This window comes from Nicotiana tabacum, chromosome 23 (genome assembly GCF_000715075.1).
Source record: "Nicotiana tabacum cultivar K326 chromosome 23, ASM71507v2, whole genome shotgun sequence".
In the NCBI taxonomy this organism is placed as follows: Eukaryota; Viridiplantae; Streptophyta; class Magnoliopsida; order Solanales; family Solanaceae; genus Nicotiana; species Nicotiana tabacum.
In genome coordinates this window covers 114,021,554-114,093,642 of record NC_134102.1, presented here as the reverse complement: position 1 = coordinate 114,093,642, position 72,089 = coordinate 114,021,554, and the positions used below count along the sequence as shown (strand labels likewise).

Sequence of the window (72,089 nt, the reverse complement as noted above, 5' to 3'; positions counted from 1 at the left end):
AAATTATACTAGTTATAGTACATGATTGTTACTGATGTAACCATTATCATGGCAAAGAAGGTATCTGAATAATAGATCTGTTCATTAAATTACAAAATTTTATTTATGTTAAATTTAAGGTAATAAATATAAAGTTTTTCAACATTTTCTTTTTTGTATTTTTTGTGTGAACAGTGATTGGCTATTACCTTACTAATGGACATAATTTGGATCCCATGTTTCCTGATTTGCATACTCTTCAGATTTCTGGGAACATCATACGTAGAAATTATGATCTAATATTTTCATCGTGTTACAAAAACTGCTGCTGATGTTTTAATGGAAACCTTTTAGGAACTATTACGATATGACATTTTTGCAAGAGATCAGCCTTAACATCTTTGGATTCTTGGTTATACTCCTGATTTTGTGGAAGCTTCCAATAAAACACAATCTAATATATCCTAATTTCAGCTGCTAGTCAGAGTCTTATCTTTCTCACCCCTCCATTGTCATACTTTACTGAGGAAACTAGAATTTGGACTACAAAATAGTTATCCACTGATAGCATTATTCACAATGTAAATCTTCAAGTTGCCCTGTTTTTGAATTGAATCTTTGTTCAGTTTGCTTTAATACAAAAAGTTGGCCTTTATGATTCTTTCTTGTCTATGCTTTTCCTTCAACTCATTCTATATGCGAGTTTCTCATTTGAAATTGTACTATTTTCACCTTATAGTCGATATGTGAAGATGATGGTCTGTTTTTTTCCTCCAGGAGAAAGAGTTATCAGCAGCAGCCGAGAAGCTTGCGGAGTGCCAAGAAACCATATTTCTTCTTGGTAAGCAGTTGAGAGCTTTGCGTCCTCAGACAGACACTATGGGGTCTCCATGGATTGAGAGAAGTCCAAAGAGGCAGAGTCTGAGTGAAGAACCGACTACAAGTGGTATGAGCTTGCATGATACTGATATGGATGAGTTAGATACTGCCACTTCTGTGAAGACAAATTCTGAATCCCCCATGGATCTATACAATACCCTGTATAGTCCTTCAGACTCTGAAGTAAACAATCCATTGAAATCACCAATCAGCTCAAAGCATCCAAAACACCGGCCTACTAAGTCAAGCTCCTCATCTTCATCTGGGGGCCCAACACCTGAAAAGCAATCTCGCGGATTCAGCAGATTCTTTTCTTCGAAGGGAAAGATTAGCAATTAGCTCCTGCATCTTGCAGGCTTGCTTGGAACGTTCATTTGACAAACCAATAAATAAAGTCCAGAAAGAATGAAGCCATTATAGACCTTCTCAACTTGCTCCTTTGTAACTTCACACGCCAGACTTTCCGTTCCCGGAATTTCAAGATACTTGAGCTGTTGGGATATCCTGCAGTGAGTGGTTTCGCTAGAAATGTTGGCTAGTTGAGGTTAGACGCCTACAAGAAAATCCATTCTCTGGATTGCTGAGAATTGTTATTCTTTATCTCGTGTAGTTGAAGTACTTAAATGTCCGGGAACGTTCCTCCAGATTACATGACCAAAAAGCTATTTTTCATTGTATGAGGATGCTTTGTGATTACTGTAAAAATAATTTTTGTATGACATGATGTATATGATTTGTAGAACTTGTTAATGGCATGTTATGTACAAGAATTGTTTGTTTGACTGCAAGGTTCTATTGAAATGGCATCCCCCCACCACACACACAAAGGTGTTTTAAGTGATAGCCATGTAGAAGAGGTAAATATATATAGTAATATCCACCCGATTGAGAGAAAAAATGACTTTGAGTCCTTAAAAGGAGCAAACTATTTCTCTGAATTGTTGTAAATTATTTTCCTGTTTAGGATTACTAAATAGTGTCCGAAATTTGATCCTGTTTAGGAATTAGGATTACTAAATAGTGTCCGAAGTTTGATGGAAAGTAAATTTCTTTGTGATAAGTTATGTGCCTTTTTGTTTTGACGATTTAACAAACTTCATATGAGAAATGATACAAAGCCTCTCTGTGCTCAGAACAAGTCAAATATCTGGCATAAGTTCCAATGAAATCAGTTAAGGGAATAGCAGAGGGAACAAATGGATATCAGTTCCTCCGGTTACTGTACAAGTCAACTTTTATAGCTGTTAAAGCTGCTGCACTGCACACATAACAGTGCAGCAGCACTATTGAAGCATGTTGTGTACCGAACACTCCCTTGCATCATCTTTGATGACCTCACTTATATATTACAAACATGAGGTAAGGGATCAAACACACTTGCAAACCCTAAAACATATTTTACTCTCAAGTGTGCAGTTGCCTTCATTCACTCCAAGGCATTGAATAACAAAACAGTAACATAACGAAGGACCAGATCCCAGCATTGAATACATCGTGTGTCCTTAGTATTGTTGTGTCTTTGTTTATGTTATTCACTTGTAACTCCTACTCAACTTATTTAGAAGCATTTCGTAGGACACTTTGTAAACCATAAACCTTGTGTTTGTGTTTGTGTTTGACTAGAGTTAGTCAAAGTGGTTAGCTTTATAATAGAGTTATTACAAAGAGGCTTGCAATGTAGTTATTATAAGCAAGTGAGGGATTAAGAGTTTAATACCTAGGTTACAATAAGTTGTAATCTAAAGTTGCTCGGTTTAGTGAAGTTGAAATTCTATGAGTGTAGGTCGTGTTTTTGATCCCGTGAGCTGGAAGTTTTCCACGTAAATATTGTTGTGTTATTTACTTACTGTTGTGTGTTTTGTGGGAACTGATAGAGAACCAGGTTCTATGTACAGTTTGATGGACTCATACTTTATATCAATTGGTATCAGAGCAGGTTCTTTCTATAAGGCTAACACCTAGAAAGGATCTACATGGCTGCTCCACCAAATTTTGAAGAAGGTCTATCAACCTACAGACCACCAAAATTCAATGGACAATACTATGGCTGGTGGAAGACAAGAATGCATTATTTTATTATGGCTGAAGATTTAGAGCTTTGGGATGTCATATGTGATGGACTTTTCCTCCCTATGAAGACCATTGGCGAGACAACAGTCACAGTCCCAAAAACAAGGAAGGAGTATAACGATGCCGATCGTAAAGCCATTGAGAAAAACTTCCGAACAAAGAAGATCCTCGTCTATGGTATTGGACCAGACGAGTACAGCTGAATCTCAGCTTGTCAATCTGCCAAGGAGATCTGGGAGGCTCTCCAAACTGCACATGAAGGTACTACTCAAGTCAACCAGTCAAAAATCGACATGCTCACTACTGAGTATGAACTCTTCAAGATGAAGGAGGATGAGTTCATTTAGGATATGCACACTCGCTTTATTTCCATCACCAATAAGCTTCATTCTCTAGGAGAGATTATCCCAAGGAACAAACTGGTCAAAAAAATACTCAGTGTGTTACCTGGTTCCTGGGAGAGAAAATTCAATGCTATCACAGAAGCAAAAGATCTGCAAAAGCTGATGATTGACGAACTCGTTGGAAATCTGAAGACTTACGAAATGAAGAAGAAGAAGGATCATGAAAGAAGAGAACCCAAAAAGAAGAAGAACCTGATTCTCAAAGTAGATAATAGTGACTCAAGTGGTGATGATGCTGACATGTCCTATCTTACACGGAGATTTCAGAAAATGGTTCGTAGAATTGGAGGTATTCCTAAAAAGGGCAGCTCTAGTAGAAACACAAAAGGTCGTAATTGTTGTCACAAATACGGGAAGCCAAGACATTTCATCAAGAGCAATCATCTCCACAAGCAGGACCATTACAAGCACAACACAGATAAGATGACTAAGAGGAACCCGGTCCCTGACAGGAAATTCAAGAGAAGAGATGTCGCTGATAATGTTATGAAACAAGCTCTTGCTGCATGGGGAGATTTCTCTAGTGAATCTGAGGGTGATGATGAATAAGGTGACACCTCTATGATGTCCGTTGAAAGCGAAGCAACAGAATTCGACTCCATATTTGCCATGATGGCAAAATATGATGATGATGATGATGATGATGATGAGGTAAACATATTTGCCATGATGGCAAAAAAATTTGAAGTTTTATTCTCAACAGAAGCTAGTATCTTTAGCTAATGTCTTAATTAATGCTTACCACAATCTCATTAATGATAAAAATGCTTTAACTGAGGAAATAGGAGAGATAGAACATGGAAGAGATGATTTACTGGTCGTAGTTGTTGATTTGAAAGAAATAATAAAGGATTTAAAGAAATAAAAAGATGTTCTAACTGAGAAAATTGGAGAGATAGAACATGATAGAGATGACTTGCTGGTAGTAGTTGTGGATATGAAGGAGACAGTAGAGGAGTTAAAAAAAAGGATAATAATTCTGTAAAAACTTCAATGAAAAATTGCATGAATTCCTCAAAAGGAAAGGAAGTGGCGAGTGAGGCGCACCTTAAGCTTGAAAATGAACTTAAAAAGGCAAAATTGAGTCTTTGTGCTGAACTTGAAAGAAGTAGACAATTTCAGGAAGATCTAAGTAGGGTTAAAAATGACTTAGATAAATCTCTGAAGTAGACCTGGTCCTCTGACACAATCACTTCCATGTATAAAAGTAATGGGGGGAACATGCAGGGAATTGGGTTCCAAAAAAAAAACAAGGCTCCCTACAACCCACATAGCAAGTATGTTACTGTGCCTTATAACTGACTTTGCACCCACTGTGGTAGCACTAGCCGTTTCAAAGATTCTTGCAAAGCAAGGTTTCAGTCCCAACAGAAAAAGAAAGTTTTTGTGAAAAAAGTATCTACTGCTAAGGAACCTGGTTCTCTCAAAAAGAAATGTGTAATTCCTGCTTGGACAAAAAGAAGTTTAAAAAACTCGTTTCCTCATTTCAAGGGACCCAAACTTGTTTGGGTTCCTAAGTTTAATCTGTGATTCTCTTATGCAGGGAGCAGTGAAAGGAAGTAGCCAAAGATGGTACATGGATAGTGGCTGCTCGAAGCATATGACTGGAAGCACTAATGATTTCCTTTCACTCAAAGCCCTGCAAGGAGGGAGTGTGTCCTTTGGAAATGGCAAAAAGGGATATATTTTGGGAGTTGGAAAAATTGGGAAGACAAATACTCATTCAATTGAAAATGTGTATTATGTGAATGACTTGAAATACAATATGCTGAGTGTCTCTCAAATCTGCGACAAAGGAAACAAAGTGGAGTTCTTATTAAAGTCCTGCACTGTCACTAATCTTGTAACCGGTGAAGTAGTTCTGGTGGCAAAAAAAAATTAAAAATATCTATGTTGCAGACTTTGAGTCTCTGAACAGTGGCGATCTTGCATGTTTGAGTGTTGTTAATGATGATGATGCTGAATTGTGGCACAAAAGATTGGGACACGCGAGCTTTTCTCTGTTGAACAACCTAATAAAGAAGGACCTGGTTCGTAGGCTACCGAAGTCAAAGTTCAAAGATCATAAGGTGTGTGATGCATGTGTGAAAGGGAAGCAAGTCAGGTCCTCATTCAAGCAAAAGAAGGAAGTAAGCACCTCAAGGCCACTAGATCTTCTCCATATGGATCTGTGTGGACCTTTGAGGATGCCCATCAGAGGAGGAAAGAAGTACATCTTCATTATTGTTGATGACTATTCTTGATTCACATGGACCTTGTTCCTCAGAACCAAGGATGAAACCTTTCCAATCTTTGCTGCCTTTGTTAAACAGATTTAAGTAAAGATGAGCCATAATGTTATGAGCATTAGATCTGATCATGGTACCGAGTTTGACAATGCAAAATTTGATGAATTATGTGTTGAAAATGGTATAAGTAATAATTTTTCGGCTCTCAGAACACCCCAACAAAATAGTGTTGTGGAGAGAAAAAATAGGACTCTTGAAGATATGGTAAGGACAATGCTAATTAACAGTGGCGTACCAAAGAGATTTTGGGCTGAGGTAGGAACACTGCCTACTATCTGATAAACAGGTGCATGATCAGATCCCTCCTAAATAAGACCCCGTGTGAATTGCTAAATGGGAGAAAACCAAAGCTGACTTACCTAAGAGCATTTGGATGAAAATGTTTTGTTCTCAATAATGGTAAGGAAGCGTTGGAAAAATTTGATGCTAAAAGTGATGAAGGAATTTTTCTTGGATATTCTTCACAAAGTAAAGCATACAATGTCAAGGACTCAATGTGTAGAGGAAAGCATACATGTAATCTTTGATGAATCACACCACTCAAGTGGGAAGGATTCACATGATAAGAATGATCAAGATGAAGATTATTCAAAGGTCCCTGGAGAGGTCATTGATATGGCAAATGGGAAGGCAGATCTGATGAGTCAGATCAAGGAGTTTAGTGAAGAAGATGCATCAGAACCTCCAGCTAATTTGGAGGAACCTGGTCCTTCCATCACAACAACTGAAGCTGAAAATAGAGTTGTTGATGCCGTGCTAGGCACCCCTGATGCAGAACAGAAGTGGTACTTACACTTCCATGTATGCCAACGATGGGCTTCATATGGCGGAACCTGGTCCCTCACACCCTGAGACTCAGGTGTCTAACTAGAAGCACAAAAGCTCACATACTCTCCAAAATGTAATCACTCCTCTGGATTCATGAATTCAGACTAGATCAACGACAAAAAACATGTTTGCTTTCTCAGCTTTCCTGTCTCAAATTGAGCCAAAAAACATCAAGGAAGCTTTGAAAGATGTTGACTGGATTGCTGCTATGCAAGAAGAGCTCTATTAATTTGAGAGGAACAGTGTGTGGCACCTAGTTCCTCGACCTTCAAATAGAACTGTTATTAAAACTAGGTGGGTGTTCAGAAACAAGCTTGATGAGTTTGGCAATACAACAAGAAATAAAGCCAGGTTGGTAGTTCAAGGTTATAATCAAGAGGAAGGAATCGATTATGATGAAACTTTTGCTCTAGTTGCAAGAATGATAGCCATAAGAATTCTTATTCCTTTTGCATCTCATATGGAATTTAAATTGTTCCAAATGGATGTTAAGAATGCATTTCTGAATGGATATTTGAAGGAAGAAGTTTTTGTCAAACAACCACCTGGTTTTGAATGCCATGAGCATCCTGAACATGTCTTTAAGCTTGACAAGGCCTTATATAGATTAAAGCAGGCTCCTCGTACATGGTATGAAAGGTTGTCTAGGTTCCTTCTGGAAAATGGCTTCACTAGAGGGAAAATTGAGAACACTCTTTTTCTAAAGAAAAGAGGGAGGAACCTGCTAATTGTGCTGGTCTATGTTGATGACATCATCTTTGGTGCAACAAACGATTCCTTGTGTGAGGAGTTTGCCAAGCTTATGGGAAGTGAGTTTGAGATGAGTATGATGGGGGAACTGAACTTCTTCCTAGGACTACAAGTTAAGAAAACCTCCAAGGTAACTATGATATGTCAATAAAAATACATTAAGGAGCTTCTGAAGAGGTTTGAGATAGAAATCTCAAAGACCATTGATACTCCTATTGCTACTGCCACTCATCTAGACATGGACGAACCCGGTTCCCTTGTAAATGAAACCATGTATCGGGGTATCATTGGGTATCTCTTGTACCTAACATCTAGTAGACCTAACATTGTGTTTAGTGTTGGGTTGTGTGCTATATTCCAATCAAGTCCTAAAGAATATCACTTGAAAGCTGCTAAAAGAATTCTGAGATATCTCAAAGGAGCGTAGGACTGGTCCTCTATTATCTCTCAGGAGATAATATTGACTTAATTGGGTATGCTGATGCTGATTATGCTAGTTATCTGGTGGATAGGAAGAGCACATCTGGCATGGCAAATTTTCTGGGATCCTGCTTGATTTCATGGGTTACAAAGAAACAAAATTATATGGCTCTCTCTACTGCAGAAGCTGAATATGTAGCAGCTGCCTCATGTTGTGCTTAACTATTATGGATCAAGAAATAATTAGAAGATTTTGTTGTATTCTCTGACTATGTGCCACTGCTGTGTGACAACACAAGTGCCCTCAATATGGCAAAGAACCCGATTCAACATAAAAGGACAAAGCACATTGATGTGCGACACCATTTCCTGAGGGACAATGTTGAAAAGGGTCTCATCTATATGAAGTTCTGCAAAACAGAGGATCATGTAGACAATATCTTCACCAAAGCACTGAGCAGAGAGCATTTTGAAAAGAATCGACTGGAGTTGGTATTGATCAATTGGACTGACAACCTGGTCCCTCGATGACTGGCTGTGAAAGGATGGTAAGTTAAATTGCTAAAAAGTATTTTCTGGCAACTTCTAACTCAATTCTATACCGTTATAGGTAAACACGCATGGCAACTACAGGACAAACAAGAAGTTAATGACATTGCAATTTGTTAGAAGGATGATGCTCATATTTGCAAAATTAGTCAGGGAACTTGGTTCCCATGACTCAGGTTAGTAGTTCCTCTTACACTCATACTTATTTTAAATTGCTAGTGTGCCACGTCATTAATTGTTTTCGTCCTTTCCCATATCTCTTAAACCCAAATGTCATACCCGTTACAAACCGACCCATCTACCCATTTCATTGCATCCATTTGTAACTGGTCCCTCATTTCCCTCTAAATACCCCTAACAGACAAGTTTCCCTCATAACTGTCTACATCAAAGCCATCAAACTCTCCCTCTCTCTCTCTCTGAAAACCCTCTTTTCTGTGTCTTCACGCTCAAAATTCACCATGTCTTCACAGCATTCTGAGTCTTCAAAGGCAACTATTGAAATCCCTACTGTGTCTTCGTCCCATGAAGCATGGTAATCATGATCGGAGCCCCAACTTTCACCTACTGAAACCCCCATCTCCAACCAACCACAAACTATTGTCTCATCCCCCTCTCCATCGAGTTCTGGTTCTTATCGTAGCCAGGAACGTCAAACTCCTAAGAAGTTTGTTTCTTCGACCTCTCTTTCTGCTACAATAGAGAAAATGGAAGTGGAAGGACTGGTGGAAGGATATGAAGGTACAGAGGTTTCGAGTCAGCGGGTTGATGAAGAAAGTGTGGATCAAGTGGCTATCACTGGTCTAGGTGGAGATGTGTCAGCATCTGGTGTATTTGACACCCCCGCAGTTCAAGGTTTTGATATGAATGTTTTATCTTCATCAGGTAATGCTCCACTCGTTCTTATTGATTCTGCATTGTTGGAAAATACGGGTGAGAAAAAAGCTATTGAAAATATATTGTCTATTGCTGCTGAAGGGAGTCCGGTTGGGGATTCTGTGTCTGGTTATGTGAGTGCTGGGCTTCAGGGGGAAGAACGAGGAAATGTGGATGAAAATGGGGACCTTGTGCCTTTAGGTGGCATGGCACCAATCAGTACTACAGGGGAGCCAACAGAGGGACCTAGTCCTTCTGCCCAAGAGGAGTTCTCTGCTCCTACTTAGGATGAAACTCCATGCTCTACTAAAGAGCCCTTGGATAGTACTCACCCTCCCCCTTCCCCTCACCTTGATGCAACCCCCTTAGACTTTGTGTATCCTGAGATGAAGTTTGTATCTGAAGAACAAGGAGATTAAAGTGATAAGGACTATGACAATGTGTATGTAGCCCAGTTCATCACTGCTAGGAGTGGTGGGACAGCTTCTCAAAAGTCTATTCTTAAAAGGCCCACCCCTAGGCAGCAGAAAAAGTTGCCCTTGACAATTATTTAAAGGAGAATTGTCACGACCCAAAACTAACCTCTGTCGTGATGACGCCTATCGTGGAACTAGGCAAGCTGAATCATTTCCAAAACAAACCGATATTTTCATTTCAAAGAAAATTTCAAGGTTATTTAACATAAAACCTCCATTTAAAGAGTTCAAATCAAAGAAAAACAGAAGTGCGGAAAAGAAAAGCCCGACATCGGGGTGTCACTATTCATGAGCATCTACTACAATCTGTCTAACAATATCAAGGCTAACTCAGCCTGGAAAAATAGCTAAATACAACTAGAGGAAGATAAGAAGGAGAAGAGCAGGGGCTGCGATCGCCAAACAACTACCTTACTATCTCCAAGAAAATCTGCAACCAGAACATTCAATAACCTCTACCGTGATCCAGCTACACCTGAATCTGCACACAAAGTGCAGGGAGTAACGTGAGTACACCAACTCAGTAAGTAACAACAATAAATAAAGACTGAGCAGTAGTGACGAGCAATAAAGCATATAACGTTCATATCATGAAATCTCAGTAAAGTACAACATGTTTTAAAAATCAGTGTTTGAATCGAATCATCTCGTTTAAACCCGGTTCCAGTAAAAAATCATTTAAAGATATTTTTACAACAGTTTTTTAAACCAAGGCTCAATGCAAAGGTGAGCAAAAGAAATGATGAAATCATAAACAGCCCCTCGGGCAAAACATCACTCATAAACAGCCCCTTAGGCAAACTTCACAGTCACTCGTGCCACTCGGGCATACCTCACAATCACTCTTGCCACTCAGGCATACCTCACAATCACTCATGCCTCCTAGTCACTCAGCACTCGGCACTCGGCACTCGCACTCAGTAGGTACCTGCGCTCACTGGGGGTGTGTACAGATTCCGGAGGGGCTCCTTCAGCCCAAGCGCTATAATCTGCACAGACAACTCACGTACTATAATAATAAAGTATGCTGCAGGCGGGCAGCCCCGATCTACACTCATCCTCACAAAATCAGGCCCTCGGCCTCACTCAGTCATAAATATGCTGCAGGCAGGCAGCCTCGATCCACACTCATCCTCACAAATCAGGCCCTCGGCCTCACTCAGTCATAAACCTCTCAAGCCACTCGAGCATTTCAGTAAAACAGGGCATTCGGCCCAAAACAACATTTATATGCATCAAAATAGAGTCATAAAACTGAGTTATACTGTAAACAAGTATAAACATGACTGAGTATAGATTTTCAATCGAAAACAGTGAGAGGATGGTAAGAAACAACCCCTAAGGGTCCAAATAGCATTGGTGCAAGGCCCAAACATGGCATTCAGCCCAACTTATAGAAATTCTTTCTAAAACATATAAGTATCAAATGATTTCAACAAAGTATGCAACTTTACAGTTGCTACGGGACGGACCAAGTCATAATTCCCCAACAGTGCATGCCCACACACCCGTCACCTAGCATGTGCATTACTTCAAAATAGTAGAATGATACAAAATCCGGGGTTTCATACCCTCAGGATCAGATTTACAATCGTTACTTACCTCAAACCGCGAAATTCTTATTCTGCAATGTCCTTTCCTCGTGAATTGGTCTCCAAACGCCTCGAATTTGGTCATAAATAATTTATTTCAGTCAATAAAATTCATTGGAATTAATTCCACAAGATAATAATGATTTTCCATAAAAATCTAAAAATTAGCTCAAAAATTGCCTGTGGGGCCCACATCTCGGAACTCAACAAAAGTTACAAAATCCGGAAGCCCATTCAACCACGAGTCTAACCATACCAATTTTACCAAATCCAACCCCAACTCGACCCTCAAATCTTCAATTTAAACCAAGAGGGTTTTTAAATTTTCCCAACTCAATTCACCAATTAAATGATAAAAACAACCATGGATTCGGGTAATTTAACCAATATTGAGTTAAGAACACTTACCCTGTTGTTTCCTTTGAAAATCACCCAAAATCGCCTCACTTCCGAGCTCCAAATCGCCAAAAACTAAAAATGGGACGAATCTTCAGAACTTAAACTCACTGCCCAGACTTTTCTTCTTCGCGAACGCGGTCAGTGCCTCGCGTTCGCGAAGCACAAAATAGCTCCCGTCCAAATTCCTCCTTCGCTAATGCAACATCACCCTCGCGTTTGCGAAGCACAAAAATGCCTTTGCCTCAATGCCTTCTACGCGAACGTGTTCAACCCATCGAGAATGCGATGCTTCGTTCCCTCTCACTACGTGAACGCGACACCCCCCTACGCAAACGCGTAGACCAATTGCTTAGGGTCTTCGGCTGCTTCCTCTCTTCTTCGCGAACGCATAACACCTCTCGCGTTCGCGATGCACACCCAGTCCACCCTTCGCGAATGTATGCTTCTCTTCGCGAACGCGAAGAGCAAATATGCCAGCCTCTCATTTCCTCTTCACGAACGCGAGGCTCCACTCGCGAACGTGATGAAGGAAACCAGATGGTGCATTAAAAAATTTCCATCTGAGTTCCAAGTCCAAAATCCAACCCGTTAACCATCCGAAACTCATCTGAGCCCCTCGGGACCTCAACCAAATATACCAACAAGTCCTAAAATAGCATACGGACTTAGTCGAACCCTCAAATCACCTCAAACAATGCTAAAACCAAGAATTACACCCCAATTCAAGCCTAATGAACTTTAAAATTTCTAATTTCTTCAAACGACTCCGGAACCTATCAAATCACGTCCGATTGACCTCAAATTTTGCACACAAGTCATAAATGACATAACAGAGGTATTCCAATTTTCAGAATCGGATTCCGACCCTGATATCAAAAAGTCAACCCCCCGGTCAAACTTCTCAAAAATAAAACTTTCGGCATTTCAAGCCTAATTCCTCTACGGACTTCCAAATAATATTCCGGATACGCTCCTAAGCCCAAAATCACCATGCGGAGCTATTGGAATTATCATAATTCGAATCCAAGATCGTTTACACATAGGTCCATATCCGATCCACTTTTCTAACTCAATTTTGCAATTATGAGACTAAGTGTCTCATTTCACTCCGAGTTCCTCCCGGACCCGAACCAACTAACCCGATATAACATAATATAGCTGAATAACACAAAAGAAGTAGAAATGGAGAAAATGGGGCTATAACTCCCGAAACAACCGGCCGGGTCGTTACATCCTCCCCCTCTAAAACATCCGTTCGTCCTCGAACGGGTCTAGAAACATACCTGGAGTCTCGAATAGGCATGGATATCTGCTCTGCATCTCCCGCTCGGTCTCCCAGGTGGCCTCCTCCACAGGCTGACCTCTCCATTGCACCTTCACTGAAGCTATATCCTTCGACCTCAACCTTCGAACCTGCCGATCCAAAATAGCCACCGGCTCCACATTATAAGTCATATCACCCTCCAACTGAACCGTGCTGAAATCCAAAACATGGGAAGGATCTCTAATATACTTCTGGAGCATGGAAACATGAAACACTGAATGCATACTCTACAAGCTGGGTGGCAAGGCAAGCTTATAAGCCACCTCTCCTATCCTCTGAAGCACCTCAAAAAGCCCAATAAACTGGGGGCTCAACTTGACAGTCTTCCCAAACCTCATAACACCTTTCATGGGTGATACCTTCATCAAAACCTTCTCCCCAACCATAAAATACACATCACGGACCTTCCTATCCGTGTAGCTCTTCTGCCTGGACTGCGCCATGCGAAGCCGCTCCTGAATCAATTTCGCCTTATCTAATGTGTCCTGGACCAAGTCTGTACCTAAGAGCCTAGCCTCACCCAGCTCACACCATCCAACTAGAGATCTACACCTCCTCCCATTTAAAGCCTCGTACAGAGCCATCTGAATAATCGACTGATAACTGTTGTTATATGCAAACTCCGCGAGTGGCAGAAACTGGTCCCATAAACCCCCAAAGTCAATGACATAAGCACGCAACATGTCCTCTAGTATCTAAATAGTACGCTCGGACTACCCGTCCGTCTGAGGGTGAAAAGCTGTGCTTAACTCAACCTGAGTACCCAACTCTCGCTGCACGGCCCTCCAAAACTACGATGTGAACTGAGTACTGCTATCTGAAATGATGGAAACTGGGACACCATATAGGCGAACGATCTCTGGGATGTAAATCTCAACCAACTGCTCTGAAGAGTAAGTAGTACCAACTGGAATAAAGTGCGCATACTTGGTCAGTCGATCCACAATAACCCAAATAGCGTCAAACTTTCTCGAAGTCCGTGGGAGCCCAACTACAAAGTCCATGGTGATCCTCTCCCACTTCCACTCTGGGATCTATAACCTCTGAAGCAAGCCACCCGGTCTCTGATGCTCGTACTTAACCTGCTGACAGTTTAGACACCGAGCCACAAACCCAACTATATCCTTCTTCATCCGCCTCCACCAATAGTGCTACCTCAAATCCTAGTACATCTTCGTGGCACTCAGATGGATGGAATACCGTGAGCTGTGGGCCTCCTCAAGAATAAACTCTCGAAGCCCATCTACATTAGGCACACATATCCAGCCCTGCATTCTCAGCACGCCGTCATCACCAATAGTCACATCCCTAGCATCACTTCTCCGAACCCTGTCCTGAAGAACGAGCAAGTGAGGGTCATCATACTGACGCTCCCTGATACGGTCATAAAGAGAAGACCTGGAGACCACACAAGCCAATACCCGACTAGGCTCCGAAATATCCAATCTGACAAGCTGGCCTGCTAAGGTCTGAACATCTAATGCCAAAGGTCTCTCTGCTGCTGGAAGATATGCTAAACTCCCCAAACTCTCTGCCCGGCGACTCAAAGCATCGGCCACCACATTGGCCTTCCCTGGATGGTATAAAATAGTGATATCATAATCCTTAAGAAGATCCAACCATCTCCGCTGACGCAAATTAATATCCTTCTGCTTTAATAGATATTGTAGACTCTGGTGATTAGTATAGATCTCACAATGAACCCCATACAAATAATGATGCCAAATCTTCAAGGCGTGAATAATGGCTGCTAACTCAAGATCATGGACAGGATAATTCTTCTCATGGGTCTTCAACTGGCGCGAGGCATAGGCGATCACCCTACCCTCCTGCATCAAAACACAACCAATGCCTACCCTCGAGGCATCACAATACATGGTGTAAGAACCTTAAGTTGATGGCAGAACTAACACTGGAGTTGTGGTCAAAGCAGTCTTGAGCTTCTGAAAGCTCTCCTCACACTCATCCGACCACCTGAATGGAGCACCCTTTTGGGTAAATTTGGTCAAGGGCGATGCAATAGATGAAAATCCCTCCACAAAGCGACGGTAGTAACCAAGAAAGCTCCTAATCTCCGTGGCTGAGGACGGTCTAGGCCAACTCTGCACCGCCTCTATCTTCTTCGGATCTACCTGAATACCCTCGCTGGACACCACGTGCCCCAAGAATACTACTGAACTAAGCCAAAACTCACATTTGGAGAACTTTGCATAAAGCTTCTCCTCCCTCAATCTCTGCAATACAACCCTCAAATGCTGAGAGTGCTCTTCCTGGCTACGAGAGTACACCAGGATGTTGTCAATGAATGCAACGACGAATGAGTCCAAATAGGGCTGGAATACACTGTTCATCAAATGCATGAATGCTGCTGGGGCATTGGTCAGCCCAAAAGACATCACCAAGAACTCATAATGGCCATATCGGGTCCTGAAAGCTGTCTTGAGAATATCTGAATCCCGAATCTTCAGCTGGTGATAACCGGACCTCAAATCAATCTTGGAGAACACCCTCGCTCCCTGAAATTGCTCGAATAAATCATCAATACGAGGCAAAGGATACTTGTTCTTGACTGTGACCTTGTTAAACTGCTTGTAATCAATACACATTCTCATGGAACCATCCTTCTTCTTCACAAATAGAACCGGTGCACCCCAAGGTGACACACTAGGCCGAATAAACCCCTTATCAAGGAGTTTTTGAAGTTGTTCTTTCAATTCCTTCAACTCCTCCTGTGCCATATGATACGGTGGAATAGAAATGGGCTGAGTGCCCGGCACCAGATAAATACCAAAGTCAATATCCCTGTCAGGCGGCATGCCCGACAGGTCTGCAGGAAACATATCCAAAAAATCACATACCACCGGAACAGAATCAATGATAGGAGTCTCTGCACTAACATCCCTCACAAAAGCCAAATAAGATAGGCAACCCTTCTCAACCATGCGCTGAGCCTTCAAATATGAAATCACCCTACTTGGTACATAATCTACAGAACCGCTCCACTCAACCATCGGAATTCTCGGCATAGCCAACGTCACCGTCTTAGCGTGACAATCTAGAATAGCATGACATGGAGATAACCAATCCATACCCAATATCACATCAAAGTCGACCATACTGAGCAGCAAAAGGTCCACTTGGGTCTCCAGACCCCCAATAGTCACCACACATGACCGATATACACGGTCCACAATAATAGTATCGCCCACAGGAGTAGATACATGTACAGATAAAACTAAGGACTCACGGGGCATATCCAGAAAATGGGCGAAATACGAGAAAACATATGAATACGTGGAACCAGGGTCAAATAATACTGAGGCATCACGGTGACAAATTGAGACAATACCTGTAATCACAGCATCTGAAGCAATAGCATCTGGTCTAGCAGGGAGAGCATAGAAACGGGCCTGACCAGCCCCTAATCTGCCTCCCCCTCTAGGGCGACCCCTAGCTGACTGACCTCCACCCCGAGCTGACTGGGCGGGTGGTGAGGTAACTGGTGCTGTAGTTGGAGGCTGACTCCTCTGATGAGATAGACCTCCATGACGACGAGGACACTGCCTCCACATATGCCCAAGCTCCCCACACTCAAAACAACTCCCTGTTGTTGGCGACGGAAACTCAAGGGAACCCCTAGCACCGGGATGACTGGTAGAAGAACCTGGCATGTAAGAGCCCTGAACAGGCGGAGCACGGGATGAACTCTGAACTGGAAGGGCACTAAGTGATGAGTGGCCCTGATGAGAACTGTGAGAACCATGTCCAGATGATGCACCCCGATGAAATGGCCGAACTGACTGAGCCTGTCTGAAATGACGACCTCTACCGTGCTGGAACTGACCCCCAAAAGGAGCACCACTGAATCCACTCTGACCACGAGGTCTCTTGGCCTCCCGCTCAACCCTCTCTTGACCGCGAACCATCTCAATCTGCCGAGCAATATCGACAACCTCATCAAAGGTAGCGCCCAAAACCCGCTCCCTGGTCATGAGCAACTGTAGCTGATAAGTGAGGCCATCAATAAACCTCATGATCCTCTCTCTGTCCATGGGAACCAACCATATAGCATGACAGGCCAACTCAGAGAATCGTATCTCATACTGTGTCACAGACATATCGCCCTAGCGAAGTCGCTCAAACTGTCTACGCAGCTCCTCTCTACGGGATCGAGGCACGAACTTCTCCAAAAAGACCACAGAGAACTGCTGCCAAGTAAGGGGTCCTGCGCCAACAGGCCTACGCCACTAGTAAGTCTCCCACCATCTGAGTGCAGCCCCAGAAAACTGAAAGGTAGTGAATGAGACCCCACAAGTCTCCAGAATACGAGCAGTACGGAGTATCCTCTGACACATGTCCAAAAAGTCCTGAGCATCCTCTCTCTCTATGCTACTGAAAGGTGGTGGCTGAAGTCTCCCAAACCTCTCTAACCTACGCTGATCATCCTCAGGCATAGCAGGAACCACAAAATCCTGAGCAACAATAACCGGCTGGGCTGGTGGTAGCTCTGGTGTCTGAAGTTCCTGAATAACCTGCTCAGGTGTGCGAGCGATGGGAGTCTGAGTGCCTCCCCTGGCCTGAGAAGTGGTTGCGGCCGTCGAAATAGAGATTTCCTGAACAAGGCCAGTACACGCTGTCAGAATCTGAGCTAGGGCCTCCTGAAGGCATGGAATCACAATAGGCACAGGTGGTGCCTGAGCTGGTGCATCAACAACTGGAACTTGGTCCTGATCTGGGACAACCGGTAGATCTACAGGTACTCCCCCAACTGATGTACGAGCTGCACCTCTGCCCCTACCACGGCCTCTATCGCGACCTCGGCCTCTCGCGGTCCTGGCTGGTGGTCCTGGCTGGTGGTACTGGTAGCTGGCCCTCCTGACCGATAGCACGAGTCCTCACCATCTGTGAGAGAATGAAACAACAGATGTTTAGTTACTAGAATCAACAGATTCGCACGACAAGAATTCAAGAATGTGGAGTTTCCTAAAGGTTCTGTAGCCTCCTGAAGATAAGTACAGACGTCTCCGTACTGATCCGCAAGGCTCTACTAAACCCGCTCATGACTCGTGAGACCTATATAACCTAGGCTCTGATACCAATCTATCACGACCCAATTAGGCAAGCCGACTCATTTCCAAAACAAACCGATATTTTCATTTCAAAGAAAATTTCAAGGTTATTTAACATAAAACCTCCATTTAAAGAGTTCAAATCAAAGAAAAATAGAACTGCGGAAAAGAAAAGCCTGACATCGAGGTGTCACTAGTCACGAGCATCTACTACAATCCGTCTAACAATATCAAGGCTAACTCAGCCTAGAAAAATAGCTAAATACAACTAGAGGAAGATAAGAGGGAGAAGAGCAGGGGCTGTGATTGCCAAACATCTACCTTACTATCTCCAAGAAACATCTGCAACCAGAACACTCAATAACTGCTACCGTGTCCAACTACACCCTGAATCTGCACACAAGGTGCAGGGAGTAACGTGAGTACGCCAACTCAGTAAGTAACAACAATAAATAAAGACTGAGCAGTAGTGACGAGCAATAAAGCATATAACGTTCATATCATGAAATCTCAGTAAAGTATAACATGCTTTAAAAATCAGTGTTTGAATCGAATCATCTCGTTTAAACCCGGTTCCAGTAAAAAATCATTTAAAGATATTTTTCCAACAGTTTTTCAAACTAAGTCTCAATGCAAAGGAGAGGAAAAGAAATGATGAAATCATAAACAGCCCCTCGGGAAAAACATCATTCAAAAATAGCCCCTCGGGCAAACCTCGCAGTCAGTCGTGCCACTCGGGCATACTTCACAATCACTCTTGCCACTCGGACATACCTCACAATCACTCATGCCTCCCAGTCACTCAGCACTCGGCGCTCGGTACTCGCTCAGTAGGTACCTGCTCTCACTGGAGGTGTGTATAGACTTCGGAGGGGCTCCTTCAGCCCAAGCGCTATAATCTGCACGGACAACTCACGTGCTATAATAATAAAGTATGCTGCAGGCGGGCAGCCTCGATCCATACTCATCCTCATAAATCAGGCCCTCGGCCTCACTCAGTCATAAATATGCTGCAAGTGGGCAGCCCCGATCCACACTCATCCTCACAAATCAGGCCCTCGGCCTCACTCAGTCATAAACCTTTCAAGCCACTCCGGCATTTCAGTAAAACAGGGCATTCGGCCCAAAACAACATTTATATGTATTAAAATAGAGTCATAAAACTGAGTTATGCAGTAAACAAGTATAAACATGACTGAGTATAGATTTACAATCGAAAACAGTGAGAGGATGGTAAGAAATAACCCCTAAGGGTTCAAATAGCATTGGCGTAAGGCCCAAACATGGCATTCAGCCCAATTTACAGAAATTCTTTCTAAAACATATAAGTATCAAATGGTTTCAACAAAGTATGCAACTTTACAGTTGCTACGGGACGGATAGAGTCACAATTCCCCAACAGTGCACGCCCACACGCCCGTCGCCTAGCATGTGCGTCACTTCAAAATAGTAGAATGATACGAAATTCGGGATTTCATACCCTCAGGACCAGATTTACAATCGTTACTTACCTCAAACCGTGAAATTCTTATTCTGCAATGTCCTTTCCTCGTGAATTGGTCTCCAAACGTCTCAGATCTGGTCATAAATAATTCATTTCAGTCAATAAAATTCATTGGAATTAATTCCACAGGATAATAATGATTTTCCATAAAAATCCGAAAATTAGCTCAAATATTGCCCGTGGGGCCCACGTCTAGGAACTCGGCAAAAGTTACAAAATTCGGAAGCCCATTCAACCACGAGTCTAACCATACCAATTTTACCAAAATTCGACCCCAACTCGACCCTCAAATCTTCAATTTAAACCAAGAGGGTTTTCAAATTTTCCCAACTCAATTCACCAATTAAATGATAAAAACAACCATGGATTAGGGTAATTTAATCAATATTGAGTTAAGAACACTTACCCCGTTGTTTCCTCTGAAAATCACCCAAAATCGCCTCACTTCCGAGCTCCAAATCGCCAAAAACTGAAAATGGGATGAAGTCCCAATTTCAGATTTTAAACTCACTGCCTAGACTTTTCTTTTTCGCGAACGCGGCCAATGCCTCACGTTCAGGAAGCACAAAATAGCTCCCGTCCAAATTCCTCCTTCGCGAACGCGACATCACCCTCACGTTCGCGAAGCACAAAAATTCCTCTGCCTCAATTCCTTCTACGTGAACGCGTTCAACCCATCGCGAATGCGATGCTTCGTTCCCTTTCACTATGCGAACGCGACACCCCCTACGCGAATGCGTAGACCAATTGCCTGGGGTCTTCGGCTGCTTCCTCTCTTCTTCGCGAACGCGTAACACCTCTCGCGTTCACGATGTACACCTAGTTCACCCTTCGCGAACGTGAAGAGAAAATATGCCAGCCTCTCAGTTTCTCTTCGCGAACGCGAGGCTTAACTCGCGAACGCGATGAACGAAACCAGATGGTGCATCAGAAAAATTCTAGCAGAGTTTCAAGTCCAAAATCCAACCCGTTAACCATCCGAAACTCACCCGAGCCCCTCGGGACCTCAACCAAATATATCAACAAGTCCTAAAACATTATACGGACATAGTCGAACTCTCAAATCACCTCAAACAACGCTAAAACCATGAATTACACCCCAATTTAAGCCTAATGAACTTTGAAATTTCTAATTTCTACAAACGACTCATGATTCTCACAAATTCACTCGATGATTAGTTTAAACATAAGATCAAGATTCCTCTCTCGATGAAATTCCAATTTTTAGAATCAGATTCCGACCCCGATATCAAAAAGTATACCCCCGGTCAAACTTCTCAAAAATAAAACTTTCGGCATTTCAAGCCTAATTCCTCTACGGACTTTCAAATAATATTTCGGACATGCTCCTAAGACCAAAATCACCATACGGAGCTATTGAAATCACTAAAATTCAAATCCGAGGTTGTTTACATATAGGTCCATATCCGGTCCATTTTTTTCTAACTTAAAATTTTAATTATGAGACTAAGTGTCTCATTTTACTCCGAGTTCCTCCCGGACCCAAACCAAATAACCCGATATAATATAATATAGCTGAATAACACAAAAGAAGTAGAAATGGGGAAAACGGGGCTATACCTCCCGAAACGACCGGCCGGGTCGTTACATGAATAAGGAGAAAAAGAAGAGAAGAAGATTGGTGAAAAGTAGATTAGTTGATGAGGAGGATCTGCCTCCGACCAATGTTGTGGAAGTTGAGGATGAAGAGGTGAATGAGGAACCTACTTCCCTTGTTCATAAATCCTCTAAGAAGACTATGTCTGTGAAACAAAAGAAGGTATTATCTGTAAAGGTTGTTGAAACTGGTGGTAAAGAAAGTGATGAGAAGAAAGAGTCTGGTGAGAATGAAAAAAGTGTTGGGAAAAAGAAGTCTCATAAGAGAAAGCCAAGTGGCAGTGAGGAACATGGTTCCTCAAAGAGGGACAGAGTTGATGTGCTTGAGATTGAAAGGAAAGCAAAGCTGAAGAAGCAAAAAGTCCTGTAGGGTAGAGTCTTTGATACTAACATTCTTGACAAGTCAGGAATGAGGCAGTTGGTTGAAATCTGCGAATTCCAAAAGTGGACTCATTTCTTTATTGTTCAGAGTCCAAAGGTCTATGAGAAGGAAGTTTGCAGTTTCTATGTTGATCTGTTCACTGTGGAAGGTGACACCATCTGTTGAAGGTCACTAGGGTGGACTTTGTGATGATGTGGTTGTGCTAGGAGATATTCTTGAGGTGCCTGCTGAGGGGCTCTCAACTGTTGAGGGGACATGTTCCCCAAGTTTTAGAAAGCTTATTTTAAAGCCTCGGGTTGTTCAGCAAGGGGAACAACTGCACAAGAAGGCACTTCTTCTAGAATACCAACTCCTATTCGAGTTGGTGAACAAGTTCCTGCTATCTCGAGCTGAAAGACAATCCATTGCATCTATAGAAGACCTGGTTCTTTTGGAGGCATTGGGCAGATACACTACTATTAATCTGCCAATATTCTGTTTAAACACATGAAGAAGGTGGCGGACATCAAGGAGGGAAACCATGGGTTGCCATATGGGTTCCTGCTTACAAAAGACTTTGAACGTTTTAAAGTCCCCTTGGGGAGAGCAGCTGTGGGAACTCGTAAGCAAATATTCTCAATGAACACCTTGGAGGAATGCGAGTGTATTGATAAAAGGGGGGAGTTGGCAGCAGTTCTACAATCTCTCAACTAATCGATGCTCAGAGTGCTGTTTATGAGGAGATAAGGAGGCTGAAGGCCCAGAATTCCATTTTTGAGGGAAAGCTCATTCAAGCCAGTGTGGAACCTGGTTCTAGCAGTGCTCAGGGTGCAGAAGTTTTCTGCTTGACGGCTGAGAATGCAGAGTTGAGAAAACAGGTGGAGAACCTGAAAGAGCAGTTGATCAACGAGCAGAGGGCAGCAAAAGCTCGTACTGATGGTCTCCTCAAGGCTCTTGCTCCTTCATCCTTCCCTTTCTCTTCTAGTGCCTCTTAAATATCCCCTTATCAGTGTCCAATTTGTCAGTCCCTACCCTATTCTACAGTGTCCTGTTTTGTTATCTTTTTCCTATGGTTGTGGTACTCTAGTAATGTTTATTTTATGAATATTTTGTAATGATGGTACTGCTACTTGTTTTTCTTCTCCTAAAATTTAATGAGTATCTTAGTCCTTTTTAATGCATGTTATACTCTTGTGTTCAATTTTTAGTTATGATATGTGCACACAAGTGATATGAGTTAATTTTGCTCGGCTTCTTTTTGCATTTACATGTAAAATTCTTTTTATGATGCCAAAATGGGGAAGAAAATTGAAGGGGAGAAACAAGTTCTCAAGGGGAATATGGCTATTCTGCAGGGGGAACTATATGGAGATTTGGTTCTCATGGGGAATATCAATTCTAAGTTTGTCATCATCAAAAAGGGAGAAATTGATAAGTTATGTGACTTTTTGTTTTGATGATTTAACAAACTTCATATGAGAACCAGATAGGGAACCTGATACAAAGCCTCTCCGTGCTCAGAACAATAAGTCAAATATCTGGCATAAGTTCCAATAAAATCAGTTAAGGGAACAACAGAGGGAATAAATGGATATCAGTTCCTCCGGTCACAGTACAAGTCAACTCTTACAGTTGTTAAAGGTGTTGCAGTGCACACGCCATGAAGCATGTTGTATACCGGACACTCCCTTGCATCATCTTTGATGACCTCGATTATATATTACCCACATGAGTCAAGGGATCAAACACACTTGCAAACCCTAAAACATATTTTACTCTTAAGTGTGCAGTCGCCTTCATTCACTCCAAGGCATTGAAGAACAAAACAACAACATAACGAAGTGATGATGCTTTGTGATTACTGTAAAAATAATTTGTGTATGACATGATGTATATGATTTGTAGAACTTGTTAATGGCATGTTATGTACAAGAATTGTTTGTTTGACTGCAAGGTTGTATTGAAACGGCATTCCCCCCCCCCAAGGTGTTTTGAGTAATATCCACCCGGTTACTTTAATTTAGAAGAAATGAAACTAGTAACAGAAAAATGACACTGAGTCCTTAAAAGGAGAAAACTATTTCTCTGAATTGTTGTAAATTATTTTTAGTTTAGGATTACTAAATAGTGTCAGAAATTTGATGGAAAGTAAATTTCTTAGTGATAAGTTATGTGCCTTTTTGTTTTGATGATTTAACAAACTTCATATGAGAACCAGATAGGGAACCTGATACAAAGCCTCTCTGTGCTCAGAACAACAAGTCAAATATCTGCCATAAGTTCCAATAAAATCAGTTAAGGGAACAACAAAGGGAACAAATGGATATCAGTTCCTCCGGTCACAGTACAAGTCAACTCTTACAGTTGTTAAAGTTGTTGCAGTGAACATGCCATGAAGCATGTTGTATACCGGACACTCCCTTGCATCATCTTTGATGACATCACTTATATATTACCAACATGAGGCAAGGGATCAAACACACTTGCAAACTCTAAAACATATTTTACTCTCAAGTGTGCAGCCGCCTTTATTCACTCCAAGGCATTGAAGAACAAAACATCAACCTAACGAAGGACCAGATCCCAGCATTGAATACATCGTGTGTCCTTAGTATTGTTGTGTCTTTGTTTATATTATTTACTTGTAACTCCTACTCAGCTTATTTAGAAGCATTTCATAGGACACTTGTGTACATCATAAACCTTGTGTTTGTGTTTGACTAAGAGTTAGTCAAAGTGGTTACCTTTGTAATAGAGTTATTACAAAGAGGCTTGCAATGTAGTTATTGTAAGCAGGTGAGGGACTAAGAGTTTAATTCTTAGGTTACAATAGGTTGTAATCTAAAGTTGCTCAATTTAGTGAAGTTAAAATTCTACGAGTGTAGGTCGTAGTTTTTAATCCCGTGAGTTGGGAGTTTTTCACGTAAATATTGTTGTATTATTTACTTACTGTTGTGTGTTCTGTGGGAATTTATAATTTGGTGGACTCTTAATTTACATCACTTAGGTCTTTCATTTTGCAGCAGACAACAAAGACATCAAATTTATCTCCTCATAATTTTTCAAGAGGATAGAAAATCTTTAATGGGCCTTGGCCTTCGTGAGAATTGACCCACCTACCACCAAGCCCCATGACCGACGCTGAATATTGGCCAAGTAAGTGAGGATCACTTGAAAGTCATCCCCACTTGAGCTGATGTAGCCTATTAAATTGAGAGCAATATTGCTATTTCCTCTTAATAGGTAAAATTTTAATATTCACAATTTGGTGCTCATGGACAGGGACCTAATAGACATACTCCCTCCGGTCCATTTTAATTGATTTTTTTACTACTTTCACACATATTAAGGAATTCATCTTTTAATATTAATTAAAAATAAAATTGACCATATTAAACTTTACTATCTCTTTAGTTTGTTCATTAAAAATATAACAAATATTCAAATGATCTTTACTCCAAGGACAGTTTTGGAAAAAAAAGTTAATTCCTTCTTGATATTTGGAAAAATCAAATATTGTGGACCACAAAAAAGGCAAAAAAATTAATTAAAGTGGATCGAAGGGAGTATTTAAAAAATTTCAGTGTTCTCAATTCTGCAACTTAGGTTCAATTCGTTATGTTAAGCTCTCCAGCATGATTAGACAATCATAGCAAATCTGAGGTAGAAACACATCTCGACATGCCAAATTGCCAACCGAGTGGAAGACTTGGTTCGACAAACTAATTAAACTTTTGCAAGCTCCGCTGAAGCAGCTGCACATGCTATAGAACAAGTAGAGTAAATGCTAACGCAAATCACTAACCTCACAAACCCCAAGATGTTTTTCCTTCTTTGCATGTACAAAAACCTACATGGCAGGTAACCAAGGAGAGAGGACAAAAGTAACAGGTGACTTCCCTAGCAACCTTATGAATGCTATCAACGAGAGCTATGAAACATTAGGTGAGGACGTGATTCCCATCGCCTCCCCTGGGCGCGAGAGGTCGCCTCCTCCCCATTGCAGCATAACAAAACCCAACGGGAAGGGGGCCTCCACGTCCGCAGAAGAAGGGACACCACCAGCCGTGAAAAAGCTCCTCGAAACATGGCTGACCGATATGCTAGTGAGCGTGCTCAACAAGCCCGCTCCATGCACCACCACAAAAACCGCAAGAGCTTGCACAATATAACGAGCAGACAATCAGAGCAACCGACCAGACCCTCCAACACCAGGTATAGCTCACAATATTACTAACAGTGCAGGTGATGGCGCCCTCGTCGTTGTCCTAAAGAGGATGGAGGAAATGGAAAATAAAAATAAAGCACTTAGAGATCAAATGAAAGAACACCAAGAATGAGTCGATAAGATACTGGGAGCTCCTAAGTTATTGCCAAAGAGTGATGCTGGTAGGTTCGTAGAACAGCCCTACAGCGAAGAAGTAGCCCCGCATGCCATTCCAAAGACCTTTAAAATGCATCCTTGCCTCAGGATATACGACGGAACGACCGATCCCGAAGATCATGTGACTCATTACATCACTGCCGTGAAAGGAAACAACCTCACCAAGGAACAAATGTCCTCTATTTTGCTGAAGAAGTTTGGCGAAACCCTTACGGGAGGGGCATTAACATGGTACTCACAGCTACCAGCTCGCTCCATAGAAACTTTCGAGGAAATGGCCGATAAGTTTGTAATGGTGCATGACGGAGACAAGAAGGCCGAAACAAGAGTAAACGACATATTCTCCATCAAGCAGTCCTTGGGAGAGGGACTGAGGGACTTCCTCGCCTAATTCAATAGGGTAAGGATAACTCTGCCGAATGTGTCCGAGGGGCTGGCGGTCGCAGCCTTTTAGAACGGGTTGAGTAAAGATGGTTCGAGAGCAACTAGAAAATTATTGAGCCAATTGATGAACAAGTCCAAAGGTTAAGACGAGATCCATAATGCTTACTATGCTGAGGTACGAGCAAATCAGGGAACAACACCAGCCATACATCATGGCCCCCACCCCACCTTCGCTCCGCTATGAAGAAGGCCCATCTAGGCCGATAATAGGGACTCACATGAACAAGAGAGGTATGCCCCCTTATTATCTACTCACAATTTTTGTGTATCACCTACAGCTTGTACTATCAACATGATCATCGGCGGCGGCGACGACGCCTCTATCAACGACATTAAATTCACCACCACTCATAAGCTCTAGTGATCTATCACCCATGAATGGTATGACAGACTCGAAGAAAGTATCATCTTCGACAAGTCAAATGCCGACGGTTTGACTTTCTCTCATAATGATGCCCTCGTCATTAATTTGTGTATTCTAGATACTGATGTCAAACATATTATGGTGGACGATGGAAATGGAGCATGCATTATCCATCCCCGAGTCCTCGCCCAAATGAGACTCAAGGACAAGATAGAGTCGCGTTGCATCATGCTAACCGGTTTTTATAATGCAGTTGAGCGGACATCGGGAGAAATTACACTCCCCATCTTGGCCGGTAGCGTAATGCTGGAGATAACATTCCACATCATGGACCAGGCCACCGCGTACAATGCCATAGTAGGACGACCATGGATACATCCCATGAGAGTCATCCCCTCCAGCCTATACCAAGTAATCAAATTCCTAACACCTTGGGGGATATTCAGCATGCGCAGATAACATCGTACATCCCGATAGTGCTATCGTATTGCCTTGGATAGCACGACAACCCAACAGAAAAAATACAAGGAAAAAGAGGCATAGAAATCAACAGGGTCGAGGTCGACACAAGAAGAAACCAGGGACGTCATCATGGATCCCGAAATGGTCGAGGTTGCGGACTCGACCATAGAAGACCTCGACCCTATATAATTAGACCCCAATGACTATAGCAAAAAGGCCTACATCAGCTACAAACTCCGAGAACTAAGTAAATTCAGTCAATTCTTAATAACTAATGCAGATGTGTTTTCCTTCAGCAATGTAGATATGTCGGGCATCCCCAGGGAGATTTCCATACACAAATTAAACATTGACCTATTATACCCCCCAATAAGGCAGGTCAGACGTAAATTCAATCTCACTATCAATGATGTCGTCCGCGATGAGGTGGAGAAACTATTAGAAAATGGCTTCATCAGGGAGTTGAAGTACCCTAAATGGATCGCCAACGTAGTGATGGTAAAAAAGAAAAACAGGAAATGGCGGATATGCATGGATTTCACGGACTTGAACACAGCATTCCCAAAGGATTCGTTCCCATTACCACACATCGACCAACTCATCGGCGTAACAGCCGGGCACGAGTTGCTAAGTTTCTTGGACGCGTACTCAGGCTATAACCAGATATTTATTGGAAGAAGAGGACCAGGAGAAAACCATGTTCATCACCCACCAAGGAACATATTGTTATGGGATCATGTCGTTTGGGCTAAAAACGCGGGGGATACATATCAAAGACTGGTCACAAGGATGTTTAAAGATCAACTCGGCAAGACCATGGAAGTATACATCGACGACATGATGGTCAAGTCCGTAAAGGCAGAGGAACATATCGACCATTTGAAGAAAGCTTTCGACATACTAAGACGGTACGAAATGAAACTAAACCCAGAGAAATGCGTATTTAGCGTAGCCTCTGGGAAGTTCTTGGGCTTCTTAGTGTCACAATGGGGGATCGAGGTCAACCCAGACCAAATCAAAGCTATCGAAGGGATACCAGAGCTCCTGACTACCAAGAAATAAGTCCAAATATTGACTGGTCGAATCGCTGCCTTATCGAGATTCATCTCGCGGTCGTCTGAGATATGTCATAATTTTTTTGGCGTGCTTAGGAAGGACAACGGCGTCGAATGGAAACCCGAGTGCGTCATGCTCTGTGAGAACTGAAGGCATATCTGTTATCACCACCACTGCTTCAAAGCCGGAACCCGGGGAACATCTCCTCGTCCACCTGGCCGTCTCCGAAGTTGCAGTAAGTGCAATCCTGATCTGAGAAAGTAAAGGTACGCAATCTCCTGTCTATTAGATTAGCAAAACACTTGTCGATGCCGAGACGAGGTACCCGCACCTCGAGAAACTGGCCCTGGCACTGGTCATAACTTCACGAAAGCTTAGACTCTATTTCTAGTTCCGCCCTATCTCGATCGTTACCACATTTCCCCTAAGAGGCATTTTGCATAAACCCAAACTATCGAGGAGGCTGGCCAAGTGGGCCATCAAGCTAAGCGAGCACGACATCACATATGAGCCGCGAACGACGATAAATTCGCAAGTGCTCGCCGACTTCGTCGCAGGCTTCAGTGCAAAGATAATGCCTGAAGTCAAGAAGAAAGTCGTCCAAGCTCCCCTCCAAACACAAAATCTCTGAGTCTTATACACCGATGACGCTTCCAACGCTTCCAGATTCAGACTGGGACTCGTACTCGAGGTTTCTACAGGCAAAGTGATTCGCCAGTCCATAAGATGCACAAATATGACTTACAACGAGGCCGAGTATGAGGCCGTAATTGCAGGATTGAGGCTAGCACTCAAGTATGGGCGAAGAGGTTGAAACTCTACTGTGATTCCCAACTCGTATTAAACCAAGTCACATGGACTTTCCAAATCAAAGAACAAAGGCTGCAAAAAAATCAGATTGAGATCTGTAAGCTGCTGCCCGAGTTCGACGAATGCTAACTCGATCAGATCCCGCGTATGCAGAATGCCGAAGCGGACGGCTAAATTGGTCACAACTACAAAAAGCATCACGTCCGAGGATAAAAGTGTGTCCACCTCCTCAACTCATCGCTAGACCAAATCGAGGGAAGAACTGTAAGCTTAACTTGGGATTGGTGCAATCGTATTATTGCCTATTTGCAGGACAGTGCACTCCTGAACGACAAAAAGGAAGCCAAGAGACTGAGAATGAAAACAGCCAGACAGAGTCTCCTCCACAGCGACCTGTATAAGAGGACATACGGCGGCCCTTTGGCGAAATGTTTGGGCCAAAACCAAACCCATCGTGTCCTCGAAGAGGTACATGAATTCCATTGTGGAGCTCACTCCGGCAATCGAGCACTCGTTAGATGTATCATACAGGCAGGATACTATTGGCCCACCATGAAAAAGGATGCCTTAGAGCTCGTGAAGAAATGCGAGCTGTGTAAGAAGTACGCCCTAATAATTCACCAGGCAGGCGAACATCTGCACTCAGTCACCTCTCTATGTCCATTCATCAAATGGGAATTGGACATCATAGGCCCCCTCCCAGCAGGGCGAGGTAACGTACAATTCCTTTTGGTTTTAACTGACTATTTCTGTAAATGGATGGAAGCAGGAGCGTTCGCCCAAATACGCGAACAAGAGGTAATCACCTTTATATGGAGGAGCATCATCTGCCGATTCGGCCTACCCAAGAAGATTAGTTGTGTCAACGGACCCCAGTTCACGGGGAAGAAAACCACCGAATTCTTCGATAAATGGCATATTAAGATGATACTCTCAACCCCATATCGCCCAGTGGGTAATAGTCAGGAAGAATCCTCCAATAAATCGATATTAAACATCATGAAGAAAAAGCTCGAAAACGCCAAGGGATTGTGGCCGGAGATAGTGCTAGAAGTACTATGGGCGTATAGAAGAACTCTAAAGATGAGCACTGGAGAGACGCCCTACTCTTTGGTTTATGGGACCGAGGCAGTGATATCGATCGAAGTCGGAGAACCCAGCCTAAGGTACTCCCACAAAAGCGGTACTAGTAATGATAAGAGTAGAAGGCAGGAACTCGACGAAATCGATGAACGAAGAGATATGGCATACATAAGGATGGTTGCCCAAAAACAGCAAGCAGAACGTTATTACAACAAGAAAGCAAAGTTCCGGCTGCTCAAAGTAGGGGACTAAGTGTTCAAAGCCAAGACTCAAGCGAGCAAAGATCCACGAGAAGGCAAGCTGGGAACCAACTGGGACGGCCCATACAAAATCACGGCCAAAGGAAACAAAGGTTTGTTCTAATTAGAGACAATAGATGGAAAGCAACTACCGAACAACTGGAACATTAGCCACCTCTAGTACTTTAACTTTTATGGGATGAAGCGCCCCTAAGTCGTGCTCTTTTTCCCCCACTTGAGTTTTGTCCCATTAGGTTTTTCTCAAGGAGGTTTTTAACGAGGCGACTAAAGGGAACACTTCGAGTCGAAGTACGCAAAGGAAGGACTATTTTTCTCTTTCATTGCCCGACTCTTCAATACTCTCCAAGTCAAACAATGAAGGGATTAGGTAGACTGGGACTAGGACTGGAACGCCAGCCAACACCCAAAATCTATAACTCTCTCCACTCATGCAACCAGAGCAACAACGTCAAAGTAATGAGAAACTTACGTTTATCAGGACACCTTTTTGTGTTAAGGTTAAGTTCGACCACGCACGAATAACACATGTCATCCCTCGGCCATGATTTAATAAAAGGTTAGGTTTGACCATGCTCGAATAATACCTATCGTCACTCGACCACGATTTAACAAAAGGTTAGGTTCGACCACGCTCGAACAACACCTATCGGCCCTTGGCCGCAATTTAATAAAAGGTTAGGTTTGACCATGCTCGAACAATACCTATCGGCTCTTGGTCACGATTTAATAAAAGGTTAGGTTCGACCATGATCGAATAACACCTATCGGTCCTCGACCGTGATTTAATAAAAGGTTAGGTTCGACCACGCTCGAACAACACCTATCAGCCCTCAGCCGCGATTTAATAAAAGTTTAAGTTTGACCATGCTCGAACAACACCTATCGGACCTCAGCCATGATTTAATAAAAGGTTAAGTTCGACCACGCTCGAATATCACCTATCGAACCTCGACTGCAGTTTAATAAATGGTTAAGTTCGACCACACTCGAACAATACCTATCGGCCCTCGTCCGCAATTTAATAAAAGGTAAAGTTCGACCCGACTCAAACAACACCTTTCGGACCTCGGACACGACTTAGAAAAAGACCAAAATCAAGCAACTTCAAACAACACCTATCAGCCTAATCTAAATAAAGAGGCACACCCGACCTATATAAACAAAGTGTAGATACGGCCCATAAATAGCCGTCAACAAGGCTACGACCAACTAGAATATAACGACAATAGAAATAGTAGAAGTTGTAAACAAGAAAACAACAAAAGACAAGTACACAAGTGCGGAAACAAGTAACAAATATGGAAGAAGGTGTATAAAACAACTTAAGCATCTATATACAAAAATCTATGGAGTTCATTACAAGGGATCTTAAAGAGAAAGACAAAATACATAAAAAAGTCAAAAGGGAAAGACTACTGGCCCTCGCCATCACGACCCTCCGCGACCTCACCATCTCGGCCCCCGTCGTCATCGCCACCTTCGCCCTGAGGATAAGAGGTATCATACCAGGCGTCCTCCTCGATTCGGTCCACCCCCTCTTCCCCGTCCTCCTTGTTATCCTCAGGCGTAGCGGGATCATATCCACAAGCGACTCAAGCTTCACGAGCCATAACCCGGGAATCCTCAAGAGCAGCCTCAAGAATGGACCCCGTTGCATGCAAGTCCCGAACACATCTAACTGGGCCTCGGCATGGATCCATTCTTTATATAACTCCCGAGGTACGTTGGAAAAATCAGAAGTGTTGAAAGAGGACGGTCGTGCAAGTAGTTGAGCCTTATCGGCCTCTAGAGCGGTCACTCGATCATGAAGGACGAAGTTGTCTTTCTCCAGCTCTCCAATCCTCTCCTCGAGCCGGTCTTCCTTAGCTCTCGTTGTTGATTGATCATTTTACCTCTTGGCTCGAAAGTCTTATTCGCCAACTCAAACATCTTTGCCTTCCTCCGAGGGTCCAAATTAGAGGACTCCGCCTTCTCAAGTTCCTCTTTTTTCTCGATGATCTCGCCGTTGAGGGCCTCCAGCTGAAATCGGCACTCTTCTAGTTGCAATTCAACCACTTGAGCTTGAAGATCACTGCATTGAGCCACTACTCCCCTACTAACTTCAAGCTCCTCTTCCCTACTCCTCAACGTCCCCACGAGGACGCTACACTTCTCGATGGCCTGCACCAACTCATCATCCCTCTTCTTCAGATCATCCCTCAGGGCCTGCATGTCACCGCCCTTGCGAAACCGACTGCAGAGATCCCAATACTTTCCGCGATACTCAAGATATTTATCTTTCAGTTTCACGAAGATCTCTTTACGCCTCTTCTCACTCCGGGCACTCTCAATCTCCAAAATCACTGTCTGCAAACATTTTTAAAAAAAAAAAGAAGAAAAAAGTAAGAACAAAGAACGCCTAAAAAACAGGAAAAAAGGTCGAATCACAAACACTCACCCTAAGAGCGAGGCCAGCAATGCTCCTCGACAAGGCACTGTCATCTATTTCCTTAAGGGTATTACCCTCAACTTTGGAACAGAGAGGACCAATGGAAGGGATTACCTTGTCGATGTTCACCAATAAGTCACGATCCATAGGGATCGCAATAGTCCTTGTAGACCCCTCCAACCTTACCTCGAGCAGAGTAAGCCCCTCTTCAATCATCCTAAGGTCGTCCGCATCAACATCGGAACCTGATTCATTGCCCTCTTCAGTGATGCTTTTGCCCCTTCCGTCAGCAGGCAAAAAGGTATCAACAGTTGTCCGAGAGGTCGAAGCCTCCTCTCGTCGCGAAGGTTCAAGAACGTCAGTAGTCGCCCTCTCAATCTTCATTCCCTAGGAATGAAGAGATACGTCTACATAGGCTTCCACCGGCCTCGAAGCCTCGAGACTCGGTTCAACATCGTTTCCACAAGAAGCATCACCATCTCACGCAACAAGAAGTCCTCTTCCGCCGCACCAGCGGCTAGGGCAACTTCGTCACCCGCATTCACAGACCTTCTCTTTCGAGGTTGGAGATCTCCGTCACTGGGCGAAGGCTCATCGTCCTCGTCAATGAGAGAGTATATAGGAGGATCAGAAATCGAAACGGCCAAAGCAAAGGCGATGGCGAAAACGGCAACGGGTGGAATAGGAACAAAGACAGGATCAACCGTAGTCGAAGCAGGGGCGAAGACCGAAGGTGTAGTGGCCTTCCTCTTTCGAAACGAGGACGTAGAAGCTCTCGACCTCCTCGTAGATCCCTTGGCCGAAGCTAAAGAAAAACGGGAAAAGGAAAAATCAGCAAAAGTAACAGACATGGGCGAAGAAATCCCGGCGTTAACGGTAGGGTGCAAGTTGCCTGCCGATGGAAGAGACGACCTAAATCTCTAAGAAAAGCTCGACCAATCATGTATCCCTCCGTATGAGGAAGAATCTGTCTAACTCAATCGGCAATGTGGGTCACCATCTGGAGAGGTCGAGAAGTAGCTGCAGAAAGGAGGAAGCCGATTAATCGACCCGCAGTAAGGAAAATATTAGAAACAAAAAGGTATGTAAACTAATACGAGCACTTACGAGTAGGGTTCCAAGCCTCAAGGAAGCGTGCGGAAGAGGACACTACGTCTTCGGTCCTGACATAAAAATAGTCGAGCCAGAAAAGCCGACTAGCTTTGTCGTCCATCATCACTACCAAACATTTTCCCCTGCAGTGGCGAAGATTCAGCAAAGTCCCTCGATATAAATGAGGGGCAAAGAGATGGATAAGGTGGCGTACTGTTATGTCGACATCGGCCAATTCGGCGAACTTCGTCAACATCATGACTACCTTAAAAATATAAGGGGCAAGCTGCGTCGGGCATACGTTGTAGTAGCGTCATAACTCTTCTATCAACGGTGGCAGAGGGAACGAATATCCAATTAAGAATGGATATGCGTAAAGGGCGCAGAAGCGGGGACAGTGAACTCGAACTCGTCGTCGCCCGTAGGGATCAAATCCACGTGACCAGGAAGGCTGAGTCTAGCCTTGAGTTCGATTAATCAATCAACCGTCATCGTGCATTTAAACCTCCCTGTCACTACTTCCGGCGCCTTTTGGAAATCGGGTTTAGCATCGGGACACCGGGGTACGATTTCCTCTATAGTAGGTAGGTTTTCCTCCTCAACAGCAGTTCCACCATCTCCCCCCTGGTCAGGAAAAATGACGTCTAGAGGAATAGAGTGGTCTTCCATATGGACATCCGATAGTAGGTCAGACATTGTTGTGAAAAAAGATAGGGAAGCAAAGAAAACAATAGAGAAGTGCAAGGGTCCTGCGAAGAAGGTGAAGAAGAAGCTCTGCTTATGAAATAGAAGGAGTTTGGAAAAGTTTCAAAATCAACAAATCACCCCTATTTATAAGACTTGGGGGCACCAAAATCGAAACAGCAGGACATGATTAGCACGAAGATCAAAACGGCAGAACAAATCATGGGTCATACGAGAATCGACGCAACGCGTTGGGAAACGACATCATCATGACGCGTGACGTCATGACATCACTTTTTCTCTTAGACCAAATGGTTCCAACTGACTTCCCATGAAAATTCAAAGAATTCAAAATGTGCGGCCCTTAGGAAGCCACGTTGCCTAACAGTCACGACCACGACCCGTATAGCCAGCTCGGCAAAACTCAACCACAAACGACACTATCCACTCATCGACCTCGCCCGCGAGGACGACCTCGATAAGCAGAGGAACTAATTGTATGGGCCAAAAAATATCTTTGATATGGATAAGCCATGTCAGCATTATTATAGCCCTCGTCGACCGCCACGTGCTATCAATAAGGTCCCCACAAAGATCGCCCTCGAGGCGAAGTAGCCTCAAAGCAATGAAGGATGCGGTCGAAGAGTCAGCAAAGACCAAGGTCGCAAAGTCACCGTAGTTCAAGGTCGAGGTCGAACATCTTAAACAGAGTTATAACGACTAGTTCTAAGATAAGACATAAAGAAAAATATTACTAACTCAAAAATATCATATGGACTTGCACTACAAGAAAATGGGGCTTTAGCGAGGGGAAATCTGGTCGTTAAAAGTCCAATTCTGGTCGTTATAAGTTATTAACGACAGAAAAAAATCTGGTCGTCACCGGTCGTTAAAGGATATTTAGCGACGGCATAACTGTTGGTCATTAAATATGCGTTTTAGCTACAGAATTTTCTCCTCGCTAATTTGTTATCCGGACGTTAAAAGTCTTTAATGACAACAATGTATTAAGTCAATTCAAGTGATTTTAGTGACCGATATTCCCTTCGTTAATTGTATAATTACTTTTAACAACCAAAAGTCTCTTCGTCTATTTGATAAACCTGTCGCTAAAGAGTTTTAATGACCACATTTTTCTTCGCTAATATGAAAATGTAATAAATATAATAAAAATTTAAATTACGTGAATAGTAATAATTATTTATATGCTTTCATACACGCTCAACAACATTGAAAAATAAACCAAATACTTCATATCTTGTTAATACAAAGAACTAAAGTATCATATTTACCGAAAACCAATCCAAATTGTAATAAACCCATCTTACTAAAACAATGAAAAGTAAAAATAACGCAAACCCATCCAAGAGACAACTGGAAGCATAAAATGAGATGAGTTAATCATCATTTTTAATAATTCCTAAAAAGAAAAAAAAGTAAAATTGTAACATATATATGTACATAAGACTGTTTTTAAACCATCACGAACCAAAAACCTCTTGTACTTCAACTTGCTCTACACTTTCTTCAAGGATAGGTTCTTCGGGCTTCAAGTTTTTTATCTGTTAAAATAACAAATTTATGCCCGTTTAATAACAAAGAATAAACAACTAAAGAAGAAAATGAACACGTTAAAGGGAAAATAAACAGATAACACCTTAAATTATCGAATGCACAGATAGATAACCATATTCACGAGAAGTAAGTTGACTAGCCAAAGAAGTGAAAAGTTCAATTAAAATCTGAAGTTTACTGCCCAAGCATATGGGCGTGAAAGGAAACTGTTTGATCGGGCTGCTTGAGCGTCGGCAACTGTTGCTGCGCTTTGATCAATATGATGACTTCGTTATGTCGTTATCCAGGTCAGTTAATTATCTGCCATTAAATGGAGAAGAACACCAGCTTAGAGTGTTCCCATGGACAATTGCTTACAATCCTAGAGAGGAAACTTCTATGGCGGCAGTGTGGATATCGTTGCCGAACTTATCTCCAGATCTTTTTGCAAAGAGAGCTTTGTTGTCCATCGCAGTTGCTGCTGGTAAACCAATCGCAATTGATAGAGCTACACAATCAAAAATTAGACCTTATGACATTCATAAGCTAGTCAACATGTATAACCCAACAGAGAGTACAAAGGTTGGACTACCACATGTTAACAAAGTTTTGACAAAGAGGTCCTCGGAATTTGGTAACTCTACTCCGTTAGCAACTTCTTATGAATCCTTACTGCACCTAAGGATGCTAATAGAAAAGCAACCAGCCAACACAAGAGATGAGCTATATTTAGTATCAACTGAATATGTGTCTATATTCATATACTTCTAGATTCACATTATATTTAAAAAGGAAAATCATATAGAGTATTCTATACCTAAGGATATTTTGTATTTAATTATAAAATATTTTCTTACCTTATCAACACAGAGTATTGATTATTTAGCATATTATATAGCCTAAGATTCCCATATAAGAAGCACCTCTTTTCATTTTATATTATTTTCGATAGCCGAGAAATCTCCTAGGACCAATTTTGAAACTCAGTAGATGATGGGCCGCTCCTCAATCCTTGTCTACTTAAATACCCGGCTTTTGTTATCAAAAGGCTTCGAACATGTGACGTGCGCCTAAACCACACATCACAAGTTGCGCTCCTACCACAAGACCAAAGTCCTGGGGGGCATATAAGAAGCACCTCTTATACATTGTTAACCAAGTCAAAATAAGTTTCTTCTACATTTTTACATGGTATCAGGGCAAGCAAAGTTCGAGTCTCACCGCCACTCATTAGCAAAAAGACTTCACGTGATCGGACCATAAAAAAATTAGGCCTATAAGTGGGGGAGCGTGTTGAATACATAATTAAGTATCTAAAAGTGTGTTCTCTTGCAGCTTCAGCTTTCTGATGAGATGGTCACACACTTAAACAAGTTACACAGATTAAGGAAACATTTTGAAACACGTCAGTCATCAATCCATCATACTTCAGAAGAAGTTAAGGATTACATTTGCTTAAATGTTATACATGCTCCAGAGATAAAATATGAGATTGGGGGTCTGAAAGGAAAAGATAATCGTCAATTGGTAACATATGCTTGAAGATCAGATTCATGGAGTTGAGGCACTAAAAATAAAAAGAATAGGTACCTGAACTGACACACTAAGATCTTAATTCAGGATTAACATACAGGCTTAGTTAGCATGACAGAATTTGAAAAAATGATTCTTCAAGAAGTCTGTGCTCGGTGTCACTTAAGAAGTTCTGCCAGAAATAAACTCCCTACTCTATGTTCAGACCTGTAACGAACTGTAGCATCATCTGTCTGCTTCATCTCATGAAAGCATGATCGAAGAGTTACTGAAAATCTTATAGCTATAGCGAGCTACTGGTAGTAGTTTGTGCTAATGTTTAGAAAACAGATGAATGGCGAAGAGCTACTCTAGTACTTTGCACTGATTTTTCAGGACAAATGAATAAAGCAGCTAGGGGATGTCCTCATAATCAGTTAGCAAGTAAAAGTTGCCCATTCTCAGTACCAAGTCATTCAGAATAAACCCTTCACCTGCTACCGATTGGAGTAGATAAAACAGATGCACAACAGATTCTCTATAGATATCAGCAAGTGCAAAAAAAATCTTCCAGCAATGCTATTAAGCTAAGTCGATTAAGCCACTGCCTCTTCTATTTTCATACCTTTTCTCCTCGGACCCCTCCTATTATCATGTCATTGATTAATTTATCATTTCTTTCGATGGTATATTTGTTCTGCAATGTAATAAACAGGATACAGAAAGACAAGTCTATTTTGACAAAGATTATTAAAATTGTGAGATCATGCATAAAGTAATTACACCCTCTGTTCCAATTTATGCGACACTTTTTTTCTTTTTATTCGGTCCATAAAAGAATGACACATTTCTATATCTAGTAACAATTTAACTTTAAAATGCCCATTTTAGTTAATGAGATGATCTATAGCTACACAAATATCTATTACCCATTCTAAACCATGTTAGATAGTTATATGTAAATAGTCCTAGTCCCATATGTAGTAGGAATAGAATATGTCCTAGCCTCATATGTAGTATGAGTAAAATATGTCGTAGTCTCATATGTAGTAGGAGTAGAATTTGTAATATATATAGGGCTAGCACAGCTTGGGTTAAAGTGATCCTCAATCTTTTGAACAAGCACCCAAAAAACGTAACGTTGCAATACTTGGATGAGAATTCTGGGAAAATCGTTGAAGCTGTACAGGAGATTGTTTATGATAACTTGCCATTATATTGTTCATGTTGCAAACGCCAAGGGCATGATGAAAATACATGCCGTTTGATTGCGACAAGGAATCAAGATAATGTTTTGAATGTGGAAATTGAGGACTGTGATGATTGCATCTGTTGAAAAATTTCAAGGTGATTTACGGTAAATTCTTAATGATAAAAGGAAGTTGCATGGAGATATTGACGCTGCAATAACTGATGGAAACATTGGGAAGCAGCAGGTCGCAAAAACTGGAAATAATAGAGGTCCAGTTAATCCAGTAGGTAATGTTTCAAAGGTGGTGAAGGGTCAATCTAAACCTACAGATGATGTTCCTACTACTACAGCCTTGGCAAGGCTTTATAAGGCTGTAAACGGTGCTAATTCTAGGCATAATCGACAAGGTGATATGATTGCCTCAGGAGCAAGAATAAATCTACAAGAGGAGGTTTTGAATAAAGCAAACACTGGTAATAATCAACAAACGGTAGCAGGGGCAGGACATGTTGAAGCATCTGTAAAAGTTCCAGCTACTGTAGGTTCAAATTTGGAGGTTGCTGTTGCATTGAATGCAACTGTGGATCGAGCTGCATCTAGGGACGTTAATATAGGTGATGTTGCACCTGTTGCATCAGTGGAAAAACCAGCAGGTATTAAGAGGGTGGATCAAACTACTAAGGAAGGAGAAGCTATTGAAGTAGGTGCACTAGTTAAAGCATCTGCTGCTCGTGATAGTACTAGTGCACGAACTGATGGATTGGAAGCTGCTAATGTGAATTTGATTGATACGGGGGCAGCTGACACAGTAGCAGCAATGTCCCAGCCTGTGCATAAGGGACAAGAACTGGAAGGGGTTGATGTAGCTGAGATGCAAGAATCAGATGTTCAAGCACTGCATAATTCAAAATCTGAAGAATGGGCAGTGGTTAATCGAGCCACTAGGACTGCTGTCTAACCGAATGAATCCCTCTTAGCCACTAGGACTGCTGTCTCTATCCACATTCAGCTATGTTTCAGATGTTCAAGCAGTGCATAATGCTCTATTCTATTACTATACATAATCTGATAAAATCTTAATTCCTAGTCTAAATCCTGGACCTGCTTCAGGCTTGAAAAAAGCAATTCTTCTTTTAATTTCGTACCATCAAATTATGTATATAAAGAAGAGTTTGTCTTCTTCAAACAAATAAACATGTAGCAGCTACATTTGCTTGGTTCCCCTAATTGTTTTAGCATCTCTTTTAGCTTCTACTTCGAGATGTTAATGGCACTTATCGGCTTGGCATAATATTTTGCTTTTTCTTGCCTGTTTAGGTCTGGATTTGATCATGGGTTGAGCTGTAAACTTGAAATTTCCCATGATATACATGTTCAATAGGAATGTTGATATATATCGCAAAACTTGTGGAGAGCAATTAACAAAGTCTTAAGGACCTAGATGTTGCTTTACCTGTGGTAAAAACTTATCAAGAAAATGTGACAGTTATAGTTTGGGAAGCATTTTCCAGAACTAAGATAAGTTGTGCTTAACCAAGCTCATACTCTTTACAACCCCCACCCCCCACCCCCACCCCCAAACAGAGGACTGGGAGTACCAAGACAAGGATAAGATGGTTATTACTTATTATTCCCTCCGTTCCAGTTTACGTGAACCTATTTCCTTTTTGGTTATTAAATATAGACACTTAATCTATGACAAATAGATGGTTTTTGACATAAACATGGATCATGATGTCTATGCCGACTACAACAAGTAACTTTACACTATGAACAATTAATTGATGTTATCAAGAAAACAATGGAGTAGTATTCAGACGTTTGCCACTTGGGAAAAGAAAAGAAGGAGAGAGATGTCCTCACCTAACAAGCTCTCGCAAGAAAACCTCCTTGTGACTGTAAAGGCTGTGAACAATCAAGTCTAATAGGCGACTGACCTGCATAAACAGTATTCTAAGTTTTAACATCTGAATAAGAGAGTTAAACAAACAATTAAATGGACAAAGGACTTTAAGCTAAATTATACTAAGAATTCAAGAACTCCTAAAATTAACTAAAGATTAAATGTTTACTATGTTGGAAACCACAACATTTCATAGATTGATTTCCTTATTGCTAAAAAGGACCATTTCAATTCTAACTGCCAATTCCTCTTCATTCAACTATACCTTAATAACAAACTAGCCAGAATGACATTATGAATCCATTGCATCCATTCAGGGGTCGTTTGGTAGCCGGTAAGAGAGGAGTTATCTGGATAACTTTATACATTGTTTGGTTAAAAGAAGGGGAAAGAATAATCTCCACATAGAAGCTAGCATAAGTTATACAATGTTTGGTTGTTTTTTCCTCTTTTCCACATAAAATGTAGCATTGCTAATACAATGTTTGGTTCATGTTTTTCTTTTCCGCATAACTAATACATGTATAAGTTATGAGGGAATCTATGTATTATTTATGCAGGGTAGAAGGTGGAATAACTTATACATGTATTAGTAATACTTCTATTAAAACACAAAATGACAAGAATACCCTTTATTCAAATTTGTATTTTTTTGTTTAAAAAAATATATTTAAACTATACTAACAATTTTAATAAAATAGAGTAAGCTAATAATAAATAACACTCACATTACTAATCCTTATATAACTACCGCACAACTAATCCCTGCATAACTAATCTATGCATAACTAATCCCAACATAACTCAACCTTGCATAGCGTATCCCCGCATAACTAATCTCTGCATTACTTATTCCTGCATAACTAATACATACATAACTAATAACTAATACATGTATTACTAATACCTGCATAACTCTAACCGGCTACCAAACAACCCCTCAATGTTTGGAAAATTCATGATATTACAAATCTACTACTATGTCTCAGTCCCAAATAATCCCGAACAAATTGAGGTCGGCTAAATCATCACGGACCACATTCAATACTGACTGAAATTACAGTATCATGATACACAATTGTTTGTTTTATTGAAAAATATAGAACATTCTGACAAATAATTGAATTAGTGTGATGCCCCACAAGATCCAATATGGACAATAAGCAATCTTGTAAAGATAAAAAAAGGACAACTAAACAATGCAGATTCAAAACCTTCAATAGGCTGATTTTTGAGTGCTCATTGATAGAAGATATATCATTTTAATACTACCAAAAAGTTAAACAATTATTGGTGCTCTTTAATATCTATATGGTTTTCTCGTACAGGATCAAAAGACCAATTTAGTCAGTACCTTCTTTTAATTTCATTAGTCTTGATACTGCTTTGATTCGAGATACAAATGGCAATGAACAACAAGAGGTTACTCTGGTTGATCAAGAAGGTAGGAGTGGTAAGGTTGATGCTATAGAAATTGGACAACTGAGTAGGGATCAACAGAAACCTGTTTCTAAACTCCCTCGTGACATTCCAGCTGCTACTGCTTTAGCGAGGATTTACCAGGTTGTTGGTTCTGCTCTACAAAATCATAATATTGCACTGAATGCTCCTGAGGTACAAACGATTAATGATCGAGGTGTAGTGACTGCTGTAAGTGCTGAAAAACCAGCAGGTTCTGAAGCTACAGCTGTGAAGAATGTTTCTCAGGAGTTGGAGGGGGAAAAGCAAATTGCCAAGGGCCCTGGTGTTGATCGTGTTCAAGCTAAGGTTGCTACTACAGTTGATGGGCACATTAATACTAGGCAGGAGCAGAGTAATGATCATCAATAAACAGTTGTGCAGGAGAAGAAAACTGGGTTGTGTGATCGACCTACTGGTGCAATTGAAATAGCTGAAAAAACAGCAGTTTTAAAAGCTATTGGTGTGCATGATGAGGGGCAAGATGTTGAAGGTGTTGTTGCTTTGGATAGTGCAGCACCTAAAGGTGTTAAGGCAGTAATTACAGATGGTAATGAACAACAAAAACCTATAGCTGATCATGCCACTGCTGGTGTAAAAACGGCTCTTATGCAGGAAACTGGGACGCTAGAATCTGCTAAGCAGGAGTACAAGGCTTCAGTGAAATCTGGGCAAATCAAGCTAATACTTCTGCACTTGAGATTGTTGAAAAACCAGCAGTTATTAAACCTACTGCTGTGCACGATGAAAGGCAAGGTCTTGAAGATGTAGATGCTTTGAGTAGTGTAGCTGTTACAGGGCGTGATCGAGGAAACAATACTAAGAATCATGTAGCAGTGGCAGTCGAAAAAGTGGAACTGAAGCAGCTACTATAGGTTCGAAGTTGGAGGCTAATGTTGCATTGAATGCAACTGGTGATCGACCTACTGTTGGGACTCCTAAATCTACTGCTGCACTTGTTGATGTAGTTGAAAAACCAGTAGGTTTTTTAGCTACTGTTACACAAGATGAGGGGCAGGAACGTGAAGGAGTTAATGCAAGAAAGGTTTAAGCCCAAAGGCACACACTTTTGTACCATCCGGGCAGCAGCAAATTGCAACAGTTGACTTGAGGAATAGCTCTAATTCTAAGATGGACCAAAGAAGATAGGTATGGGAGATGGAACAGTAAAGAATATAGCTGGAGAGGACTGGACAGTTGTTGCTCGATCACCTGCTAATCAGCAGCAAGCAGTGACGCATCGATCACCTAAAAATAGGAGATCTCCAGGTCTGAAAGACCAGGTCATAACATCAAAGAATATCGAGTTTTCTAACTCGTTTGAAGCATTGCTCAATGAGCATGATCATGTGATGAATGAGGAGGGAAAGAATGTGCAGCAAGTACTTTGTGATACAAGTTCAAAAACTGGACAAGCCACCTCTCCAGTAAGTGCAACATATCTAACATACCCTTGCTCATTCTTTCATACTGATCTTTTGCACTACAATTGAGATTGAAAACAGAGACATACTACCAAATAACTTTAGCCAATTCTCATACCCCATACCTCTGATCAAATTTGTACAGTTTAAAACAAGAAACAAGTTTCACAAAAAATTTCCATTCAAGACAAATATCGCTCAACAGGTGCGTTTTCTAGCAAAATTATTACTCAATTCACAAAGAAAAGGGTAAAATTTTGAACCTTACCGTGATGAGAAAAACCTCAAAGATGAGCAGCTGTTGTCAATGGAGGTGACGAGCAGCTTCGTTCGCTAATTCGCTGAATTTCACGAACTCTAATTATTTGAATTTGTCATAGCAGTTCTCTGCTAATTCATTCAAAACAGAGGTTTACGAACTGTTAGAGAAGTATTCGGGCTTATTAGGTATACGAACTGTTTAATCGAAGTCTTGGGGCTTTTTCCTTTTTTTGGGGGGATGTGGGAAAAGTTAGCGCCACTTTTTCATTAATTAATAATTATAACGACCGGCTGTGTTATATTTTAACTGCCGAATATTATCCCCTCGTTAATATTGAATTAAAAATTAATTTTAACGATCGGAAAAAAAATTTAGTTGCTATAAATACACTTATAACAACCGGTTTTATGTCCCTTCGTTAAGAAATGGTCGTTAAAAATTAAATTTCTTGTAGTGTAGGATTTTCTAGGAACATGTTCCCTATAAATAGAAAGAGACACAATGATAGGAGACATGAGATATTCATTTGTTAAAAACACATTAACTTTATATAGAGAATCTGATCCTATTGCAAATATACAAAAATAACTTTTTTACTAAGATTCTTGTCTAGCATTTCCCATCGGATCCAAGAACAACCTAAGTATTCAAAGGCTCGTCAATCATTCATCATTGTCAGAAAGAATATCCACTGATTTCACCCCTTTTTGGGCGACTCATACTTTTTATTTACTTAAATGTCATTTATTGCCATTTATTACTATTGAATGCCATACTTCACCTTTTTGGGTCATTGAATATTGTTATTATTGCTTATACTCACTTCCATCCGAATAAATATACTAGTTATTTGTCACGGTCACGATAACTTTATCTTTAGGATATTATTTTTAACTAAGATTAACTCTCCTTCATTTACATATAATTCGTTGAACCAAGATCGATATTTTTGGTCAAACACTAATACATTCAGATCGAATTACATATGCGCACACATTCACAAACACACTAAATTTAAACCAACTATTGTTTATATAATTATAGGTGTGAAACCATGGTGAATGAAGGTATTAAAAGGAAATGAGATTGACCTAAAAAAGAAGTTGTCTCGAAGGACCTACAATTTCTAAGGATCCATGCACACTTAACAAAAGATGAGGCAAAACGAAAAACATTTATATAGACAAACACATATTACTTGAGAATATGTTTTAGACGTTAGCACTTTTACTTTAGGTCTTATATTCTTTAGAAGTTGTTTAGTCTTTCAAAGATTTATACCTTTAGAAAATATACAGAACTTGTAAAACTTTTTGTTTGTATTTCCATGATATTGACATAATATGGCCTAAATGGAGTAACATGAAAAATGAAAATTTATATAGCGGATCCCAACTTATTTGGGATAAAGGCGTAGTAATAATAATTGTTGTTTATTATTAGTATAATTATATAATAGGAGTAGCGCTTTACATATGCAGATTTAAAATTTTGAATGCCTCAGATCCTACATGCTTGAAGAGAATTGTTGAATTTGTGAGCAGTGGAATCTGAATTTAACTTTCTGCACTTGTAGAGGATGTCAATTAAATAACGAAGAAATGTTTGTTAATCAAATGATCATTATGCTTGTATGCAATTACCAATAATGTAATCAAAAGCGAAATAATAGCGGGTTCATGGATTCCCTTGGCCATACCTCGAAATAATTGAATAGCAATATTTTCATTGGGATTTTTACTTAGCTATATTATATTAGAAACATATTTACCTATGTACTCTATGTTTTGCAGTTTTTAATAAGTATCTAGGTTTTTCTTACAAATTGTATACATTTTTTCTTAAAAGACTCCCACCCCATTATTAGTGTTTTCAATTAAGGGATTCAATTACATCATTTTCTTTTTACCCCCTCTCCTCTTCTCTCCTTTTTTTACATCAAAATCCCTTAATTTACTCCCAGAATCTCCATCTTCTCTCTTCCCAACATTTCCAACAGCTTTATATTATTAAAAAATATTCAGAAATTGTATGATAATTGTATTCATAATTGTATTTGAGTTGTATCAGATACATCAATGCCTAAAACATAAATGTATCATACTTGTATCATATCTGTATCTAGTACTTTAATACCCAAAATAATACCTGATACAATACTAATAAATTAATATATAATTATCATATTTGTGATACAAACTGTAAAATTCGTCACAAACTCACAACTGTTCGTAACAATTACAATGAATATACAATTATCATACATTTGTAATACAATTCCTGCAACAATTATGATACATATACAATTATAATACAATTGCGATACATTTCTAAAAAATTGTGATACAATTATAATCTTCATCTTCTTCAAGTTTTAATCACAACACTACACTAAAAATTTAATACAATCGTATTATAATTGTATTAGCATTGTATCGAGTATTGTTTTGGGTATTGATGTATCATATACAAGTCATATACAATAAAGATTTTAGAAAGAAAGAAAACAAGATTCAAAATTTACCCACAACTTGATTCTAGAGCAATATTCCGAATTTCGTCAACATTGTATCAATAAGAAATAGAGATTTTGGGTGATTAGTAAAAAAAAGAGAAATTAAATTTCAAAAGCTTTGGAAGAGGAAAAGAATCTGCAATTTTGGGGGGGATAACAATGGGTAAGCGAGATTTTGGGTAAGCAAAATTTTGGATAACAATGGGTAAGCAAAATTTCTTACAGTGGGTAAGAATAATTTTGGGTAATTGTTAAGAAAGAGAAGATATTTTTGTAATCCTTTAGAAAAGGAAAGAATCTTAAATATAGGAGGGATTATTGAAAATGGTGATTGGGTGTCATGTAAATGATAGGCTAGATTTAACGGATCTTGAATTTCTTCTTTTTTATGATTTTGTATATAACTAGTAAATATAAATATACAAAGTAATTAATAAGGAATCTAAATAAATGTGGTAAATAAATTTTTATTATAGTAGAGCTAGGTAAAAATCCATCTCCAGTTTGCACCAATGGTTTGCATTGGTATGAGCTTCAAATACCTGATGGACAACAAATTGTACATATAGAGACGGATCCAGAATTTAAACTTTATGGGTTCAGATTCATAATTCTACCATATCTTATCTAATTTAATGGGTTTAAAATTTATTATTTGTACATATTTAATAATTTTTTGAGCAAAAATATACAGGATATGATCGAAAACTATGAGTTCAGTTGAACCCATAACTTTTACACTACATACACCTTTGTGTACATATTCGTACCATTTTTGGACTCTCACACATAGGGGTCAATGAGACAAATGACCTTGAAAAAAGTTGGTCTTGAAATTTTGACTTTTGAGGTAGTTCATATGACTTTTGACCTTGAAAGTTTGTCCATTGGTCAAGTGATATAAAAGATATCATCAAATTCATTAAAATATTAAAGATATTTTAACAACTCTTTTTGTCTCAAAATATAAATCGATTAGATTTCAAATTTTAATTCGTCTTTGCTATTCACCTAAGTTTTATATAGATATTTGCTATGACTATGGAGATTGTTAGTAAAGTTTCTGAGCCTAATCGAATGAGAATATTCAAGGGGCTTAAGCTCATTTAATAATCATATGCAAAAGCAATGGTATTAAAAGTCATACTCATCAAACTAATTAACAACAATAATTTCCGTAAGGAAACACAAAATGTACAAATGACATGATTGCATAACTTGAAAATGTTTTCAAATTTAAAATGTTAATAAATATATCAAAATCATTAATTCACGAAAAAAATGACAAAAAGGAGACAATTTGGTACCAAGCTAAGGACTTGTTACTTGTCACAAATAAATACACCCCATTAGCGTATTCAGTCCTCGTCAAATAGAAATATAATAAAGTAAAATAAAAATACTTCACTTTTCAATTCTATTTTAATAATTTGGATTAACCAAAAAATATGATCATATTTTCTCTACTTAGATCCTACACTCTCTAAATATTTATTTAATTAAAGAAAAGGTCCACCGACTTGATGCAGTTTCAAAAGTAAAATTGTTTTCTACCTAATTCAAATTGTTTCTCAATATTTGATTATTATGAAACCGACATTTCATGGAAGAAAGATTTATGACTTTCAAAATGTTAATTTTACTTGAACTTTTCCAAGTATAATTAAATTTCAACTCTTACCTTAATATTATTCCCAAATAAAGTGAGAAGGCTTAATTGGGACATAGTAGTAAACTACATCGTTCAATAACTTTGGCATAAGGAATAACTACTTTATCACAACTATAACAAACTTAGCTCGAAGTACAACAACAAAAACAATAGGACATCCATATATCAAAATCGTCAAAATCCAACAGAAACATGCAAAGTTCAATTGATTGAGAAAGTAATAAGACTATTCCTTTTTCTTGATGTACATCATTTTGTAACGGTTCAAGTACTACTATTTAAATAAAGAAAAGCAATAAAATATTCTGACAAACGCTTCTCCTAACATACATATTTATATAAAAAAAAACAGTTTGTGTTATTTACAAAAAAGTATTCTTCCAATTTATGTGAACTTGTTTGACTGAGCACGGAGTTTAATAATAATAAAGACTTTTAAAATTTGGAGTCCTAAACAAGTCAAAAAGCGGTCCAGAATATTTGTGTGGTTATAAAAGCTAAGGACAAAGTTTAAACTAAATTATTTCCAAATTTAAAAATGAGTCATTTTTTTTGAACGAACCAAAAAGAAAATAGGTTTACTGAAACAAACAAGTAAAAAGTAATTTTTAAAATAAACAAATGACAACTACATCACACTAAAGAGGATGTGCAATACAATTCAATATCTATCTTAGACATACATATCCTATCTAACTAACCAAGAGACAGTAGCGTTATCTTCTACAAAGAAACTCTAACTTTTTCTTCCCTTTTTTGGTCTTTCAAAGTATCAAACTATAATTCTTCAAGAACAATTCATCATGTTGATCCAACCATTTGAGAAAACCACACCCCCAGACCCCGCGACAAAACTCAATCAAATTCAAGAAAACTGATTAGAAAACTTTTCAGTTGGAGCATTAATAGAATTCAACAACAAAAATTCAGATAAAACTTCGTGAATAAAGATTTCTGAAACACCAATTAAATTTACATGTAATATCATTAAGCACAAACATAATTAAGATTCTAGTTATCAATCTTGCATAAAGCCATTCATCTTTTATCAACTTGATGAACCTTACGTTATGCAAATTCCGCACAAAATCAAACTACTAACTACCGGTAAAAATTATATTATTACAGAATAGAGAAACTGAGTTTTTTCTTAAAATTGATTATAAGAAATTGACGATATAGTGGCGCGTGGGCATTCTAAGATTTAGGTCTCAATTGCATTAAGACCTCATTATTAAGCTTTCTTAACCAAAGATGGTGACATCTACAAAACAAAATAATTCAAAATCAACAAAATATCGATAAAGTTGTAATTAGTTCGCAATAGGAAAAAAAAAAGAAAAGAAAATTGAATGCTTAGAACAATATCATATACTGCAATGGTTACAAAATATTTTTATAATTAATTAAGTTACGACAAAAAAGGGTTTTCACCTCAGCAGTGCTTGGGATAATGAATGGATAGAGACGATATAATCTTCCTTTGGCTATTAATTTTCAAAGGTTGATCATCATATGTAACCTTGTATAAGAGGGAAGAAAAGAGAAACCCATTTATTAACGCCCGAAACATTGGCAGGTAAAAAGATATACAAAATACAGATGCAGCTATACTCGATGGTAATCAAATACTTACCAATGAAGCACGGGTCCAAGGAAGGAAATTTGTGAATTTGGAGGAAGAAGTAAATAAAACGGAGGAGATTTAATTTACCGCTGAAAGTGGGAGAAGAAGACGATGAGAAGTGTTATTATGCAAAAACATTTACAAAGAGGTGTAATGTGTGGATGAGATGTGTATTTAGAATGAGCATTTACCACGGAGAAGCCGAAGAGGCGTAATTAATATGGTTATAATTGTGGTGACTGTTGGGTTTTTAAAATCTATTTAGAGCACTTAGATAAGAGGAAAAAGGGCAAAAATCTAAGAAAATAGATAAATAGAAGTACTGGTTTATGAAATATGCCACGTCCCTCATTCAAAGCCCATCTTTATTATATATATACTAGGGAATCCGTCCGGGCTTTGCGCGATTTTAAAAAACTTAAATGAATTTATTGCATGACTACTATTTTTTTGTGTATTTAGTCAAAAACAGAAGAGATGAAAAGTTTCGTATATATGCATACAAAAATTGAATTCTATGAATTGATTAAATAACAAATAGTAAGTGTTATTTTTTCATTAGAATTAGAACAGTTCACATTGATGTTAGACAATATAATATTTTAACATATAATCTTAGAAGTAATTAATTCTCGATAAATAACATATACTTAAAATATTTCCTTTTAAATTATATTTCTTGTTTTTCTAAAAATTCAAAAATAAACTAAATCACAATGAATAAAAATAAAATAGCAAGAGAAAATGTACCTACTTTTTCACCGAAAAATTACTAAAATGTCTTCATCCATATTATGGAATTTATTCCACCACTAAAAATTACTACTCCACTTTGTTACCTGTTGTTGGAAACTCAAAACACTTTGCTTATTGCATTAATAAGGAATATGAAAAGCTCGAATAGCAGCAGTGGATACTTTTGGGCTTTAGAATGGGAAATGTCGACACTACTTAGAAAATAGACCTATCGCAACAGTTATTTAACAACGGTTACTCAAACATTGCAATAAAATATTTATGGCAACGGTTACAACCGTGCATAATCTTCTGAGACCTACTGAGATAGGTAGTAAAATAAACCGTTGCATTAGGACAAAAACCGTCGCTGTAGATTGATGTATTGGGACGGTGTTCTAATCCGTTGCAACAGAGGCATCTTTGGCAACGGTTCTTGAAAAAAAGGGCTAGTGGGTCGGTTTTACTTTCCCTCCCTATTTTACCTTCTTCTAACTTTATCACGCTAAGCGTCTCAAGGAAAAAGAAAAAGAAAAAGAAAAAGTAAAAGTCCTAACACAGATACAAAAAACAAAAAGCCTAAAGTTAATACAAGCCCTAAACAAGAGCTGCCGTCCACACTCAAGATTACCACCGAGAAAGGCTTACGGGAAAATCCAAGAGATTAAGAGGTTCTTCTCTACCAACTCTCTTTTTCTTCAAAAACAGATTTGTTTTCTTAAATTTTTGCTCTCATTCATCAACAGAGAGCTTCTTGAGGCCTCTCCAGTTTGAAGCTAACTTAAGTCTCATCTCCCTTTACACTAGGTAAGATTCATGTTATATACTTATTTATTAATTTATTTATTTGTCAAGTAAAAGACAAATTGGGAATAAATTATTGGGGTAGCTGCTCTATATTTGTTATCTTCAGTGTGCAATTGGGTTTGTTTAGGTGCTGATTTTAGTGATTTTCTGTTCGCTTGTATAAATACACGTAGTTTACAATCAAAAGCCTCTGCCTTTGTTACTATGATACAAAGTCGCAAAAATTGGTTCTTGAAATGGGTTCTCAAAGTTTATGCATATTTTGCCCAAATTTTATGTGTATTTCGCCCAAAATTAGTGAGGCGGGTATGAAGAATACCATGTATGAGGAGAACATCTTGTGTTGGGAAACTGCGATATAGAGTTGAATTATTTATGCTGCTGAAATCAAGAAGTGTATTTGACAATTGATAATTTGACATCAAAATATATGCCTCGCAAAAAAATTACTTTTAGATATAGATTTTCTCCATCCTACTTTTTAAATATTTTCTGATAGTTGAAGAGATTGTAGTAGTATAATTTACCAAGATAACTATGAGAAAGTATAGTCCTAAAAAAATCAAGGAACACAAAGTTACTTGAGAAAAATGTAATGTGGGACAAAAGGGGTGGATAATCAGTTCATTTCCACTTAATTTGAGTGGTAGTAGCAGAATTGAGTTTGAGTCGACGTCACCAAGAAGCAAAACCAACATACAGCAAAGAGTGCTGCATGTAATAAGTTCTGCTTTTAATTGGTTCCACATTTGCTAAACTATTTATGACTGATAAAGAAAGAGAGAAAGCAACCTTGACATCCTTATAAAAAAAAAGGCAACCTTGTCATCTTGATCTTTGTTTTGTTATTCTGCCTTGCTGCCTATAACTGGTCTTAGCTGTCCTTTATTGTATCCATAGATGTGATAACTGCAAGGATAAATGTGATGCTAGATGTATTTTTCTAAAACATGATATTGTCATGCCCAGCCTTACAAAAGTTAATAGACATGCATAATAATGAATATACTCAGTAATAAGAAACATTTGACAAGATTTTGCTTGGGTCATTCTTTAGTGTAAGTGGATGATAGTACATAGCTATTTGCTTCAAACCTCTTATGGATTTCTCAGGCTTCTTTTCATATCTGTTTCTGACTATTTAAGCTGACATGCTGACAATTTGGGTCATCTACTTGAGAACTGGAAACTTTTCTTTCACAATTCTACTTTTACCGTAAGGCTTCAAGTAATTTGGTTATTAGCTTTGTAACTGCCACAGGTTACAAAACTGATTGTTTTCTTCAAAACTGATATTTTTTCTTACTTCTTTGCTCTCATTCATCGACAGAGAGCTTCTTGAGGCCTCCCATTTTGAAACTCATCACATAATCTGTAGCTACCAAATTTAGCGACTTGATGCTTTTATTTTCTTTTTATTTATATCTTACTCTGTGAGCGAGTGCTACCAAGATCTCATAATACAAAGATTTAGCTAGTTGTATTAAGTATTTTAGTTCATTCACGATAAATTAATAGAGAGGTCTCCCCTTTAAGTAGTTGTTAGTTTTCTTGTTTGTTCTTTATGTTTTCTATTTAAGTAGTTGTTCAGCGTTCAGGATTGCAAATTGATCATAATATTTTAGCAACCTTGTGTGCTCGTTCACCAGGAGAAGCTTCGTCCGCACAACAAGTAGCTATTCAACCAATCAACATGCCATCTTTTGTGTGCGACGCAATCCGTGTCTCTCAAAAACAAAGACTGATCTCTGCTGCATCCTCTTTTGTTGTGTGCGCCATCTGTGTCTCTCAAAAACAGAGACTGATCTCTCTTGCATCCTCTTTTGTTGTGTGCACAATCTGTGTCTCTAAACAATAGAGGTGTTCTGTCCAGTTCCAACTGCCTTGCTTTGTCTCTTTGGTCGAGTATCTTTTGCTTATTCAGTCTTTAAAAAATAGAGTTGGCAATCTGGTCGAGTATCTTTGATCATTTATCTTTTTCGCAATATGTGTCTCTCAAAAATAGAGTTGGCATAGTTGGACCATAGTATTTTATTAACTGCACTTGGCACTATCCATGCTACTGAAATGCAAGATGTTACAGGTAACAAGATGTTACAGGTAACATTAGTGATTGCCGATAAAACAAGTTGAGCTGTATGTTTTTTGTAATTGATCTGTAGTGGTACCATCTCTACGTGCATATGGCTATTGACCATATGCTCTTTAAACCTCTGTAACAATTTGGATATCCAGAAAATGAAGTCAAACTCCCATATCTTTTCTTTGTAATAGGGATATTCATAATAAATGGCATTCATTAGTAATAAAAGTTTGTTTTCTTGGTTGATGTTCTGTTGAACTTTACTTCTTACTTGGAATGGATTTATTGATATTTAGTGCTTGGGTTTGAAGCACTGAACTGGATACCAATCAAGATATCCTTTCTCTTTTTCAGCTTGTGTTGCTTATGCCGCAATTTAACATGAAACTACTACTAAATTATCAATCTGTCATATTATAAGTTAATGCACTTAATCTAATACTTGATTTTGGGTAACTTTTTCTGCTCTCCCCTCTTCTTAATGATGTCCAGTTTACATAAAGACATTTGATAATCGGAATTAGTTGTGCACATCAATGAGTAATGCGTACTTACATAAGATAGTGATTTTCTTGGTGTAACATTTTGCATACTTGGACTTCTGGTTCTTTTTTGTAGCTTGATTTTCTGAAGTGGCAATGCCAATTTCATCTTTTGTTTTGTCTTCTAAGTACTTGTATAATTTTATTGGTGTTAATATATAGTGCAATAATAATGATATTGAGAAGGCAATATTTTTCTTTTTCCTACCCTCTAATTATTGTTGTTCTTGTTGAATTTACAGGTGAACCAAATGATCAAGGGGAAGATGAAAGCAATGAAGACCTTACCTAAAAGTATTGGTTGAAGAATCTTCAGACAATCTAGGAATGTTTTTATTTTTGAACTATTTTTCAAACTTATATATTCCAACTCTTGGATTATTAAACACTTTTATCGTATATTTTGCTTTTATAAATGGATCATCGTAGTTGTATATTTTGAATTATGATTCTGTTGATGAATATATTTTCATTTCATCATTTATATATTAATTTAAGTGTATTATACATTTATCTTGTTGCGATAGCTGACAACAACCGTTAATAGCTTCCAACAGCCGTTACAGTAGCTCATTATAACCGTTGCAGTAGCTCATTATAACCGTTGCAGCAGCTTCTAATAACCGTTTCAACAGGTAAATAACCGTTTCAACAGGTAAAACAAAACAGTATAAAAAGGTTGTAATGTCTACAGCAACGGTTCAGTAGATGTGCCTATGGCAACGGTTAGGAAACCGTTGCTTGAAGCCGTTGCAATAGACCAATAGCGACGCTCAACCGTGGCACTAGGTTTATTGCAACGGTTTTCCTTCCTATGGCAACGGAACATGTGGCGTTGCCTTAGGCTTTTTTTCTAGTAGTGCGAGTAGTACTAATTAAGAACTCCACTACTAAAAGCTAATTTCGTCGTGTCGTTGGAAACTTGAAGGATTATTTTTATTGCATACACATTGATAAGAAATATGAGAAGTCGAAGTAGTAATAATTAACACTTAGGCTTTATAATAGCAAAAAGGTCAGATCACGTAGTTTTTAATTAAGAATTATGATCAGAAAAGTAATATTGATTAATAATTGTATTAATACAAAATAGGAGAAAAGGTACACAGAAAAAGGAGGGAAAAGATAAATAACATTTTAATCTTTCCAAATTCCACCTTGAAGCTTCCATGCAATAGCTCATGAATGAAAAAATGAGGAAAATGATGGCACTATATTTCATCAAAAAATCCATCTGAAGAATACAGTATAAATGTGACTACCTTAGAAAAAGAGCAAAAAATGATACACATCGAGCGAAGAGAAAACCCATAAGACAAAACAAATTTACCGTTTATTATCTTCTAACTCAACATATAGAGATGAACCAAGAAATGCTCCAATATTTTGACATTTCAATCTAGTAGCTTCCTCTAATAGCAATGTGACTTAGTTCTTTTTTCATTCATAACTACATCTCAGTAGCTTTGTAATAGTTGATATGATAACACTTAGAAGTCAAACTATCATCTTTTTCCCTTAGTCTTACCTTTACCAGCCTGAGCTTGAGCTTTTTTTTGGCCTTTTTCCTTTTGATTTTCTCATTTGATTCAACTGTGGTAACATAAACACAAAAATCCAAATGTAAACACCGTAAACTGAAAAGCAAAAAATAAATTTGACTAAATTTCATATACCTGAAAAATAAGACAAAACCGAAGAAAACACCATATTATACAAAAAGAGACATATAATTCTTATCCAATTTAAAATACCCACATAATTATACACAAAGAAAAAAGTACAATTTGAAAAACAATTAGTTACCAAAAGAAGTTGATAATTGTTCCCATACAAGATACAAAATATTCAAGAAATACTATAATACACAAGCAAAAGTATATCGATTAGATTTTATATACCCAATATTGGTTGTAGTAATCTAGGTACGTATAGTGATTACAACGCGAAATGGAAATAAAAAAAGTTTTGTTATGTTGAGATGATGACCTTTCATTGAGATATTGCACTCCATGGCAGAGGAAGATCACAACTTTTTATTGACAATCTGTAGGAATAAATATATGTGAACAATTGCATCCCTTTAAAATTTAGTATGCATTCCTGTGAACACAACCCCAAATATTAGGAGCTATTGCATGGAAGCTTCGATCAGCTTATTTACGTGTAGAGAGTTCGAGAGAAACCTTCGCTCAAACTTTGATCGTCCAAATTACAGAAGTTTTTCTCCTCCTATTTCAAGCGGTTTTGTGCGTTTGTGTGGATTACAGTAACTTTGATCGTCACCATAAAATTACAGTAAGTTATAAAATTTCAAATATCTCTATATACTTTTATGTGTTTATGTGAATATTCTTTTGATTGCTGGAGAATAAGATGCAAAGGATTTGATATTTTTATTTTCCTTTTCTGGATTCGATTGTATTGATAAAGTTTTTTGTATTTACAACTTGTATTGATAAAGTTTAGGACATCGTATCCTTAACTTATGATTGTTATGTAAATATTAAGGACAAAGTGTCATGTATTTATAACTTGTATTGATAAAGTTTAGGACACCGTGTCCTTAACTTCATCAATGTTGTGTAAATATTAAAGACAAAATGTCCTGTATTTGTAACTTGTATTGATAAAGTTTGGGACATCGTGTCCTTAACTTTATGACTGATGTGTAAATATTAAGGATATCGTGTCCTATATTTGCAACTTGTATTGATAAAGTTTAGAACATCGTGTCATTAACTTCATTATTATTGTGTAAATATTAATGACAATGTGTCCTGTATTTGCAACTTGTATTGATAAAGTTTAGGATATCGTGTTCATAACTTTATTATTGTTGTGTAAATATTAAGGACAAAGTGTCCTGTATTTACAACTTGTATTGATAAAGTTTAAGACTTTGTGTCCTTAACTTCATGACTGATGTGTATATATTAAGGACAAAGTGTCCTGTATTTGCAATTTATATAGATAAAATTTAGGACATCGTGTCCTTAACTTCATGACTACTGTGTAAATATTAAGGACATAGTATCGTGAATTTCTCCTTTTCTTGACTTGCAGGATGGATACAATATGTATTATAGTTACTTTCAATGGAAGATGGACCGAAGAGTATAAGTATCTGGATCATCAAACAAAACTTGTTCTAGTACCTGAGGCAATTCGATTTGAAGATTTCGCCAACCAGGTCTTTGAAGTTATTGAATTGGATAGAGACAAGTTTGAAGCAATGATATGGTTTGATATCATACTGGAAACAAGCACGGGAATGCTTGTATCCAAATATTTAGATCTTCACACATGTATAGAGTTACTAAAAGTCATTCACTCTTCAAGTGCTGTCATTTCATTGTTGATGTTTCGGAAAGAGTTTTTGGCTTTACAAGCACCTTTGAACATGTCAACATAGAAACTCAACAAGACAATCAAGAGAAATGTCAACTGGTAATGAAAATAGATGCGGTTGAACCTACACCAATAATTAAAGAGGTGCTTCAAACATTTAATTCAATTTAAGTGAAAGGACAAGGCATTATAGAGATTGACAACCAACAAGCTTTGGGTATTCAAGTCTTAGAAAGTGCTTCAGTAATTGAAGAAGTTGCTGAAAAATCCTCTACTCAACTAACTAAACAAAGGTTAAAGTCGAAAGAAAAAGAATCCCCAAGTACAATATTGAGAGAAAATGCTTTGTTAGATGAAATAAAAGTGGGATCAATATTTGACATAAAGAAGAGTATAATTAACTGTTTTTCGAATATAACAATTAAAGGACATTTTGAATTCAAGGTTATAGATCAAGCTCAACAAGATATTCTTTGAAATGCAATGATGAAAAATGTGGGTAGTGCGTGCGTGCTTTCAGAATTAAAGATTCAACACTATTCAAGATAGTAAAGGTTGAGAAAAATCATGACTGCTCAGTGAACACTATGAAAGCTGATCAAAGGCATGCAACTTTAAAGTTGATTAGTGGTTACATTATTGACAATCTTCGAGACCCAAGGTTTGAAGTTACACCAGCCTTTATCATGGTTGAAATGCAAAAATTGCATGGACTAGACATTGGGTATCACACGGCGTGACGTGCTATTCAACATGTTTCAGCTTTAATAAGAGGAACTCCTGAAGAGAATTATGAATTGTTGTCTTCTTACTTGTATATGATGAAAAGTAAAAACCCGGGAACATACACTAACATAAAGATAGACGACAACAACAGGTAAGCAATCAAAAAGAGTTTATTAGTCTGTTTTAAACTGTAGGACATCCCGTCCTTAACTCTGATGTGTGCAGTGTAAATATTAAGGACATGGTGTCGTTAACTTTGATGTGTGGAGTAAAAATGTTAAGGACAAGGTGTCTCTAAATTTGATATATGCAGTATAAATGTTAAGGAAATGTGTCCTTAACTTTGATATGTGCAGTGTAAATATTAAGGATATGGTGTCCTTAATTTTGATGTGTGCAGTGTAAATGTTAAGGACATGATGTCCTTAACTTTGATATGTGCAATGTAAATGTTAAGGACATGGTGTCCTTAACTTTGATGTGTGCAGTGTAAATGTTAAGGACATGGTGTCCTTAACTTTGATGTGTGCAATGTAAATGTTAAGGACACAGTGTCCTTAACTTTGATGTGTGCAGTGTAAATGTTTAGGACATGTTGTCCTTAACTTTGATGTGTGTAGTGTAAATATTAAGGACATTGTGTCCTTAACTTTGATGTGTGCAGTGTAAATGTTACGGACATGATGTCCTTAACTTTGATGTGTAGAGTGTAAATGTTTAGGGCATGTTGTCCTTAACTTTGATGTGTGCAGTCCTAAAGTTTTATAGTATTACTGAATTTTCGTTTATATTTCCAGGTTTCTTTATATGTTTTATGCATATAGATCATCAATAGCTGGTTGGAATCATTGTAGACCGGTGATTGATGTTGATGCAATATTTTTGAAGTCAAAATATCGTGGTGTTTTAATGATTTCAATTACAAAGGATGCAAACAACCAAATATTTCCACTAGCCTTTGGCATTGCAGAATCTGAAAATAACAACTCCTATGAGTGGTACTTTAGTGAGCTTCACAATGCAATTGGGAGCCATGACAATTTAATTTTTTATCAGATGGGCATCAATCTATTACACATGGTATCACAAAGATATATCCTGAAAGCTACCATGTGATTTATATCTATCATTTGGAGCAGAACCTAAAGCGAAGGAAAGTGAAAAGTGAGGTCATAAAACTTTTTCAAAGTACTGCAAAAGTATACAGGCGCAAAGAATTTGATCTCTACATATCAGAGATAGCAAAAGTTGATAAAAAGACTTTTGAATACTTGATGGAAGAACCACCGGAAAGGTGGGTGCGTTCTTGTTGTCCACGACGAAGATATGACATGCTCATAACAAACATAGTTGAGTCAATGAATTCTATGCTATTAGAAGCAAGGGAGCTGCCTATTTTGATAATGATGGATTTCATCCAAGTGAAGCTAAAACGTTGGTTTTATGAAAGAAGAAATGAAGCAGAATGAACTTTTTTTGATGTTTCATGTTGGGTAGAAGAGGAATTGAAGAAAAAGATAGATTTAGATTTTACTTTAAATGTAAGTATTATATTCTTACTTTAGCTTATTATTTTAATGATAATTTAACATAATGTACTAACTTATAGTTTTTTAACTTTGAAGGTCTTTCATGTTGATTCATGGCGTTCTAGAGTCGAGGAAGAAGGAAATACTTTCTTGGTGGACTTAAACAAAAGAACATGTGATTGTTTTCAGTTTCAATTTGATGAATTACCATGTATACATGCAATTGTAGCTATCGAGAAAAAAACATCAAGAAGTCCAATTTTTGCTCGGACTGGTACTTAAAGGAATCTTGGCTGAAAACATATGAAAGACAAATACATCCTGTAGGACATACAGATTCTTGGATTGTACCAGAGAATGTTAAAGGCACAAATTATTAAACCTCCAGATTTCAAGGCCATGCCAGGTAGAAGGCAGAAGAAAAGGCGTATTCCAGCTACCGAATCATCAAAAAATAACGTTCAAATGTGGTCGTTGCAGAAAAATTGGTCATAATAGAATATCTTGTATATATTCTTCGGCAGTCCACCCATTTTTAAGGAAGCATAGAGAATTATACATATATCCACTTATGTTTATTTAGTCTTTTAAGTTTTTACTATAAATTGGATTCATTTAGATTGTTTTTATTTGAGCAAGTAAGCTTTAGCAGATGGGAGTTTATTAAACTCTTTGTTTCTTTTTCTTTTGTTAGGAGTTTAAGTTTCTTTTGTCGGACCAATTATTGTTTATGGGATTATACTCTTATCGTAAGTAAATAAGAAAGTCCTTTTCTTTGTAAAACTTGACGCCTGCAACTTACTACATCTTATTTTGAAAAGGAAATTGGTACAAGTAAAATTCAGGACATACTTTTTTGAAACGTCCTGAAAGTTTGAAGTATGAATCTAATATTAAGGACATAAATTTCTAAAATGTCCTTAACTTCTGAAAATCTCAGTTTAGTATCTAGATTTTCAGAAGTTCAGGACATTTTAGAAAAATATGTCCTGAATATCATTTTCATCCTTCAACAAATCAGGATATTTATGAATATTATGTCCTGAAATTCTACAACAATCAATGTGTGTTGCTTTGTCTATTCTATCTTGGAAATGTAACTACCTTGCACTACCAACAAAGTTCTGGATGGAATTTGAAAAACTTCTGGACAATTTAATCAAACAATGGCAGTTTAAAACTGTATAAAAATGGACAAATTAGTAGTTAACAGAAACTGGGCAGATGTTGTCGAGGAAAGTGCAGCTATAAACTCTTCAATTAAATCCACAAATGCTATCTCAATATCCTCCCAAAAAACTACTATGCAGTAACTACTTTGGAACCTTGCTAACAAGCTGAAATTTCTCCTCAAATTCTCTTCAGAAAGGCAGCTAAACAGAGCAGAATTATTGCAAAGTTCAAAATTTTGAGTTGTGCAGAATTCATCCCAAATACTACAAGTTGAGCTCAAAAAGACTCACAAGGTTCAGCTCAATGATCATAAACCAGTTGTCAAAAATATTGGTCAAAACATAAGTAGAAATTTACCTAAATAGTAGCTACTCAACTCGGCAAATTGACCTGTTTCAGCAATTAAAAATTCAAAAAGCTCACATTGACCAGCAACAATATATACAAACTGTTATTTGTCAAAGTTGCGACCAAGAAATTTTGCTATGCAAACAAAATTAAGTGGCTTATAAACAATTTACAGGACATTTGTGTCATGACCCGAAATTCCCACCTTCGGACCGTGATGTCGCCTAATATTTTACTTGCTAAGCAAGCCAACGTTAGAATAATATTAACCAAATTTTAAATTATTAATAATCAAAGAAATAAATACGGAAGCAAAGTTTGAAATATAGTAAATAATCCATAAAAAAAAACAACGTGTCTAAATACAATCACAGAATTGGTGTCACAAGTGCACGGAGTCCTAGAATAAATACAAATAAAGGTCTGAATAAACTAAAGCTGTCTGGAAACAAACACACAGCTAAAGTAAAGTAGACGGTGACTTCAGAACTGCGAACGCCGTGCAGTTATACCTCAAGTCTCCTCTGAGTAGCTGAAATCCGAGCAAGTTTATGGTACGCCGCTGGGACCAACTCCAAAATCTGTACAAGAAGTGCAGAGTGTAGTATTAGTACAACCAACCCCATGTACTGGTAAGTGCTGAGCCTAACCTCGACAAAGTAGTGACGAGGCTAAAGCGGGTCACTTACATTACCTGTACGCAATATTAGTAACAACAACAATAATAGAAGTAAATCAGGTAACTCGTTTATAATAATTGAAGTCAACTCAGCACTAATAACCAATTATCATTTCCATCAATTCTGTTGCAGCGTGCAACCCACTCTCACAATATATTCACATTCAGTTCTGTTGCGGCGTGCAACCCGCTCGTCCAATATATTCATTTTAATCAAGTCTGTCATATATTTATTTCAATCAAGTGTGTGTGTGTGTGTGTGTCTCTCTCTCTCTCTCTCTCTATATATATATATATATATATATATATATATATATATATATGTTGCGGCGTGCAATCCGATCCCCCAATATTAACTTTTTAATAAGTCTGTTGCGGCGTGCAACCCGGTCATCCTCCAATATGGACTTTTTAATAAGTCTGTTGCGGCATGCAACCCGATCCTCCAATATGGACTTTTAATAAGTCTGTTGCGGCGTGCAACCCGATTCTCCAATATATCCATTTACCAATTCTTATAGAAGAAATTTCCCCAATAAATGCAACAATTGATATAAAATTATAAGACAACAAGCATACAATAAATATGATTTAATCATGAACTCAAACAATGACAAATAGCAAATTATTATGGAAATCAGGGAGAAAATAGGCAGTTTAATATTTCATATGCTAAATGTCAAATAATAATTAAAACACATAATTCAAATAGCATGTAACAATTAATGCAGGAATTCAAGAATTAATATTTGACAAAGAATAGGAGAGAAACAATTATTATAATAATTAATTTATGATTTAAAACAATTTATGATTTTTCAAGTAAGCAGGCAAACAATTAATTTGACGACGTATAGACACTCGTCACCTCACCTATACGTCGTTCACATGCATTTCATATAACAAATAATTTAAGGGTTCTATTCCTTCAAGTCAAGGTTAACCACGACACTTACCTTGCTTTGCAAATTCCAATCAATTACTCAACCACAACTTTTCCTTTTAAATTTGACTCCGAAAGCTTCAAATCTATTCACAAACAATTCAATTTACTCAATACGAATCATAGAAATTAATTCCATATGAATTTACTAATTTTCAGGATAAAAATCCGAAATTTATTAAATATTCGGTAATGGGACCCACGTCTCAAATCTCGGAAAAACTTACGAAATCCGAACACCTGTTCCGATATGAGTCCAACTATACAAAATTTATCAAATTCCGATGTCAAATGGACCTTCAAATCTTAAATTTTCGTTTTTGGAAGATTTTATAAAAATTCCAATTTCTTCCATCTAGATCCGAAATTAATGATAAATATAGACTTAGATTTATGAAATACAATCACTATATGGTAAAGAATACTTACCCAGTTCGAAATCGTGAAAAACTCATTTGAAATCGCCCCTAAACCGAGTTCTAATTGAGGATTTGTGAAAAATGGGAAAAATCCCGTTTTGGATCTGTTTTAAGTCACAGGCGTCAGGCCTTCTTCGCATTCGCGAAGGGCCTGTCGCGTTCGCGAAGGGCCTGTCGTGTTCGCGATGAGTAGCAGTCCGTGGCTTTTGCGTTAGCGAGTCCTCCTTCGCATTCGCGAAGGTTTTTTCCCCTGGCCTTCGCGTTCGCGTGCTAGTGCTCGCGTTCGCGTAGGAGGACGACTGACCCCTTCCCCAGGTCTCTAAAGCTTCGCGTTCGCGTTAGGCTGGTCGCTTTCGCGAATGGTAAAGTCCCCATATCTTCGCATTTGCGACCCAATCTTCGCGTTCGCGAACAAGGAAAATTCAGCCAGCCTAGTTTGCTCTTCGTGTTCGCGAGAGTACATTCGCGAACGCAATGAAGGAAATACCAGAAGCCTGAAGTTTCAGAAAATCAGATTTTTCTAAGTTCAAAATCATCCCGTATCCTATCCGAAACTCACCCAAGCCCTCGGGGCTCCAAACCAAACATGCACACAAGTCCTAAAATATCATACGAACTTGCTCGCGCGATTAGATCACCAAAATAACACCTAGAACTACGAATCAGACGTCAAATCAAAGGAAATTTTCAAGAAAACTTTAAAACTTATATTTTTACAACCGGACGTCCGAATCATGTCAAATCAACTCTGATTCTCACCAAATTCGACAGACAAGTCATAAATATTATAGTGGACCTATACCGGGCTCCAGAACCAAAATACGGATCTGAGGTCAATAAATCCAACATTAGTAATTTCTTATAAATCATTAAGCTTTCCAACTTTTAATTTTTCATCAAAATTCCATATCTCGGGCTAGGAACCTTGGAATTCGATTCCGGGCATATGCCCAAGTCTCAAATCACGATACGGACCTACAAAAATTGTCAAAACACTGATTCGGGTCCGTTTGCTCAAAATGTTGACCAAAGTCAACTTAGTTGAGTTTTAAAGCTCTATTTCACATTTTAATCCATTTTTCACATAAAAACTTTCCGAAAAATTGTACGGACTGCGCACGCAAGTCGAGGAATGATAAATGGTGCCTTTTGAGGTCTTAGAACACAAAATTACTTATTAAATTTAAAGATGGCATTTTGGGTCATCACATTCTCCACCTCTAAAACAAACGTTCGTACTCGAACGGAGTTAGAAAAAAAATACCTGAGCTGGTGAATAAGTGTGGATATTTACTTCGCATGTCCGACTCGGACTCCCAGGTAGATGCCTTTACCGGCTGACCTCTCTATTGTACCCGAATTGAAGAATAACTTTTAGACCTCAACTGTCTGACCTGCCGGGCTAGAATAGCCACCGACTCCTCCTCGTAAGTCAAATCTTTGTCCAATTGGACTGAGCTGAAATCTAACATATAGGACGGATCACCATGATATTTCGGAGCATAGACACATAGAACACTGGATGAACCGCTGATAAACTAGGTAGTAATGCAAGCCTGTAAGCTACTTCACCCACTCTTTCAAGAATTTCAAAGGGTCCGATATACCTAGGGCTTAGCTTGCCCTTCTTTCCGAACCTCATTACACCTTTCATAGGTGAAACCCGGAGCAATATTCTTTCTCTAACCATGAATGCAATATCACGAACTTTACGGCTGGCATAACTCTTTTGCCTAGACTGAGTTGTGCGAAGTCGATCCTGAATAATCTTGATCTTATCCAAGGCATCCTGTACCAAATCGGTACCCAACAACCGAGCCTCTCCCGGTTCAAACCAACCAACTGGCGATTGTAATCGCCTTTCGTATAATGCCTCATATGGAGCCATCTGAATGCTCGACTGGTAGCTATTATTATAAGCAAACTCCGCAAGTGGCAAGAAATGATCCCAAGAACCTCCAAAGTCTATAACACAAGCGCGAAGCATATCTTCCAATATCTGAATAGTGCACTCTGACTGTCCGTCTGTCTGTGGATGAAATGTTGTACTCAACTCCACCCGCGTGCCTAACTCACGTTGTACAACCCTCTAGAAATGTGAGGTAAACTGCATACCTCGATCTGAAATAATAGACATGGGCACACCGTGAAGACAGGCAATCTCACGAATGTAAATTTCAGCTAACCTCTCTGAAGAATAGGTAACTGCCACTGGATTGAAATGTGCTGACTTGGTCAACCTATCCACAATGACCCAAACTGCGTCAAATTTTCTCTGAGTCCGTGGGAGCCCAACAACAAAATCCATAGTGATACGCTCCCACTTCCACTCAGGAATTTCTAACTTCTGAAGCAAACCACCAGGTCTCTGATGCTCGTACTTAACTTGCTGATAATTCAGACACCGAGCTACATGTGCAACTATATCCTTTTTCATTCTCCTCCAACAATAATGTTTCCACAAATCTTGATACATTTTGGTGGTACCTGGATGAATATAATACCTGGAACTGTATGCTTCTTCAAGAATTAATTCACGAAGCCCATCCACATTAGGCACACAAATACGACCTTGTATTCGCAGAAACCCATTCTCCCCTATAGTAACCTGTTTGGCATCACCGTGTCCTTAAGGACAAGTAAATGAGGTTCATCATACTGCCTCTCTCTGATGCGCTGATATAAAGAAGACTAAGCGAATATGCAATCTAGAACCCGACTGGGTTCTGAAACATCTAACCTCACGAACTGATTAGCCAAAGTCTAAACATCTGCAGCTAATGGCCTCTCACCAACCGGAATATACGCAAGACTGCCCATACTCACAGCCTTTCTACTCAAAGCATCGGCCACCACATTGGCCTTTCCGGGGTGATACAAAATGGTGATATCATAGTCTTTCAACAACTCCAACCATCTTCTCTGCCTCAAATTAAGATCCTTTTGTTTGAATAGATACTGAAGGCTACGATGATCAGTAAATACCTCACACGAGACACCGTAGAGGTAATGCCTCCAAATCTTCAGCGCATGAACAATGACTGCCAATTCTAAGTCATGAACAGGATAATTCTTCTCGTGAACTTTCAACTGCCGCGACGCATATGCAATTACCTTGCCATCTTGCATTAATACTATACCAAGCCCAATGTGAGATGCGTCACAATATACCGTTTACGATCCCGAACCTGTGGGTAATACCAACACTGGCGCAGTAGTCAAAGCGGTCTTGAGCTTCTGGAAGCTCAACTCACACTCGTCTGACCATCTGAATAGGACACCTTTTTGGGTCAACCTGGTCAATGGGCGTGCTATAGATGAAAACCCTTCCACGAACCGACGATAATAACCTACTAAACCCAGGAAACTCCGGATCTCTGTAACTGAAGTAGGTCTAGGCCAATTCTGAACAGCCTCAATCTTCTTAGGATCTACCTTTATGCCTTCTGCCGATACAACATGCCCCCAGAAGGCAACTGAGTCTAACCAAAACTCATATTTTGAAAACATGGCATATAACTGATTATTCTTCAAAGTGTGAAGCACACTTCGAAGATGCTGCTCATGCTCCTCTCGACTGCTGGAGTAAATCAAGATATCATCAATGAATACAACCACAAAAGAATCCAAATAAGGCTTGAACACCCGATTCATCAAATCCATAATGCTGCTGGGGCATTTGTCAACCCAAATGACATCACTAGGAATTCGTAATGCCCATACCGAGTCCGAAAAGCTGTTTTAGGGACATCAGATGCCCTAATCTTTAGCTGATGGTAACCAGACCTAAAATCGATCTTCGAGAATACCTTGGCATCCTGAAGCTGATCAAATAAGTCATCAATTCTTGGCAGCGAATATTTGTTTTTGATAGTGGCCTTATTTAACTGCCAATAATCTATACACATCCGCATAGAGCCATCTTTCTTATTTACAAATAATACTGGTGCACCCCAGGGCGAGACACTGGGTCTAATGAATCCCTGATCAAGCAAGTCTTGTAACTGCTCTTTCAATTCTTTAAATTCTGGCGGGGCCATACAGTATGGTGGAATAGAAATGGGCTGAGTGTCCGGAGCCAACTCAATACAGAAGTCAATATCTTTGTCGGGTGGCATCCTCGGCAAATCTGTAGGAAATACTTCTGGAAATTCACGAACAACTGGTACTGAGTCCATAGAAGGGACATCCGCATTGGGATCGCGAATATAAGCCAATTAGGCTAGACACCCTTTCTCTACCATACGCCGAGCTTTCATATAAGAAATAACTCTGCTGGCAGAATGACCAGGAGTTCCTTTCCACTCTAACCGAGGTAACCCCGGCATAGCTAGGGTCACTGTCTTAGCATAACAATCCAATATAGCATGATAAGGAGACATGTAATCCATACCCAAGATGACATCAAAATCTACCATACCAAGAAGTAGAAGATACACACTAGTCTCAAGATTACCAATAGTAACCACACACGAATGATAGATATGATCTACTACAACAGAGTCTCCCACCGGTGTAGATACACACACAGAAGCACTCAGAGAATCACAAGGCACAACTAAATATGAAGCAAAATAGAAGGATACATAGGAATAAGTAGATCCTAGATCAAATAGAACTGAAGCATCTCTATGGCAAACTGGAAAAATACCTGTGATCACAGCATCAGATGACTTTGCTTCAGGCCTAGCTAGAAAAGCATAAAGTCGGGGTTGGGACCCACCACTATGAACTGCATCCCTAGGACGACCTCTGACTGGCTGGCCTCCAACTATAACAGTCTGACCTCCACCTATAATAGCCTGACCTCCACCTCTAGCTGCCTGACCCCTACCTCTAGCTGGCTGAGCAAGCGGTGAAGCAACCGGTGCCGGTATGATGGCAAGAGAATCTTGTCGAGATTTGTTACTCGCCAATCTAGGGCAATACCTCCTAATGTGACCAATGTTCCCACACTCATAACACTCATCTTGATGCCATGACTGCTGAAACTGATCTAAATAGGCCGGATAACCCCTGTAATAACTCTGGAGTGGTGATGCACTGATAGGAGCTGAATGTGCACTGAATACTGGCTGCCCAGAGTAAGGCATAATAGGATCGTGACTCCCTGATACACCGGGAGATATATGAAGTGCTGAAACAATCTGGGAGGATGACCCCTACCAAAATTACCCCTGCTTCCAGACAAGGCACCACTTAAACCATCAAACTGACAAGGCCTTTTATCGGACCTCTGCCCTCTGTCCTGTGCAAGAACCATATCGATCCTCCTTGCGAAATTAGTAGCCGCATGAAAAGAAATCTCACTTCCAGTCTCCTTGGCCATCTGAAGTCTGATAGGGTGAGTAAGTCTCTCAATAAACCTCCTCACTCTTTCTCCCTCCGTAGGTAGTAAAAGGAGAGCATGACGTGCCAAATCCACAAAACGGGACTCATACTGAGTAACAGTCATACTGCCCTACTGTAGACGCTCAAATTACTTGCGGAATTCCTCTCTCAGTGTGATAGGGAGGAACTTTTCCATAAATAGCTGAGAGAACTGCTCCCATGTAAGTGCTGGCGATCCGACTGGTCGGGTCAATGTATAATCTCTCCGCCACCTCTTGGCGGAACCCGTCATCTGAAATACAGCAAAATCAACCCTATTGGTCTCAACTATACCCATGTTCCGCAGCACCGCATGGCAACGTTCAAGATAATCTTGTGGGTCCTTAGAAGGTGTACCATTGAAGTGAACTGGAAAGAGCTTGGTAAATTTATCCAGTCTCAACAACTAGATGAACTACCCCAACTGGCGGGGCTGCTGGAGCCTAATTCTGGGGAGCCATCTGCTACAGAGCGGGAGTAGTGGGAGTTTGTGCTCCTCCTACAGCCTGTGAAATGGCTGGTGCCATTGGAAATGTACCATTCTGGGCCACGCCCTCCATAAGACTCACCAAACGGACTAGAGCGTCCTGAAGTACTAGAGTAGCTATAAATCCTTCCGGGACATGAATTGGTCCAGCTGGTACATTATGAATTGGAACCTCCTCCTGAGGTCCACCTGAGGTTCTACAACATGTGCAACTGTTCAAGCTCTGGACTGAGCTCTACCTCGACCTCTACCTCGGCCTCTAGCATGACCTCGACCTCGACCTCTACCCCTGGCCATAGTTGCCACAGGGGGTTCTGGTCCCTATCTATCGGTAGAGATATTACGTGTTCTCACCATCTGCGAGAGAATAAGAGTAGAATGGTTCAATCATCGATGATATAATAAAATCGCACGACAGAATAAGAAAAAGTGATATTGTTTCTAAATTTTATAGCCTCTGAGAGATAAGTTCAGGCGTCTCTGTACCTATCCTTCAGACTCTACTAAGCTTGCTCGTGACTCGTGAGACCTATGTAACCTAGTGCTCTGATACCAACTATCACGACCCGAAATTCCCACCTTTGGACCGTGATGGTGCCTAACATTTCACTTGCTAGGCAAGCCAACGTTAGAATAATATTAACCAATTTTTAAATAATTTTTAAATTATTAATAATCAAAGAAACAAATGCGGAAGCAAAGTTTGAAATATAGTGAATAATCCATAAAAAAAAATAGTGTCTAAATATAATCCCAGAATTGGTGTCACAAGTGCACGAATTTTTAGAATAAATACAAATAAAGGTCTGAATAAAATAAAGTTGTCTGAAAATAAAACACAGCTAAAGTAAAGTAGACGGGGACTTCAGAACTGCGAACGTCGTGCAGTTATACCTCAAGTCACCTCTGAGTAGCTAAAATCCAAGCAAGTCTATGGTACGCCGCTGGGACCAACTCCAAAATCTGCACAAGAAGTGCAGAGTGTAGTATCAGTACAACCGACCCCATGTACTGGTAAGTGCTGAGCCTAACCTCGACGAAGTAGTGACGAGGCTAAGGCGGGTCACTTACATTACCTGTACGCAATATTAGTAACAACAACAATAATAGAAATAAATCAGGTAACTCGTTTATAATAATTAAAGCCAACTCAGTAGTCATAACTAATTATTATTTCCATCAATTCTGTTGTAGCGTACAACCCGCTCTAACAATATATTCACATTAAATTCTATTGCAGCGTGCAACCCGCTCTCACAATATATTCACATTCAGTTCTGTTGCGGCGTGCAACCGGCTCCTCCAATATATTCATTTTAATCAAGTCTGTCATAAATTTATTTCAATCAAGTATATATATACTTTTTAATAAGTCTGTTGCAGCGTGCAATCCGATCCCCCAATATTGACTTTTTAATAAGTCTGTTGCAGCGTGCAACCCGATCCTCCAATATGGAATTTTTAATAAGTTTGTTACGGCGTGCAACCCGATCCTCCAATATAGAGTTTTAATAAGTCTGTTGCGGCGTGCAACCCGATCCTCCAATATATCCATTTACCAATTCTTATAGAAAAAATTTCCCAAATAAATGCAACAATTGATATAAAATTATAAGACAACAAGCATACAATAATTATGATTTAATCATGAACTCAAACAATGACAAATAACAAATTATTATGAAAATCAGGGAGAAAATAGGCAGTTTAATATTTCATATGCTAAATGTCAAATAATAATTAAAACACATAATTCAAATAGCATGTAACAATTAGTGAAGGAATTCAAGAATTAATATTTGACAAAGAATATGAGAGAAACAATTATTATAATAATTAATTTATGATTTAAAATAATTTATGATTTTTCAAGTAAGCAGGAAAACAATTAATTTGACGACGTATAGACACTCGTCACCTCGCCTACACGTCGTTCACATGCATTTCACATAACAAATAATTTAAGGGTTCTATCCTTCAAGTCAAGGTTAACCACGACACTTAACTCGCTTTGCAAATTCCAATCAATTACTCAACCACAACTTTTCCTTTTAAATTTGACTCTGAAAGCTTCAAATCGATTCACAAACAATTCAATATAATCAATACGAATCATAGGAATTAATTCCATATGAATTTACTAATTTTCTGGATAAAAATTCGAAATTCATTAAAATATTCGGTAGTGGGACCCACGTCTCAAATCTCAAAAAAACTTACGAAATCCGAACACCTGTTCCGATACGAGTCCAACTATACAAAAATTATCAAATTTCGATGTCAAATGGACCTTCAAATCTTAAATTTTCGTTTTTGGAAGATTTTATAAAAATTCCAATTTCTTCCATCTAGATCCGAAATAAATGATGCATATAGACATAGATTTATGAAATACAATTACTATATGATAAAGAACACTTACCCAGTCCGAAATCGTGAAAAACTCCTTTGAAATTGCCCCTAAACCGAGTTCTAATTGAGGGTTTGTGAAAAATGGGAAAAATCCCGTTTTGGTTCTGTTTTAAGTCACAGGCGTCAGGCCTTCTTCGCGTTCACGAAGGGCCTGTCGTGTTTGTGATGAGTAGCAGTCCGTGGCTTTTGCATCTGCGAGTCCTCCTTCACGTTCGCGAAGGTTTTTCCCCCTGGCTTTCGCGTTCATGTGCCAGTGCTCGCGTTCGCGTAGGAGGACGACTGACTCCTCCCCCAGGTCTCTAAAGCTTCGTGTTCGTGTTGAGCTGGTCGCGTTCGCAAAGGGTAAAGTCCCCATAGCTTCGCGTTCGCGACCCAATATTCGCATTCGCAAAGAAGGAAAATTTAGCCATCCCAGTTTGCTCTTCGCGTTCGCGAGAGTACATTCGTGAACGCGATGAAGGAAATACCGGAAGCTTGAAGTTGCAGAAAATCAGATTTTTCTATGTTCAAAATCATCCCGTATCCTATCCGAAACTCACCCGAGCCCTCTGGGCTCCAAACCAAACATGCACACAAGTCCTAAAACATCATACGAACTTGTTCGCGTGATCAGATCGCCAAAATAACACCTAGAACTACGAATCGGATGCCAAATCAAAGGAAATTTTCAAGAAAACTTTAAAACTTATATTTTTACAACCGGACTTCCGAATCACGTCAAATCAACTCCGATTCTCACCAAATTCGGCAGACAAGTCATAAATATTATAGTGGACCTATACCGGGCTCCGAAACCAAAATACGGACCCGAGGTCAATAAATCCAACATCAGTAATTTCTTATAAATCATTAAGCTTTCAAGCTTTTATTTTTTCATCAAAATTCCATATCTCGGTCTAGGGACCTCGGAATTC

At 39.1% G+C, this 72,089-nt stretch overlaps 1 protein-coding gene and 2 long non-coding RNA genes across 4 annotated transcripts in view; 2 read left to right on the top strand and 1 right to left on the bottom strand.

Moving 5' to 3' along the window:
• The window catches only part of LOC107787221 (filament-like plant protein 4), an 8,144-nt gene extending 6,504 nt beyond the window's left edge, over positions 1-1,640 (top strand). For both annotated transcript variants that reach the window (XM_016608757.2, XM_016608758.2), the window contains one exon: positions 757-1,640. In XM_016608757.2, coding sequence (XP_016464243.2) covers positions 757-1,197 — 441 coding nt within the window. In that variant the 3' untranslated portion in view covers positions 1,198-1,640. The remainder of the gene's footprint in view (positions 1-756) is intronic.
• A 34,038-nt stretch (positions 1,641-35,678) lies between these two features.
• Positions 35,679-44,004, bottom strand: LOC107786735 (uncharacterized). The gene is made up of 3 exons (XR_001648213.2): positions 43,764-44,004; positions 40,574-40,647; positions 35,679-36,014 (listed from the first exon to the last, which is right to left on the bottom strand). It is a non-coding gene; the product is annotated as an uncharacterized LOC107786735 (long non-coding RNA).
• Positions 44,005-50,833: 6,829 nt separating this feature from the next.
• On the top strand, positions 50,834-54,154 carry LOC107786736 (uncharacterized). The gene is made up of 3 exons (XR_001648214.2): positions 50,834-50,977; positions 51,053-51,113; positions 53,981-54,154. It is a non-coding gene; the product is annotated as an uncharacterized LOC107786736 (long non-coding RNA).
• Positions 54,155-72,089: the final 17,935 nt, after the last annotated feature.